The sequence below is a fragment of the Pelophylax lessonae genome (genome assembly GCF_965119305.1).
Source record: "Pelophylax lessonae genome assembly, chromosome: 5".
NCBI classification, from domain to species: Eukaryota; Metazoa; Chordata; class Amphibia; order Anura; family Ranidae; genus Pelophylax; species Pelophylax lessonae.
This window is the reverse complement of record NC_138772.1, coordinates 331011519-331083607: the sequence shown is the minus strand read 5'-3', so window position 1 is coordinate 331083607 and position 72089 is coordinate 331011519. Positions and strand designations below refer to the sequence as shown.

Sequence of the window (72089 nt, the reverse complement as noted above, 5' to 3'; positions counted from 1 at the left end):
TGAGATGAACCCCAACAACTTGGAAAGGTGGATCTCTCTCACACGTACCAACACAGACTATCCCCCAATTTAACTGATCCCCAAAGGTTTTTGATTAAATAGCGGAATAGAAAATATGATCCCAAAAAAGTGTATGTATATCACACGTACACAACCACACTAGGCCCCAATTACTATTGTTTGTACCCCTAAAAGGCTAGGAGTAGGGGGAGTATGGAACAGGCAGCACCCTCAAACCTTTAGAAGTATGAGATGAACCCCAACAACTTGGAAAGGTGGATCTCTCTCACACGTACCAACACAGACTATCCCCCAATTTAACTGATCCCCAAAGGTTTTTGATTAAATAGCGGAATAGAAAATATGATCCCAAAAAAGTGTATGTATATCACACGTACACAACCACACTAGGCCCCAATTACTATTGTTTGTACCCCTAAAAGGCTAGGAGTAGGGGGAGTATGGAACAGGCAGCACCCTCAAACCTTCAGAAGTATGAGATGAACCCCAACAACTTGGAAAGGTGGATCTCTCTCACACGTACCAACACAGACTATCCCCCAATTTAACTGATCCCCAAAGGTTTTTGATTAAATAGCGGAATAGAAAATATGATCCCAAAAAAGTGTATGTATATCACACGTACACAACCACACTAGGCCCCAATTACTATTGTTTGTACCCCTAAAAGGCTAGGAGTAGGGGGGAGTATGGAACAGGCAGCACCCTCAAACCTTCAGAAGTATGAGATGAACCCCAACAACTTGGAAAGGTGGATCTCTCTCACACGTACCAACACAGACTATCCCCCAATTTAACTGATCCCCAAAGGTTTTTGATTAAATAGCGGAATAGAAAATATGATCCCAAAAAAGTGTATGTATATCACACGTACACAACCACACTAGGCCCCAATTACTATTGTTTGTACCCCTAAAAGGCTAGGAGTAGGGGGAGTATGGAACAGGCAGCACCCTCAAACCTTCAGAAGTATGAGATGAACCCCAACAACTTGGAAAGGTGGATCTCTCTCACACGTACCAACACAGACTATCCCCCAATTTAACTGATCCCCAAAGGTTTTTGATTAAATAGCGGAATAGAAAATATGATCCCAAAAAAGTGTATGTATATCACACGTACACAACCACACTAGGCCCCAATTACTATTGTTTGTACCCCTAAAAGGCTAGATGAGGAGTAGGGGGAGTATGGAACAGGCAGCACCCTCAAACCTTCAGAAGTATGAGATTGTGTTCACTGTACCCCACAAAGATTGAGTTCACTGCACCCCACAATGATTGTGTTCACTGCACCCCACAAAGATTGTGTTCACTGCACCTCACAAAGATTGTGTTCACTGTACCCCCCAAAGATTGTGTTCACTGCACCCCACAAAGATTCTGTTCACTGTACCCCACAAAGATTGTGTTCACTGCACCCCAAAAAGATTGTGTTCACTGCACCCCAAAAAGGATGTTGTTCACTGCACCCCAAAAAGGATGTTGTTCACTCCACCCCAAAAAGATTGTGTTCACTGCACCCCACAAAGATTGTGTTCACTGCACCCCAAAAAGATTGTGTTCACTGCACCCCAAAAATGATTTTGTTCACTGCACCCCAAAAAGGATTTTGTTCACTGCACCCCAAAAAGGATGTTGTTCACTCCACCCCAAAAAGATTGTGTTCACTGCACCCCAAAAAGATTGTGTTCACTGCACCCCACAAAGGATTTTGTTCACTGCACCCCAAAAAGATTGTGTTCACTGCACCCCAAAAAGGATGTTGTTCACTGCACCCCAAAAAGGATTTTGTTCACTGCACCCCAAAAAGATTGTGTTCACTGCACCCCACAAAGGATTTTGTTCACTGCACCCCACAAAGATTGTGTTCACTGCACACCAAAAAGGATTGTGTTCACTGCACCCCAAAAAGATTTTGTTCACTGCACCCCAAAAAGATTGTGTTCACTGCAGCCCAAAAAGATTGTGTTCACTGCAGCCCAAAAAGATTGTGTTCACTGCAGCCCAAAAAGATTGTATTCACTGCAGCCCAAAAAGATTGTGTTCACTGCAGCCCAAAAAGATTGTGTTCACTGCAGCTCACACACAGAAAAATGGATGTGGATCACTGACACCTGCCTATCTCCAATCCCACACCACACAGCAATATCGATTGTAGTTTGTAGAACACAGTTTCCCTAAAATTCAGCAGACTCTGTCCCTAACAGGATTGAGAAGAGATCGTAGATCAGGATTGAGTGCAGACCCCACCCCCCACACAGCAATATCGATTGTAGTTTGTAGAAGACACTGACCCTATAATTCAGCAGACTCTATCCCTAAAATGCCTACAACTCGCCCTGCCTAAACACTCCGACCTGTCCCTCAATTCTATCCGGACACAAATGGTTTTTTCCTGCCTATCTTTCCCTAATCAGCAGCCAGCACGTTGATGTGTGCTCTGTCCCTGAATCTAAGCAGCATAATGACGCCGCTGCGGCTGCCTCGAACTTATAAAGACTTGGTCACATGCTTCAGACGGCCAATCACAGCTACTGAGACATTTGCAGGCATGGCTGGGATGGCTTAAGGCACACCAGTTAAACGATTGTTGATTGGCTGTTGAAAGCCCGCCATGAAAAGAGCGCCAAAGCATGCAAAACCCGGAAATAAAACGACCGAACACGGATTTTTACCCGAACATACAGTAAAGTGTCCGTGTCCGTGTTCGGGTACAAAAAATCCAATTATTCGGTACGAACACGAATAATACAGTCCGTGTTCGCTCAACACTATTCATGTTCCTTACTATTTCCTTGAGGTTTTTTAGTTCCTTTTTGTTATACCCCTTTTCTATAAATCTTTCAATAAGGAGATCAGCCTGTATATCATAGTCTCGAGCATTACTACAGTTCCTACGAACCCGTAATAATTGCCCCTTAGGGATGTTCCCCAACCATTGCGGGTGATGGCAACTTCTTTTAGGAATGTAACCGTTTTTATCAGTTTTTTTAAAAAAAGTTTTACTAAATATTTTTCCATCTTGTTTAAATAGTTCCAGGTCCAGGTATGCTATTTGTTGTCTGTCCCAGTTCCCTGTGAAAGTTATTCCATACCTGTTTCCGCTAATCTCATCAAAGAAGTTTTGTAAACTTTCTTCATCCCCTCGCCATACTAGGATGATATCATCTATATACCTTTTGTAATATTTCAGATTGGGTCTATCCACACTGAAGACCTGTTCCTCTTCCCATTTCTGCATGAAAATATTGGCGACGCTTGGTGCGTATTTGGCTCCCATTGCCACACCCTTTATCTGTTCGTAGTATTTACCCTTGTACCAGAAGTAATTTGAGTTCATAGTCATTTTGAGACCTTCAAGGATAAAGTGCATTTGTGCTTGTCTGAGGTCAGTATATTTATGTAGCGCCCAGTCAACACTATCTAACCCATCACTCTGTATGATGTTCGTATATAAAGAATTTACGTCTATGGTTACTAGAATGTCTTCTTCTGTGACAGTTATATTCTGAATTTCGTGGAGTAACTGTTTGCTATCTCTGAGGTATGATCTTCCTTTTGGAAGACCCCTTTAACAACAACCAAATTTAAACATACTCTTTTAAAGAACAAGTCCACTTTCAATCCCAAAAACCCACAAAACGAAAATCTGGAAGTTTTTAAAAGAATGGTAGAGGACGAAATTAGAAATTTAAAAATCGAAAGAAGGAAGGAACGGAATATATGGGACACCATAAGAAAACTAGAAAAGAGAAAAGGGATCATAATCAGACCAGCAGACAAAGGGGGCGGTCTAGTCATTTTAAACCAGAAAGATTATGAGGAGGAACTCGAAAGACTGATAAATGCAGAAGACACATACAAAAAACTACCAGGAAATCCCAAGATGAAGTTACAAAAGGTTTTAAAAGATTTTATTTCAAAAGGAAAGAGAATGGGAATTTTAAACAATAAAGAGGCAGAATATCTCCAATTGGAAGCAGCCAGAACACCGGTAATCTATTTCCTACCGAAGATCCACAAGGATGAAAAGAAGCCTCCAGGGCGCCCGATAGTAAGTGGTATAAATTCTGTACATTCACGTCTGGGGGAATATCTGGATAAATTCCTGCAACCCCTAGTACCAAAAGGAAGATCATACCTCAGAGATAGCAAACAGTTACTCCACGAAATTCAGAATATAACTGTCACAGAAGAAGACATTCTAGTAACCATAGACGTAAATTCTTTATATACGAACATCATACAGAGTGATGGGTTAGATAGTGTTGACTGGGCGCTACATAAATATACTAACCTCAGACAAGCACAAATGCACTTTATCCTTGAAGGTCTCAAAATGACTATGAACTCAAATTACTTCTGGTACAAGGGTAAATACTACGAACAGATAAAGGGTGTGGCAATGGGAGCCAAATACGCACCAAGCGTCGCCAATATTTTCATGCAGAAATGGGAAGAGGAACAGGTCTTCAGTGTGGATAGACCCAATCTGAAATATTACAAAAGGTATATAGATGATATCATCCTAGTATGGCGAGGGGATGAAGAAAGTTTACAAAACTTCTTTGATGAGATTAGCGGAAACAGGTATGGAATAACTTTCACAGGGAACTGGGACAGACAACAAATAGCATACCTGGACCTGGAACTATTTAAACAAGATGGAAAAATATTTAGTAAAACTTTTTTTAAAAAAACTGATAAAAACGGTTACATTCCTAAAAGAAGTTGCCATCACCCGCAATGGTTGGGGAACATCCCTAAGGGGCAATTATTACGGGTTCGTAGGAACTGTAGTAATGCTCGAGACTATGATATACAGGCTGATCTCCTTATTGAAAGATTTATAGAAAAGGGGTATAACAAAAAGGAACTAAAAAACCTCAAGGAAATAGTAAGGAACATGAATAGAGAAGAACTTATCAAAGATAAAGAGAAGAAAGAACGAAAAAACAATTATGAATTTGCCTTTATCACTGGCTTCAATAGGCAACATAAGGAAGTCGAGAAAATAATAAGAAAGCATTGGCCTATCCTTACAGCGGATCAAACACTCAAAAAGATCCTGCCAAAAAAAACATCCTTTATATATAGAAGAGCCCCCACACTAAGAGACAGACTGGTTAAAAATGTCATCAACCCCCCAAAACAGATCACCCTTCCCACCAGCATCAATGGTTTCTTTAGATGTAAGAAGTGTCTACCATGTAGGACAAATAGAAAACAACCCAGAAAAATTACCCATTTTAAATCAAACACTACAGGAGAAGAGTTCAGAATCAAGGACACCATCACTTGCACGAGCTCTTACGTCACATATGTCATAGAGTGTCCTTGCCACTTACAGTATATTGGAAGAACTACCCGCCAGTTGTACGTGAGAATACGTGAGCACATCAAGAATATCAAAAAGGGCTTTGAAAAACATACCCTCCCGAGACATTTTAAAGAGGTACATGCTAAGGACCCCTCCGGACTCACCTTTTATGCAATAGATAGGATAAAAGGAGATTGGAGGGGCAGTAACAAACGAAGATTGGTTTCACGTAATGAGACCAAGTGGATTTGCATGATGAGATCTCTCCGTCCGGAAGGGTTAAATGCGGATATAGACTTGAATTGTTTCATTACAGACACATAAGCTTTCTCGTCTAGCATTCCCTTTAAGGTTCTTAGAAGCTCTTTTTTAAAAAATCCCTTCCCCTTTTTTTACTCTTTTATTCTTTTAGACCTCCTTTGAGAGGTTTTAAAGAGTGGTTTACAGAAAGAATTTTTTATGACAAGTAAGTTTTTTAAGACTGGGATTTTTTAGGACTGGGATTTTTTCTCAAATATCCCCCTGGTCGGTTTTTATATAATTTTTTACACAATTTTTTTAATTTATTTTATCCTTTTATCTCATTTTATTTTTTATTTTTGTGTATCTTATATTTTTTAAACTATTTTAGAATTTGTCCCATCTTTCTCATCCAGCATCAGTCCAACTAAAGCCTTTCTTATAGAAGTCCCTCCACTTTTGATATATTTACCTCCTTATCCAATACCATCATGATATATGATGGGTATAAAAAAATTTACGTCTAACCCTGTTGCTATAATTTTTACATATGAAACTAAGAATTTATATAACATAATATTGATTTTATTTAGTTTTATCCTTGGTATGTTATTTGTGTCATTTTTTACAAAAAAAGTTTTTTTAACTTTATAGTGGGAATTAAATTAGTTCTTCTCATCCAGCATCATTTTTGGTTCAAGAGTAACACAAATATCATGATGACACAACTACTGGGAAAAAAATCTCCTTCATTTCTTTGATTGTTTCTTCTACGCAAAAAAATTTCTTTATGCACTTTAGCTTTCTCATCCAGCATCACCTTTCACAAATCACTAATTTCTGGTTTTAATCTTAGGATGTTTTCTTCACTCTGGTCCCGATAATAGTTTTTTTCCTCATCACCATCCAATACATCACTTTTCTTCTAATGTAATTAGGGATCACTTTTTGTTTTGTTTTTTTTGTTTCTTGTGTCCTCTTTCCCGATATACATCGGGTTCTTTAAATATAAGTATTCGCTGGAATATATTTATACTATTTTTCCCCTTTTTTTCATATGGGGTTCCACATATCGGTCTAAATAAGTTTATGCTACATCTGACCTTTATATTTTTTCTCTTTTATATTTTTTCTCTTTTTTATTTTTTCATTTCTTGCATTTTTATATATTTTTTCATGAGATTTCTCAAAATATCAATCTCCATTTATTGAGGTTGTTTTTTGAGATTTGGTTTTAAAATTGTTGTCATTAATAAAGGAATTTTTTGAAAAAATACGTTTGGCAAACAGAATCGCATTACACTCGGTTGTAGCTATCGATCGGAGATGATGAGAATATGGCCGTTCCCCTGCACATCCTTGCATTGAAGCCAGTGGTGGAGCAATATGGCCTCCGGAGAGGGTGTAACAAGATGACGGTGACGGCCCGTCCCCTCCGTTGCTTGGATACGGGCGGCTATAATAAGTCCGGGAGTACGCTTAGTTGACGCCGCTCCAGTTGACGTCCCTCTGACGAAACGCGTAGGGCGGAGTCTAGAACGTGCAACGTCACTTCCGGTTGTCGGCCGTGGAACGCGGAAGCATCCCGGCGCGGACTGTTTTTGTCTATTCTGATCCAGATCATCTTAACAGTGAGTGTACTGCGCTTTTTTGCCGCTATTGTATGGATTATCTATTCACTTTGGGGCCTTCTTTCGTTATGAGCATTTAGGGCACCAGACCACCGGCTCGGAAGTGCTCCCCCAAATACGAAGAAGAGACCCCCCATACAGCTGCACAGGTCGTATTGCAGACGCCACCTAGTGGACACTTTGGACTCTGCACAGCAGCTTTTGCTTATTTCTAGCACATGTGTGGCACATATATCAGTGAAAGTCCTGATATAACACTTGTGGTTGTGGTCATTTCGAACTCTGCACAGTAGCACTTGTTTATTTTCAATACTTGTGTGGCACATATATATCAGAAAAAGTATATACCTGATATAACACTTGTGGTTGTGGGAACACCCCCCTCCCCCCCCCCCATAATTTTCTTTTTTTCCACCATTTCGATATGTATATTGCACATGTATCACTATATTTGTTTTTTATTGGAAATTCAATAAACACACGGATTGTTTATTTAATTTAATTTACTCACAAAAAACATTTTCTGTTGACACCCTTATATATTTCTTCACTTACACTTTGGGGAAGTCACGTTTTATACTGTAAGGTAGCGCCGATACCAATCGCCACATAATATATTTCACTTTCACCCTTGCACTTAAGGGTTGATTGGTGGCAGCTCACACCTTCTATTTACTTATCTATTTGTCCCCTCATATATCTTTAATCCATAGCGCTGGTCATCCTCCCTTTACTATATCCGCTTGCTATAGGTCACCTGAAACAGAAATGGATAATTACGATTTTTTTTTTTTTTTTACTTACCTTTAATTGCAGAAAAATATACTCACCTTTCTTCCACTTCCTCCCTCGGCGGCCACTTCTGCTTTGCAATGATTCCTTGGAGCTGAACGTCATCGCTCCCAGGAATCAATGCGCCTGCACCGGCCCCGATGTCAGTTCCGGTTCAGGCGCGTCATACCTTTCTAAATAGCTTCTGGGCATGCCCAGAAGCTGTGCAGGGATGACGCTGTGGCCCCGGAAGTGATGGCGGGGCTGGCGCAGTGCATTGTGGGACCGAAAAGGACGGAAGAGGACGCAGAAGAGGATCGCGCTGTGACAGTGACATTACTGCAGTAATCAGCGCTATAAATATGCACTGTTACTGTAAAAATGACACTGGCAGGGAAGGGGTTAATTTTATTGGAGAGGGAGGGGTTAATGTATGCCTGGTGCTTACTGACGTGTGGAGGGGGAGGTGACTGAGTGAGCCAGGGACAGATCGGATGTCCAGCTATGCTGAACACTCCGATCTGTCACTCCCTGTCACTTGGGAGATCCGCCCGCTTGCGTTTACACAGGCGGGCGGATCTCCACACTAGATCCCCGACGATCGGGGATGAGCGGCGGTGATCGCCGCTGCTCTTCCCCTGGCCCGACTCCCGCTGTGACCGAAAACAGCGGGAGCGAGCCTCCGGCGGCGCGCAAGCGCCGCCCAGAAGGGGGAGTGTCTGATGACGTAGTACTACGTCGTCAGACGATAACGAGCCACTCTGCCGCAGTAATATTACTGTGGGCGGAGGTAAAGTGGTTAAGTAGGGCTGTAGTCTTCTGTCACATGATTCTGGACTGTGCAAGTTCTTTCCCGTGGCTCAAGGTTTCATTCCCATAAGATTTTTTTAACGGTGACCTCCGTGTAACTACACAAATGTATGCATATGTATATATATCATTGAAGAAAATGGCAGTTCTCAAACAAAAAGAACAAAATTGTTGTGCACAAAATATACATTGACAAGTATGTGACATATATGTGACAAGTTAAAGTCAACAATTCAGTTCCCTTTTACAGCTGTGAGTCAAAGTTAAAGTATGCTGGCCATTTGTAATAGTTGAAACCTAGGACTCATGATGTTGTGCACTTTTGTGCTAAAGCAGCTGTATCTGTATGTGATCAAGGCTTAAAGATGACCTCTACTGTGAAGGTTGTTAAAATCAAAAAGGTATGGGGTGGGGCCAAGGATTAGTCACCAGTATTGCCTATAGGCTCCCAGAAGCTGATCTTTTCCGCAGGACTGTCTACCTATACCCTTTTCCATCCTGTGTCTCTGTGTTGAGGCAGACATATTGGTAAAAGAGCAAGGATTTGTTGCTTCCTGATGTCTAACCTACCGCCTGAAAATTGGTGATCTGATGACTGAGGGGGGGGGGATAATCTAAAAGTCTCAGGAGAGATGGGAAAAGGGCAGATTCACTGATAAGCTAAAGTAGAAGCAGGGGAATGCTTGCACTGCAGGCCTTCAGTACAGCCCCCCCCCCCCAAACACACCTTTATGGCCCGTACACACAATATGAAAATCGGAATTAAAATTTAGTCCAATGAAAGATCTGCCGATTTTTCGGATCGTTAGTATGGTGCTTTCGACAGCCGATTACCATTGTGTGTATCCAGCTTAAAGCTGAGTACACACAAGCCGAATGTTGGAAAACATTTGCTGGTTCAAAAAAAAAAAAAAAGGAGCAGCCCATGTGTACGTTGGTCTGTCTGACAGAAGCAGGCCATTTGGCCCACTTCTGTTGGATGCGCATGCTGGAAAACCAGCAGCCGTCCGACTCCCAATCAACGCTTCCAGTCAATGGTAGAAATTGGTAATTGGAGTGTTATGGCGGGTGGGGGGGGGGGGGGGCTATCAGAACACAATAGCGCAGCAGAAGATTGCATAGTTAGTATAGCGGCTCTGACCAGAGCTGACAGTATTTTTTAACTCGCTGGGTTAAACAGAAAAAAAAATAATAGTGTGTATCAGGCTTAACAGTCATCAGAGGATGAAGTGGATGGGACAGAAGAGTGCCTGTGCACAATCACATTTCTGGAAGTGCACTCATATTTTTAGGGGAATTTCAAGGCAAAAGGTACATTTTTTAGGATACTGCTGCAGTGGAGTATCCATGTACTCAAAAACGGACTTCAATTTGACCCCATCGGCAATTTGAAAATCAAAACAAAATTCCTTAAACTAAAAATTTCAAATAAAATTTTTGCAGTGTATAACCATCTTTACTTTCTGTCAGGAAGGTGGGTGAATGACTCTGAAAAGCACACCGACAATAGTGAAATCCTGTTCAATCTGAATTTAACAAAGATTTTCATATAAACATGATAAAGAATAAAAAAACAACCTATTACAAAAAATAAAAGTAAATCATATCACTTAGTCTGTAAACAGAAATGACTGCATGTAAAAGTCATAAAACAGAGCTGACCTCACATAGGAGCAAATATGAACAAATTATAAGGCCAATTATTGGGGGACAGTTAAAACTGTAAGAAAAAGTCAGTGTTCCTTTTGGGGAGATTCTGCTAACTTCCTTTCCCAGGAATTATATGGAAATTGAGGAGAAAGCCTAAGGGCACAGGCAGAAATAAAAATTTGACAATAAGGGACCTTTTCCTTTTAATACACAATTCCACAGGCTCTGAAGCTGAGCACCACTTCCAAAAGGGTAAAAATCAACTTTATTGTTCAGGAAAAGCACATACACTCCATCCAGGATCCTTCTTCTAACATGTTTCACCCCCATCGGGGTTTATTCATAAAATAGGAGGATAATTGGGTAGGAAATATATATATATGTTCTCTCTATGTTGATTATCATTTAGTTCTTAAAGGTATACTAATGTCACACTGATACCATCAATGCCAATTCAATCATTACCAAACATTTCATTATACCTATGTATCTCCCCACAATAAAACTAACATATTTATTACATTCTCATTCTTCTCATTTTGTATTCACTAGACCTTTTCCATGACCAATGCGTTCATCTGGGGAAATATTAATTAAACATATTTACCTGAATCTTAGCCATGCCACTATTATTATTATTGAGAATCATTTTATTTCACTACTTGTCTCCCTACAGAATATCCAAAAATGCCTCTCTTTTTTATCTTAAATGTGATCTTTTTTATAGCAGTGGTCTCCAAAAAAGTCAGATGCCCCACTGCTGTAAACTAAGCTGTAGCTCTAGTAAGGATGCAAAGGCATTATAGTTATGAGTGCATTTAGGACATCTTTAGCATATTTCTGCATGTCCTAATCAAATCTGAATATTGTTTAACCACTTCATTACAGTTAAAACTGTAACTGCCCAACTGTTAAGCTTTTAGCGCTGTCACACTTTGAATGACAATTGCCTGGTCATGCAACACTGTACCCAAATGGAATTTTTATCATTTTTTTCACACAATAGAGCTTTCTTTTGGTATTTAATCACCACTGGGTTTTTTATTTTTACAAAAAAAAAAGTAAGTAATTGTTCTGCTTCACTAATGTGCGTTGATGAGGTGGCACTGATGGGCAATGATGGGCAATGCTGAGGTGGCACTTGTGGCACTTATGGACACTGAAAAGGTAGCACTGAAGGGCACTGATTAGGTGGCACTGATGAGGAGGCACTAATATACCGCACTGATGGGCACTGATAGGTGGCAATGATATGCAGCACTGAGGAGCAAAGATAAGTGGCATTGATGGGCACTGATAGGTGGCACTGATAGGCGGCATTGATGGGCACTAACGGATGGCACTGAAGGGCATTGACTGGCAGCACTGATGAGCAGGCACTGATGGGCACTGACTGGCATCACTAATGGGCACTGATTGAGGTCACTGATGGGTACTGATTGGGTCACTGATGGGCACCGATTGGTGTCACTGATGGGCACTGATTGGTGTCACTGATGGGCATTGATTGGTGTCACTAATGTTCACTGTTTGGTGTCACTGATGGGCACTGCTTTTGCTTTACTGTAATTAGATTATTATTGATTACTTGTCCTGGACTCCTCTTTGAGGAGGAGCCGCTGATCGGCTCTCCTCGCCACACATTCTGACAGTGAGAGGCGAGGAGCACTGATAAACGGCACTTCCGCATTTACACTTGAACACAGCCAATCACATGAGTAAAGAGCCAAATCCTAGGAACACGGCGTGGCCGCGATTGCCGCACTGCACATCCCTGCGGGTGCGCGAGAGCAGCCGTTCTAGGGGGGTTTGGCATATGACGTCCTCCCAGAATGAGAGAACTACTCCGCCGTCATTTGATGGTGGGCGGGTGGCAAGTGGTTAACTTGCCGCCTGCCTAACTGGGAATGTACGTCATGTATTTGACGTTAAATACCGGGGTTATGACTGCAGCTAGATGACATAACCCCAGTATCATACTTTCCCTTAGACAGCCAGCTTTCCGATAAAAGTAATCCCAGCATGAGATCATTTTTAGAAGCAGTGGGATAAGTGACCCCCCATCTCCTCCCTCCGCTTCACAGTGGTTCCCAGGCTAACGTTACTGATTGCTGAGCCTGGAAACCAACCACCATTGGAAGGGTTTCTGCAAAGAGATGAGTGATAGCAAGATGGCCACCGCTCATCTCTTTGCCCTTGGAGGGCCTGAGCAACATCAATTTCACTTCCGGTTCTTGAGCCATGTAAATATGTTTTTTTTTTTCTCTTAAAGCAAAAGATAGAACATTTTTTTTATCTTTTGCTTTAAGAGTAGAGGAGAGATTTGGGGTCTTTTGGACCCCAGATCTCTCTATAAAGAGGACCTGTCATGCAGTATTGTTATCACAAGGGATGTTTACATTCTTTGCAATAGCAATAAAAGTGATCAAACATTTTTTTTTTTAAAGGGACAGTGTGAAAATTTTAAAAATATAAAAAAATACATTTTAAAAATAATTTTTTAAAGCACCCCCATTCCTCGCGTGCTCACATACTCACGTGCAGTAGTGAACGCATACGTAGGTCACAACCACATATGTAAACAGTGTTTGCACCACACATGTGAGGAATTGCCATGAACATCTGAGTGAGAGCAATAATTCTAGCATTAGACCTCTTCTGTAGCTCTAACCTGGTAACCTTAAAAAAATTTTAACGCGTCGCCTATGTCGATTTTTAAGTACTGTAGTTTGATGCCATTCCACAAGTGAGTGCAAATTTAAAGCATGACATGTTAGGTATCTGTTTACTCGGCGTAACATCATCTTTCATATTATACAAACAAATTGGGGTATATTTGAGAACATTTCTAGCCTATGAACATCAAAGTACAAGGCCAAAAAGCCTATGGTTTAAAGTTTATCATATTTTCAGGAGTGTGGTAGGTCACATAATGCACACTTCCTACATTTTATTGGCTTTGTGCACTTGCTGTGAAGGCAAGAGATAATTGTGAGATCTCTACCTGCATCATTTTATCGGTTGTGGTAGCTCTGATTAAGCACCCAGAAGACTTTAAAGATGACATGTTTATAAAATACAATTTGTTGGATATCATGGGGAATCAAGCGTAAGTAGCGTAAGTAGACCCCCACTTTTTTTCCCCATTTTGTACTGCCTACGTGGTATTCTTGATCTTATATGCATACCATAGCATTATTACATGGTCTCATTGAAAAAACAAATGTCCATCAATTTATTGAAAGGAAATTTGATATCCCCAAAAACCCTAGTTAATCCAAAGAAACACAAAAACCTTTCTAAAACAGGAGCCAATATGCTTTAATGAGGAAAATTCCTTACTGACCAAAATTGGTACATTTTTGTATTAACAAACTACTATTCTGAGTGAAAATGCGCTCTGCATGGAGGAAATTCACATAGTTCAGTGAATAAGGTGAAGCTGTGCTGTCTTCAATTAATTAATCATATGCAGGCAAAAACACAGTTTTTCTAATTTTTCTTGCACATGATTGGGCATTTTCTTAAAAGCAGATTTAACTTTGTTTTACTGTACCTCATTGATAAGTTAAAGTTCATTATAAAAGTGAACATGCGCTACTTCTTTAGTAAATCAACCCCACTATATAGTATTTGCTATTCTCGTTGTAAAGATTTTCTATAACCGTATAGAATCCTATATAGTCATTTTTGAATCAAAGGTACTTACTTTACCTTTGGCAAAGTTTGGGTATCAAAATGTAAATTCAGATATATTTAAAACAGTTCACTGTGTCAGTAGTGCATAGAACTGATCTAGGCCAGGAAACATACCCTAAACATGACTGCAGTATATGGATGTCCTGCCAAATGCAATTTAATAACTTGTGATAATCCATCAGCAGCACAAAAATATTCTTATTTTTAAACAGTACATTCCATTTAAGATAATGAACTGACAGCAAGTTAAGGCTAAAGCAAATACTTTTGCTAAATTTGCACTTTCTTACAACTAGTCATGTTGTCATTTCAGTACAACACAACTGTATTCATCAAGGAGGAGACATAGGGGTTGATTTACTAAAGGCAAATAGGCTAGGCAGTTGCTCCGGAGCTTAGTAAATGAGCAAAAGCTCAATGGACTTCCCTCATCCAATCATGTGCAAGCAAAAATGCATTTTTTTTTTCTTTTCCTTGCATGCGATTGGGTGTTCTTTGCAATGTGAAGATTTACCTCATTTACTAAGCTCTGGAGCAACTGCATTTGCAGAGTGCAGCTGCTCTTTGCAAAGTGCACAGTCTATTTGCCTTTTGTAAATCGACCCATTATTGTCTGTGCAGACTGTTCTACTGAAGCGCAACCAAATGACCAACAGGAGTGGCAAAAGGACCAGATAAGTGTAAGAAGGAAGATGTTTGTTTCTTCCTAGGTTTCTTCTCTTCAAAGCACTGTCTAAAATCAGACACCACAACATGCAATTAACCACTTGCCGACCGCCCCACGCAGATTTACTGTGGCAGGGCAGCTTGGCTGCGCATAAACACATAGAGCTACGTGATTATGTGCACGCGATCTCTGCAGCGCTAGACTGCTGGAGGAGCAGGCTCAGTTGCCGCCGGCCTCCTGCGATCTTTGGGGAAACTGACAGAAGAGCCACCTGCCTATGTAAACAAAGCAGGTGGCTCTCCTGTCACACAGGCACAAAGAGATTGTGTGTTTCAGCTAAGCTGAAACTCCAATCTCTGTGTGCCTTTCACAGAGCCCCCCCCCCCCACACACACACACAGTTATCAAGCACATTTAGGAGCACACTTAACCCCTTGATCACCCCCAGTGTTAACCCCTTCCCTTCCAGTGTCATTTATACAGTAACAGTGCGTATTATTTAGCACTGATTACTTTATTATTGTCACTGGTCCCCAAAAAGTGTCAAAAATGTCAGTTAGGGGTCCAATCTGTCTGCCGCAATGTCATAGTCCTGATAAAAATTTGTTGATTGCCGCCATTACTAATAAAAAATAAAAAGGCCAAAAATCTATCCCGTAGTTTGTAAACGCTATAACTTTTGCGCAAACCAATTAAAATATGCTTTTTGGGGATTTTTTTTTCTACCAAATATAAGTAGCAGAATACAAATTGGCCTAAACTGATAAAAAAAAAAAATGTTGGTACTTTAGACTGTGGTATTGTAATTAAAATTCCAATAGAAACTAGTGGTACAGATAATATCAGTTAGGGTGCAACTAAATTAAAGGAGCAGTGTACGTTGAAATATTGCAAGAGACTACAACCATTATGATTGTATGAAACAGTCTTTAAAGTCTTTTAGGTTATATATTATGCATCTAGTTGCAGAACTTACTAATAAAGAAGACTGTTATCCATTCTTAGATTTCATATTTCTTGATATCCTTAGCAGTCAGAAACAAGTAATCAGCATTCTGCATCTGATAATGTGGTGGCTTCATGTAGAGCAATATACTTTCAACAAATGTTGAAGCTGAAAGAAATTAGCAGTTATTTTGCAAAATATATCTTCATTTTCACATGCAGCTAGGGCTTTTTTGGCAACTATCATTCATTTACATTAAGAAGTAAATTATTGTGATCCAGCTAAACAGACAGTACTGAGCTATTATTAGGCTTGGGAATCGCTATACTCAATCATGCCCTGAAATTTACAAAGCATGGGATTATTTTAAAGCTAGCTAGTAAAGGCAATGATTCTTTGACTTGTAGCTTCTGTAATATAATTTGCCTATATTGTATCAATTATATTTTTATAAACTAGTAAAATACAGTACCTAAAGCTCCTTTGAAGATATCTATGCAGGGATATATATATATATATATATTGTCTGGTGTCAGAGGAAATCAAAAATGATTGTACTCCTCCTAGATGTATTTGAACAAATCACATTAGGACATGACTGTGAATCTTATTAAGGTGGATTCAGATCATGTTGTGTTTCAGGTTGCCATGTTTCTTTATAACTAGTGCTGAGCATAATGGCCCCTGGCAATATGTTTCATAGCTACTATATGTCTTTTGCATGTACATAAAAGGATTTTTTACAGTGTACACCAAAACTACAGTATTTTTTTTTTTCCATGTAGACAGCATAAACCTTTGGGCAAACGTAGTGTCAAACAGATATTGTGTGAGAAGCAAGAATTTATGTATTCAGAATTTTCTTGTTCTTTTTCAAAGGCTGCATAGTGTGCTTATCATTAAATTTATAACAATACCTCAAGATATAAGACTAAAAACTAGCCAATTCATTACTCATAATAGAGTGCACATTACCTGTTGTTTTTTGATTAACCTATGCATATGTTATTACTATATACACTGAGAGAAAATAATTATAAGAAGAAGAAAAAGTAAGATATTTTTGCCATAAAAAAGTCATAGAAATTCATTAGTGTGCATCAAATTCTTTGACATAGGACCTAAAGGAGATGTATGGGATTCCGTTTTTTTGCCTAATTATACTTTCCTAGGTGGATGCTGCCTCTGTCCCCCGGTGCCTCTCCACTGAGAACCGAGCGACCGAACACCACAGATCGCTCGGTTCTGACAGCTCCACCAGCAGAGAGCTGCTGACTGTTAGTCAGAAGCTCTTTGCTCTGCCGCCTCCTCGCTCATTGGAGCTCTGGGCTGTGGAGGGGTGGGGAGCGGGCAACTCCGGCTCTCAATGGCTCGCTGAGAGGCTGCGCCAGGTGTCGGTCCAGGTACCTGGCGGATCCCGACTCCGTTGTCATGATGACACGGTGCTTGGACCGACTTCTGTGTCGTCAGCAAAGAGCGGTCTTCAGCCCACTCCCTGCTGAAATCGGGTCACAGGAGTGCAGTTCGTTCTTCGAGCTTTGGCTGTACATATCCTTTAAACTGATTCACATTTTCTTCCTGATCTGCCCCAATGAAGCCTAGAGCTAACTGGCTTAATGATTAGCTACTTGTTGGGAATTATAGGTGAACACAGACTAAATCGTTGGGCGTCTATTTTTTAACCATTGCTTCCTCCTCTATTGTTTCCACTAGACTTAAAAAAACTTGCCGAGACTGTTGGTTAGTCTGACAGCTGAATCCCACTATATGTGATTGAGTTACTAAATGCAAATAGACTGCTCGCTTTGCATGGAATTTTCAGTTTGCAGTGGAATTAGCCTTAGTTTAGTTTACATGGGGATAATTTACTTTGCAAAAAAAAAAAAACACAAAAACAACCTGTATTTTTGCTTACACGTGACTGGAGGATAGATGTCAGCATAGCTTCACCTCATTTACTAAGCTAAGAAAAATATCTCTTGCAAAGTGAAAATTCCCTTTGAAAATGAGCTTGAGATGGAAGAGAGGGATAGATGTAGAGCTAGTGAAACTGTGCACCTGCTCCATCTAATTAAAGCTTTGGGGTTAAACCTAGCTATAATAGAACTCCAAAGTTGAATATCAGCTTATAAAGTTGTAGAAAGAAGGAGTACTGTAAATGGGTTGGGCTGGTTTGGAAAACATATAGATTTAAAACCACATTCATTGTAATTGCATTTTACCACAGATTGCTTCAGGTTGAAAAACATACTTCAATTTAGAAATGTTCAGAATTTCAGACTTGGTTAGGTTGACTTTAAAATTGCTTAAGTCACCAAAGAAACACATTTATTTTAAAATCGATTTGAGTTCTAGGTGTGGTTATATAGAGAAGCAGGTTATCTGTATAAAGGGCCTATTTATATTTTAATTGTCCAAAGTGATGTTTTGATGGAATTATTACACAGGGTAAACAGGTGTTTCATGATGATAATGTAAAGAAGGGGCAAAGAGAGCAGCCTTGTTGAGTTCTATTAGAGACAGAGAAACGTTTTTAACCACTTACCGCATACTAACGTAGGTCTACGTCGGTAAACTTTGCGGTAATGTACCGGGATGATGCCTCTAGCTAGAGGCATCATCCCGGTACCGTGGTTTAGAGCCGACGGTTGGCTTTCCGTCGGTACCGACCGATGCGGCTCGGGAGCCGCTCGATCGGTACCCGGGGGGGCGGGAGGGGACGTCCCCCCCCCCTCCCGCCGCCTTCCGTGGCTTTGCCCGGGGCTCCCGTTCCACCGGGAGCCCCGAGCACCCAGCCGGCACGTCCGCCGGCTGGATGGAGTCCCGATGAATGCCGGAAACGGCATCGATCGGGTCTCCGATGACGTAACCCGGAGGCGGCGTCCATGACGTCACTTCCGGGTTACTGTGCTGCAAAAGGCGGCAAATTTGAAAAACGGCTGTATGCAAAAATGCCGTTTTCAGCGTTTTGCATACAGGGAAGTGTAGTGGAGGGGTCTAGGGTCTTTTAGACCCTCGATCCCTCCATAAAGTGTACCTGTCACTACATATTGGTGTCACAAGGGATGTTTACATTGCTTGTGACAGCAATAAAAGTGATTAGATTTTTATTTTTTTTTAAAACTTTAATAAAGTTAAAAAAATAAATAAAATAAATGGGAAAAAAAAAAAAAAAAATTTAGCCGCCCCCGTCACCGTTAGCTCGCGCACAAAAAAAACGTATACGGAAGTCGAGCCGCAAATGAAATCGCTGTTCAAACCACACATGTGAGGTATCGCCGCGATTGCCAGAGTGTGAGCAATAATTTAAAAAAAAGGGCTACACTCTAACTCAAAATTGGTAACCGTTAAATAAATTTAAAGCGTCGCAGATTGAGATCTCTATTGACCGTAGTTTGTCGCGATCCCACGGGGGGGCGCAATTTTAAACCGTAACATGTTGGGTATCTATTTACTCGGCGTGACATGTTCTTTCACAATATACAAAAAAAATGGGCTAACTTTACTGTTTAGTATTTTTTAAAATTAGTGAAATGTGATTTTTCTAAAATTTTCCAAAAAAATGGCGCTTTAAAGACCGCTGCGCAAATACCGCGTGATAAAAAATATTACAATGACCGACATTTTATTCTCCAGAGTCTTTGCTAAAAAATATATATAATGTTTGGGGGTTCTAAGTAGTTTTCTAGGAAAAAATACTGATTTAAACTTGTAAACAAAAAGTGTCCGAAATAGGGCTGGGGCTTAAGTGGTTAAAGAGAGCAATGTGTTGTAATTTTTGCAGAGGTGGTCAAATATAAGGCCATCATTCTGGAGATAATACTTTCCCCTAGGTTTAATTGTTATAGGGTTAGTTGAATGCCTTCTCTGCATCTACTGTGAGAAGGCAAGATGGCATTTTCTTTTAGGGAAATTAGGTGTAAAAGTTTGAGATATTGGGGTTGATTAGGTGGTTCACTTTGCAAAGGGGAGTTTCACTTTGCAAAGGAATAATGGGGTCATCTTTACCAGGTTCCAAGATGACTAAAAAATGGGTAGCTAAGGTTTGGGAAGTTGAGACAGAGTTGAACATGGGGGGCAACTGAGGAGAAGGCTCTGTGGTGACAACCTTGTAAAAAATGTTACAGAAACCATCAGGGCCCAGGGATTTACCGTTTTTAGGAAGGGTGATCACACAAAAAGTTAATTCTTTGTTATCTATAAATCTAGAAAGGAGCAGTAAGCATGTGACATGGTGGGGAGGGCAGAATCTGTCATGTATATAGAGATAATCTCCTTCAGAAGAAGGAGTAGGGCTTTTGTTATTGTTCAAATTATAGAGGCTAAAGTAATAATTTGGAAAGGTCTGGAGAATGTCAAAATGAATGTGGGCCAAACTTTTTTTGGAAGACTTTGTAAGTTCAAAATGGGGGTGTAAATGCATTCTAAATGCAATCTACTGATATTGCTATATTTTTTAAAAAAAATTTCAAATATATCTATCTGTATTATTATTATTAATGTTATTAGGGATTTATATAGGGCCAACAGTGTGTGCAGTGCTTTACAATATTAAGGGAGACAGCACATTTCTAATACAGTTCAATACAGAAGGAATAGGAGGGCTTATGGAGCTTACAATCGAAAGGGAGGAATATAAAAGGAAGATTGGTCTAAGAGTTTAAAAAAATTAAGTCAATTTTAAAGCCCTAATCTAACTCAAGCCTTCTTGTCGTTCTGGTGTAAAAGATCAAGCTCTGTTTGTTTTAAAAAAAGAGAGAACATCTGTTAAGATCTAGACTTCTTGAGTCTCGCTTCATGAGACCTAAAAATTCTCCAACAGACACATTTAAGTGCTACAGATTTTACAGTGGGAAAGGTATCATCTGTGACATGAACTGATGAAATTAGAGTCCACTGTTTTGATATCAGAAACGCATGGCAAATCTGAGGGGAAGTTATCATTAGGTAGTCAGATTTTAGATTTGTTTGGGAGATTAACTAAGAGAAGACAACAGAATACGAGAAAATTATCTGACCATGCTTCTAGTAGGATAAGTCTAATCTAATCGATTCTACTATGACTGTTATGCACTAAGGAAATTAAGTCTCTATCATGTGACAGTAAGGTTTGCCAAGTGTTTTTAGTTTTCATTTATAAATATAATGTTATAATATTAATGTTACAATATATTTGAATTGGTTCTTAAACATGTAGATCAAAGGCATGTCATTTACCAGTACTAGTGCCAGCAAATCCACAGTTTTTCTGTAAAAAAGGTTCCTGTTTAACCCCTTATTAGTCCATAGTTTACCTTGAACATTCATAAATAAATTCTCCTGCCTTTTTCCCCTTAGCAATTATTTTTGTAGCATCACATTAGAAAAAAAATAATAAACAACATGCATTAACAAATATAACAGAAAATACATTATTTCAATTGTAAATAACTTCTCAGTATTTTCTACCAGAAACATAATTTAGGTGTCATTATAAAGGTGTCAAATCACAGAATAAAATTTGCATTTTTTATCTAATGTAACACAAGACTGAAACTAACACTGGTCAAACCAGAAAAAAACTGTATCTGTTTCTTTCTTTATTTGGTCTTTTATAAAAAATACATACATACATACATATATATTTATATATATATATATATATATATATATATATATATATATATATATATATATATATATATATATATATATATATATATATATTTCTGGTCAAATATTTTATATACATTTTGCAAGACAACATTCCAATATATATATATATATATATATAACCTATATATGGTAATAATAAAGTTTCCATTTCATGTGAACACATACTGATTTCACACATATGTAGAATTTATAATTGTAAACTGAACATTCTAATGAAAAAATTATACGACAAAAAACGTTATTTTAATAAAATTTATAATTACTCACATGTCACATATAGTGATTTGACTCTGTAGTGTTTAAAGTAAAAGTAGATTAAATGTGGCAAGAATAAAACATAAGAAATCATAACCACAATGTCAACTGTTAAAGGCCATCTCTCGCAATCCCCCTTCCACTCATTCAGCAGTTAGCACCAAACAAAAACCTTTGAAGCCTTTTAATATTAATTTAGCTTTGCTGTCCTTCTCCCCTACCAGTAATGCTTCTAGGAATGATGACTGGGGGGTGTAGTCAACTGGTCATCTTTTTTGGACACTAGGAAGAAGAGTGAAGACTTGGAACCTGGCACATCATGTAGTTAGTTTTGATTTAAATTAGTGATTAATTAGGCCATGTTCACACCTGAGTGTTTTTCAGCTCGTAAAATGCTCATCTCTGAAGTTCCAAAACACCCAACAAGCAAAATCCCATTCAGTTCAAAGGCCCCTGTTCATATATGAGTGTTTTGTTGTCTGAAGCAAAACGCCTAAAGCGCAAAAAAGTACATGAGCTTCTTTTTTTGGCAGATTACAAGCATTTTTGGTCAGATGTCAAAGCCTGCCTCCGAACAACTGCAAAAAACGCCCAACAAAAATGTCTTAAAATGATATGCTCCTAAGTGGATGGGGTTTTAGGAGTAGGAATAGTTCACTAGTTCAACTTTAACATCTACTATTTATATCTACACAAATGTCTTGTGCAAAATTAAAAACTATAATTTCTGTAATCACTTAAGCATCTTCTATGTAATAAACATACCGTAATATCATAATGTTTAGAAACATAGGGGGAGATGTACTAAAACTGATGCAGAAAGAATCTTGTGCAACCGTGTATAGTAACCAATCTGGTTTTAACTTCAGCTTGTTCAATTAAGCTTTAACAATAAAACCTAGAAGCTGATTGGTTACTATGTACAGCTGCATCAGATTTTGTCTGCACCAGTTTTAGTAAAACTCCCCCAGATAAACATAGAAAAGTGATGGCAGAATAAAGACCGAGTGGTCCATTGAGTCTGCCTCATTTTTGTATGTATACATTTTTTTTGTTAACTCTGTTTTCTCAGTATGAATCTGTGTTTGTCCCAAACATATTTGAATCCACTTACTGTTGGTTGACTCGCTACCTCTGCTGGACGTCTATTCCAAACATCAGCTACTATTTTGGTAAAATATTATTTTATAAGATTAGTTTCACCTGCCAGTTCCCTGTGTCCCTGTGTTCTTGATATTTGTTTCATATTGCAAATACTGCCCTCCTGGACCCTTCTCACCCCTTTGATGTATTTAAAGGTTTTAATCATGTCCCTCCTTTCCCTTATCTCTTCCAGACTGTACATATTACGTTCCTTAAGTCTCTTCTGATATGTTTTATTTCTCAGATCTTTCACCATTTTCATTGCCTGTCTGTGGACTCGTTTTATCTTATCAATATCTTTTTGAAATTAAGGTCTCCACAGTATTCTAAATGAGAGCTAACTAACAATTTCTATAGGGAAATCAGGACTTCTTTCTCCTGCTGGTGACTACTCTAGTGATGCATCCTAAAATTCCATACACCTTTTCCCACTGCCTGGTCACACTGTTTGCTTATTTTGCGATCATTTCAAATGAGTACTCCCAAATATTTTTCCTCTGTAGCACTGTACCCCTAATATTGTACCCTGTCAAGTGATTCATTCTCCCTAAGTGCAATTATTTTACATTTAGAAACACTGAACTTCAGTTTTCACTGCTTTGACCAATCTTCCAGCAATGCCAAATCATGTTCCATAATGCAGGCACCCCAGGGACCTAGTAGAGAGCCTTGTGGTACACCACTAGTGACTGGTCTATGGTCGAAATTAACCAAAATATTAGTGATTCATTAATGACTTGTCAAATGTTAGAGTGTCTTTATTTCTAGGTGACATATTTTTTATAAATTAGTAGAGGTACTATGTGCCTCATTATTCACATGGGGGGGGGCAGTATCTGGGAGCCTATTATTGAAGCAGGTTTCCAGATTTCGATAAGCCCCCAACCTGCAGACCCTCACAACACTGGAAAGGGTTATGATGATGTCTTCATCAACATGCGGACATGTTGAAGACATGTGTTCTAGTATGGCTCAGGAGGGGGGCCACGTGCTTAACCTCCCATTTCCTGGACAGCCAGACTGCATTTTTAGATTAAGGGTCTGATGTGGATATTTAGGGGGACCTTTTAATTGTATAGATTTTATTATTTGTATAGATTGTATTATTTGTCCCCTTAAAATCTTTTTTTATTTGGGGTGTGATACCCCCTTAAATTCAATACCAGAATCAGGGGGTCTGGTATGCATTTTGTGGGGGACTGCATTTTTTTTTCATTCTTGCTGTAGGATGTGCAACAGCAAAAATGACATTAAAAAAAGACATAGTTTAAATTAGGTCTGGTATGTGTTTTGGGGGACCCTTCAGACTTGTGTGCCTTTTTTTATTTGAAAAAAAAAAAAGGCAAGGAGAGGGATGTATTTCAGCAATTGAGATCTATTTTCCCTATGTAAATGTCTGTGCTAAAAAAATTACTGTTCCCGGTTGTATGGAATTTTTTATTTTCATTTTCTGTTTGCATTAGTATATGTTCTGCAGGACAGTGCCCTACCCTTTGCTATTTTTTGACACCTTTTGCCTACGAACGCAGAAAAAATGTAGAATTTACTATCAAATGCTTACCGTAATTTTCCTTTCCTGATGGACTCTATGGCAGCATACGTTTGGGTAGCTCCTCCCTCGCTTCTACCCCATAGGACCCCACTCCCATAAATTGTCAGGCTTAGCCAGAGGCTGCTTTCCATAACTAGCCTATTTAAGGCTCTGGGAGGGAACTGCTGCCATTGAGTCCATCAGGAAAGGAAAATTACTGTAAGCATTTGATAGTAAATTTTCCGTGTTCCTGACAGACTTCCATGGCAGCATACATTTGGGAACTATCTAGTCCAAAAAAACAAGGGTGGGATATCGGAAAAGTAGGGTTTCAATTATAGCCAACAAACCCTATGGATAGATATTGACAGCATAGGGAAGTTAGCTTCACCCCACAAAGAGCCAGTACAGCTTTAATGAAAGGTATGTCATCCTCCAAGGATCCTTTTTGACACAAGACCCAGATCCCGGCAAATCTCCTGACTGAGGAAAAGAACCCATGGGAAGGCTGCCTTCATGACTGAGACTTTACTCAAAACTGAACTGAAAGAGATTCCACCTGGGGCAGCAAGCTGTCAAGGGGCCTTAAGAGCCCTGATTCTGGCCAAGCTTCCTGCTAAGGATGTAGACCTAGAGAGATTGACATCATGGCTCAATCCTTACTCCAACTGGACTGGAGGGGATCCCATCTGGAGCTGTGAGACACCAAAAGATCCTTCCTAGCCTAAAGCTGTAATCTTGACAACCATCCTGGCTGAAGAGACAGCCCTTAGAGTGCATGTCTTTACCCAGTTCAGCCTTTACGCAGACTGGATTGCAAAAAGATCTCACCTGGAGCCAGAAAGGAAGCCCAGAGCAAGAAACAAACCCTGCCTAGAGAGACTTGGTTCTCCTTCGAGTCTCATATGCAACCCCCATCAAAGTATTGGATGAGTAAAGGATAGTCTACCCAGGAGACATTGGATTTTACAGGGACCGCAAAGATCTGCCCTCTAAGAGAGCTTTAGGATCAGTTGAAGTCTGGAATGCACCTGCCAAGAGGAATGAAGCAAAGAAATCAAAGCAGTCCAAACTGAACAAGCTTTGCTCAAATCCTTTTGGGGGATTTATAGATATTAGCTTAGAGAAACAGCCAAGCTTGATTAGTCTCTTCCTGCCTGGATGAGAAAGTGGAAGAGATGCACAAAGGTGGAATATTGCTCTTTACGACAGACGATCTCACCCGAGAGAAAGGACTTAAACCCGATACCCCTGTGTCAAAGGAAAGAACAAAGGCCTCTTTTGCCAATAGGGAAATACTGCAAACATTGCCATGGTCTTAGTAACAGACCCCCAAAAAAAATTGTGTATGGATAGAACTGGAAAGCATATAGCTTGTGAGACCGTTCCTGATCTGACACAGCATCCGCACCCAGGGCTTGGCCCAAGCCCCTAGGGAGAAGCTTTCCAACTTGTAACAGTAAGGATATGGTACCAGATCTAACTATGAAATCTTGTCCAGAGATAAAATCCATTTGGAGGGACCTGTATGTAAGAAGCACTTATTGCCCAATTGGGCTACAGAATATGAATTCTTCCCAGAAATTATATTTAGATTTAAAAGAGATAAGGAAGATCCTACTCCGCCCACATCACAGTCATCTTTACCTCTTCTCGGTGAACTGACCCTGCAGGTTCTGACATGCCCCCTGATGTAGGACACCACTGTGAAGTTGTTCAGCCTCACTGAGACTAAAAGCCTGCTGTCAGGTGAAAAAAGGTGAAGGGAGCATTAAAGAGCTGACCACAAAACCAGAGTATATAAAGCTAACTTTCCAACCAGGGAATTCTACTGGCAAAACAACTTCCTGACAGGGGAGTTCCACTGACAATAACTAAGAAGCACAGAAGATGTATTACTGTGCAAGCACCCACAAATTCATCTGCCTGTTTGAAAGACATGAATCGCTGGGTGTATGATCAACATTGGAGAAAAAAAAACCCCTTCAGGACAGGAGGCCTTTTCTTTTGATCACACCTCAATATAGGGATGGGAGAGACCATGGTCCTGATCATCAGGTATTGAGACACTGACAGTTGAAGAGAGGAAAGTCAGGAATACCCTCCATCCTACCACCAGTATGCTCTAGTGCAGTGTTTCTCAACTCCGGTCCTCAGGGCACACTAACAGGCCAGATTTTAAGTATTACCTTGGGGAGATGCAGACCAGAATACTGAAATCACTGATCAGCAAATGATATCACCTGTGATGTATTTCAGTTTTCTTGCAAACCTGGCCTGTTAGTGTGCCCTGAGGACCGGAGTTGAGAAACACTGCTCTAGTGGCAAAAACTATGTATCTTAAACCGTGATGGATTAAGCTCTCAGATACACAGGGATTTGAGTAGGAGTCACAAGACCCTTTTTGAAAGGCTAGCCAGCCAATCTCTTGTAGGGTTCTGAGAACTCCCTCCGTATGCTTGTCAGGAATTCCTGTCTAGAGGAGGAGTGGATCGAGAACCCAAGCAGCAGAAATATATGCTGCATGATGTCTTAATCCATGTAGAAACAGAGGTATGTCAGAAGATAGCTCTGGAAATTGGAAATAGGCATCCCTCTGAGCAACAATAGTACTCCTCTTAAAATCACATCTGCTGGAACTGGAATTGCCTTCCCTAGAGACGGTAAGAACTATGTTGCCTAGCAAAACTTGCTTATTGTTGCTGGAGCAAAGGATTCCTCCTGGCACAGTCAGAGGCTTTAAAGTGGCTGATTGACCAACATGGCCTGAAGTGCTTGACCTGAGACCAAAGCTGTATCTTCATAGTAGAAGAGGAGCAACCAGGTACCCAAAGGATATGTATGGGTGGTACAAATATGAAAAAGGTCAGTAAGCAACCTCTCCCCCAGAAGTGGAACTCTTTGCTGACTACTTGGTAGAGGACTCTTTCTGGACTTCAGGCTGGAACTGCAGGAGCAAACCTTTTTAGAGTTTGATACTGACTCTTGAGCTGCAGTTCTCTTTCATTCAGCAGACATGTACTCTGAGGGGAGGGGGCCAGACTAAACACAGCTCTTAACTGTCAAATGAGGCTAGACCTTGAACGAGACTGTTTCGACTCTCACAATGAAGACAAGATTGTCTTACTTGTAGAATTATTCCCAGCTATTTGCTATCAAATGAAGCTAGCCCTTTAAAGGGGACTGCTAGACTCTCGCAATGCAGACAAGAATGTCCCACTTAAAGAATTGTTTACACTTTTTTGCTGTCAAATGAAGCTAGCCATTTAAGGGATTATTCAGACTCTCGCAATGCAGACAAGAATGTTCCACTTGTAGAATCAACTCCAGCTATTTGCCTACAAGATAAAGCTAGCCCTTGAAGGAGGCAGACTAAACTCTTGCAATGCAGACCAGATTGTCCTACTTGTCAGAATTACTATTTAGGATAGAACATTCTTCATCCCTACTTCCATTGCATTGGAAAAGAGGCGAGAGTTAAGGCAGGCTCCCATGCTGCAACTGCTGACAGATATACCCCTTAGGGACAAATCCAACACAAGGCTATAACCAGAAGATGCTACAGCCCCCAATGACACACCCAATCATCCTGATTGAAAATACCCCTGAAGGGCACAGCATCCTCCAATGACAACACCATGTATACGGCTAAGCTGATGAAGGCCACATCAACCAAACAGGTGACTCATTATGCTGGAAAACCTCTTCCCCCCTAAGTGCCCTAATCTGACATCCTGCAGTGCAGGTAGAAGTGTCCTTGTTGGGGTTTGAACTTGAGCAACCCAGCACTGCAAGATGCTGACCACTAAAACCTTCTGCTGCTCTGTCCTTCTGTTCAATATCCACCCCTCTTGAAGAATAATCTTCTAGCTTAAACATCATAGGAAAAAAGGCAATGTACTCCTTTGGAAATGCTAAATACTTGCATTGCAGGTATCTCTGCCATTTTAGGCATCCTAGCAGCCTACGAAAAGGTACCAAAAACACCTGCTCAAACATCTTCCTCAGCTGCATATTCCTTTTAGAAATTGTTTAAAGAGAGTTAAATTGGCCGATTGACTGGTCCTAAAATGAAAATCTTGACACTGTCAGAGTAGAAAATCTTTACACAGGGAGAGCTGTAACAGAATCCTTTAGAGTGTCTTGACTACCCGTGGCAACCTGATGGCTGCTGTCATCTTGCAACCTGGATGCCTGAACAAGGCAGGACATTCATACAGGATTCTACCAGCCAAGGCATGAGCAGCAAAGGCCCAGTTTAGGGTATGCATAATACATGTAGATCTGGAGATGCTTAATAGCAAGTGTCCATTAGTCAGCTTTCCATACACTAGCTTTGAGAGACCCATAGAAGGGCTGACAGTCCAGGTATAGTATCAGTAAGGAATACACGGCCCCCTCCAGCAATAACCTGCATAAAGCAGACAAGGCATAGAGGTATCAGGCTGCAGAGGACTTGTTGCAGAAATAAACAAATCTCACTAAGTTTAAGGGAGAACTCAACATTGTTAAGAAAATAAATATTATAACATGTACAATTGCTACTCAAGCCATGCAGTAATTTATCAAATAACCTTTCTAATAAAAACTGCAGCTGCTGAAGCTTCTTAAGCTGTTCAGAGAGACAAAGTAACAGTTGTTTGTTTGCTAGGTAATAGAAAACTTCTAAGGGGTTAACCACTGCTAAAGGAATTCTACTACAGCAGACTTCTCTACACAGGTGATTTCATTAGACAGACCCTCTAACACAGAAAGAAAAACTTTGTTAAAACAAACAGATATCTGTTAAGGACATAAAGCAACTACATCAAACTTTAATAAAAATGCTATAATGCACATCACAGCATAGACATCTAAATAAGTTTTCATTTTGGTTATTATTTATTATTTTTGTTTTTTAACACAAGTGGAGTTACTCCCTAGCAGCCTGCATGGCATCTGGTCCCTTCTGCTGACCTCAAGCCAAACATACTCACGTATCCTGGACCTCATCCACAGAGCAATTGATGCATCCATGGGGTGACCCGGATCCCAGGAACAGCAGAGCACACCGTCATGCTGTGCACACTTTAGAGGTCACCCGCTTTTAGCAGGGCATCCGACCTAGCGCAACTGCTCGCCATTGGCAGAGCTTCTGTTATTACAGGTGTCAATCTTCTGCGCATGTGTGCCATTCACCCCCCTGCTGTTAGCCGGGCATTTGGTGACTACTGGAGCCATCCTGGAACTTCCAGACACCACAGGAAGCTCCCAATATCCGCACGGCTGTCCCTCGTGAGACCCCAGTCCCTTAATCTTCCAAAAGGTAGGAATCTGCATACAAAATGGTCCTTATGAGTGAGGAGGACAAGAGGGGTCCTATGGGGTAAGAGCGAGGGTGTAGCTACCCAAACCTATGCTGCCATTGAAGTCTGTCAGGAAATTAGCATTTTTAATTTAACAGATCTTGATTCCATTGATTTCAGTGGGGTTTGGGTTTAGCATCCAAACTTTCATGTTTGCTGAACCCTGCTTGAGCCGAACCCAGAGCAGTTCAGCCCATCATTATCACGTACAGCTGTCGTTAGCTACAGATAAGATTCCATATTTGTGGGACCAGGTTAGTAAAGTAAAAACGTAAAAAAATAATTATTCGTATAATATATATATATATATATATATATATACTATATTACCAAAAGTATTGGGACACCTGCCTTTACACTCACATGAACTTTAATGGCATCCTAGATCCTAGTCCATGCTTAGTCTAATGTGGTAATAACTTATGACTGTTCAGGGTATGTATATACATATGTTTAAAAATCAATTATTTCTATTATCACGAAAAATATAAAGTATATATGCCATAAATGTAATATATCAATCTCATGAAATCAACATATAAAAGGTAATTTAGTCAGCTTTCTTCAATGTTTAATTACTAATCTGTAGATTGAACACTGCGGAAATAATGTGAGATCTGGCACAAGTTAACAGCTTGTCAACAGTACTGACTGTTATTAAAAAGGCTTTCCTACAATAAAAGCAGACAGGGCAACCAGTGCTACTGAACACACTTCACTACCACAAAATGATTATGTTAATAACTATCTAGATAATTCATGCTACATGTAACGTTCATGAATAGGAACAAAATCACATATTGTAAAATTTTAACACTGCTAAGTCTGAGCTTATTCAGGCACACTTGGATAATGTCAAATAAAATTAGTGCCAAACTCAATTTCAGGAAGATTTGCAATCTGCGTTTTATTTTTATTAACCTTAAAACACATGACAGAAAAGCACATATCAGAGTTATAAGAGCCTTCCTATTCGATGATAACCCAATTGTACAATCCTCTACCTATGAAAAAAAGGCTCTATGTTACAGTCGTAGTTAGTTAGAAAACATTACTTGCCCTACTCATGAGTTTCTGCATGGTAAAACTGGTAAAATAATGCAAATCTCAGAACAAAAACTGCATAAAAAAAAGTTTTGATGGATTTTTCAAGTCTGGTTTTCTTAAGGCTAGATTTGCACTGTTCTATGTGAATGCAGAATGGATGGTAATCCACATATGTGGGTGTGAATAGGACTATATAGTTTCCCTTGCCATTTAAGATTAAACTGCAGTGCTTGAGTTTATGATTGAGTTTTTGCTGCATGAAAAAGGACATGTATGAATAGGTCCTAAATGATTCTAGCTTCAAATTTAGGTAAAGCCAAAACTTTTTTAATGTTGTATGCAGTGGGTAATTGTTAAAACCCTTGTCAAGGGGAGATTTCTCTTCACTTTTTGTCTCGGAGACATGACAGGAAGTGAGAGCCAAAAAAGAAACACCTCTTATTAGTTTTCACTGACACATGTGGGCTCATTGGAATATTTATTCCTGTTCTGGTGACTGACAACTCGATATTTTGGATCTTCTCTCACTTTTAGTCCTAGTGGCAATGGTCACCAAGACAAATATGGAGGCTGAATCACCATAGCAAGGACACAGCAATAAAAACTTGAAAAGCATTGTAACCCTCCCCTACTTTATCCAAACCAAAAAAAGAAAAAAAAAAACATTTTTGCCTTTGGATACACTACAGACTTTGGATACTCTACAAACTGAGGAGAATTTTCATTGGAACAGACATCCCTAGTGGATGGTTTAATCAGTGTCCCTGTTTTAGGGACAACTCAAAATGGGACATTTGTTATCAGGACTAATAGATATACTAAATCTACCTGGTAGGAGTAGCAAAAGAAAGTTTACAGAGGTTCTAACCCTCCCCTCCTATATGCAATTTTGAGAAAAATGTTTTGACAGCATTTATACTTTAATGTGTATTCTTGTATTACCAAATAATTTCTGCGCCTAAAATACAATTTTTTGTTACTATGAAATGGCACCTCCTATGTGTTTCTGTTTTAGTATAGCATTTTGGGTATTGAAATTTTGAATTCAAGCTAGCGCCTCAACACAAGGATTAACCATTTAAAAAAAAAACAATTGCTTCATTAGGTATAGCTTGATTAGAAGCACAATGAAATGAAATAGAAACTATTAGCTTGAATAAAATGATCAAAGTGTTAACTCTTCAGACTTCTGACACAGTGCAAGTAGCAATATGCTGCCAAAAGGAGGGTGTCCCTGCAGTGCCTATCACACTGACAGGCACATGACCAAGGAGTTTTGTAGTAGGAGTGGGCATAGCCTGATGGGAAATTTATGGATTAGACCCCATCAGGTCCACCTGACTGTTGATTGACAGCACATAGCAGTAGGCAGATTCATAGCCATGATTTAGTTCAATAGGGATTTTAAATCAATCCCCTCCTGCTGCCAGTACTTTAATCTGCGAACTGCCAGTAATTCTTAAAAGTGATATTAAAAGCAACATTTAAAAAAATAACAAACTTGTTATACTCACCTGCTCTGTGCACTGGTTTGTCAAAGCAGCCCCGATCCTTCTCTTCTTGGGTCCTTTGCAAGTGCTCCTGACCCCTCCCTCCTGTCGAGTGCCCCTCGAGCAAGCAGCTTGCAATTAGGGAACCCAAGCAGGCACGCTCCTGGTCTGCTGCTCTAAATGTCCATTCAGACACAAAGCCGCAGCTTGGCCCCCACCCCCTCTCTCTACTCTTTGGCTGTCTGGCTGTGAAGGACAGCCAATGGCTCCCACTGCTGTCTCAACCAATGAGGAGGGAAAGTCTCTTGGGAGCTGATGCTCTCGTGCACATCGCTGGATCAGGAGGGAGCTCAGTTAAGCATTAGGGGGGCTGGGAGGACTGCATTAAAGTAAAAAACCTTCAGCCTTTAGAACTACTTAAAGAATCTGTCAGTGCCATATCAACAGGTTCTTAACCGCTTCCATACAGAGCAGTTAGACCCCCTTCCTGCCCAGACCAATTTTCAGCTTTCAGCACTCTCACACTTTGAATGACAATTGCTCAGTCATGCTACACTGTAACCAAACAAAATTTTTATCATTTTTTTCACACAAATAGAGCTTTCTTTTGGTGGTATTTGATCACAACTGGGGTTTTTTTTTTTCGTGATATAAGCAAAAAAAGAGCAAAAATTTTGCAAAAAAAAAACCACTTTTTTTTAGTTTCTATTATAAAATTTTGCAAAAAATTAATTTTTCTTCATACATTTGGGCCAAAATTTATACTGCTACATATCTCTGGTAAAATTAACCCAAATTAGTGTATATTATTTAGTCTGTGTGAAAGTTATTGAGTCTAGAAGCTATGGTACCAATTACTGAAAATTTATCACACCAGATGTACTGATGGCCTATCTCCTTTCTTGAGGCCCTGAAATGTCAGGACAGTACAAATACCCCCCAAATGACCCCTTTTTGTAAAGTAGACAGTCCAAGGTATTTAGTAAGAGGCATGGTGAGTTTTTTGAAGTTATAATTTTTTCCCACAATTCTTGGGAAAATGAAGAAAACATTTTTTTTTCTTTTTTTTTCCCAAAACGTTGTCAATTTATAAGCTATTTCTAACACATAGCATGTACACAGCAAAAATGACACCCCAAAATTCATTCTGCTACTCCTTCTGAGTATGGTGATACCACATGTGTGAGACTTTTACACAGCCTGGCCACAAAAAGAGACTCCACGTCCAAGTAGCACCATAAGGCGTTTTAGGAGCATAAATACACATAAAACTTTCTTACTACCTATCACACTTTTCAAGGCCCTAGAGCACCAATACAATGGAAAAGTCCACAAAATGACCCCATTTTGGAAAGCAAACACTCCAACGTATATTCTATGAGGCATTATGGGTCCTTTGAACATGTCATTTTTTTCCACAAGTTTTTGGAAAATGTGGGAAAAAAATGAAAAAAAATTTTTTTTACACAAAGTTGTAAATTTATAGAATATTCCTAACACATAGCATGTACATAGCAAAAATGACACCCCAAAATACATTCTGCCACTCCTCCTGAGTATGGCAATACCACATGTGTGAGACTTTTTCACAGCCTAGCCATATAGAGGGGCCTAAACATCCAAGGAGCATCATCATGCATCCTAGCCACTTGCCTAGGCCTATTTTTGACATTTGATGTTTACAAGCTAAAATCAGTTGTTTTTGCTAGAAAACTACTTAGAACCCCAAAACATTATATATTTTTTTTTAGCAGAGACCCTAGAGAATAAAATGGAGATTATTGCAATATTTTTTATCACACCGTATTTGCGCAGCGGTCTTCCAAACGCATTTTTTTGGGAAAAAAATCACTTTTTTTAATTAAAAAATAAGAAAACAGTAAAGTTAGCCCAATTGTTTTCCATAATGTGAAAGATAATGTTACGCCGAGTAAATAGATACCCAACATGTCATGCTTCAAAATTGCGCACGCTCACAGAATGGTGACAAACTGGTACTTAAAAATCCCCATAGGCGACATTTTAAAAATTTCTACAGGTTGCTATCTTAGAGTTACAGAGGAGGTCTAGGGCTCAAATTATTGCTCTTGCTCTAACGATCGTGACGATACCTCACATGTGTAGTTTGAACACTGTTTACATATGTGGGCGGGGTTTCCGTATGCGTTCGCTTCTGCGCGCGAGCTCGCGGGGACAGGGCGCTTTAATTTTTTTTTTTTTTTTTTACTATTTATTTTAATTATTATTTTTTATTTTTACACTGTTTTTTTAAAAAAAAAAATTGATCATTTTTATTTCTATTACAAGAAATGTAAACATTACTTGTAATAGAAATAGGCACGACAGGACCTCTTTTTTGTGAGATCTGGGGTCAAAAAGTCCTCAGATCTCACAAGTACACTAAAAGATAGAAAAAATAAAAAAAAATAAATAAAAAAAAAATTAAATAAAATGAAAAAAAAAAGGGACCTTTAAACTGGTTGCTAGGCAATGACGTTTGCCGTAGCTCCGGTCCTCCAAGACCATAGAGTCAAGTGAGGGCAAGCTTGCCCTCACTCGACATCCTGTCTGTGAGGATCTGGGACCGGATCGTTTTCCCCGCTGCCGGCAGGTCCGGTAAAGGAAAAGGACCAGAATGCAGCGGGAGGGGGGGGGCACCTCTTTCGCCTCCCCGGAAGGGTGATCCCGCGGCAAATCCGCCGCTGGGACCACCCTTATCGGAAAGCCAACCGTCCACCGTTTAAAATAATACCAGGATTATGGCAGCTATCTGCTGCCATAACACCGGTATTTAGGTTTAAACGGACGACGTATATAAACCTTTTTGGACTTGGACATGGTGGCTGTATGAAGGGTGACAGGTACTCGGGTACTTTGCTGGGCAGGTGACAGGTACTCTGGTACTGATGAGCAAGTGGCAGGTACTCGAGTACTCCGATAGGCAGGTGACAGGTACTCGGGTACTCTTATGGGCAGGTGACAGGCAGGTGATAGGTACTGATGAGTAGTACTGATACTGATAGGTGATACTGATACTGTACTGATGATGGGTACTGATGATCAGTACTGATACTAATAGGTGATAGGTACTGATGGGTACTGATGAGTAGTGATGGGTAATGATGAGCAGGTGGCAAGTACTCGGGTACTTCAGGTGTCAGGTACTCTGATGAGCAGGTGGAAGGTACTCGGGTACTCTGTTGGGTAGGTGACAGGTACTTGGGTACTCTGATGGGTAGGTGACAGGTACTCGGGTACTCCGATGACGGGTACTCAAAGTACCAGAGTACCTGTCGTCAGAGTACCCGAGTACCTGTCATCAGAGTACCCGAGTACCCATCATCAGAGTATCCGAGTACCCGTCATCAGCGTACCCGAGTACCTGTCATCAGAGTACCCGAGTACCCGTCATCAGCGTACCCGAGTACCTGTCATCAGAGTACCCGAGTACCTGTCATCAGAGTACCTGAGTACCCATCATCAGAGTACCCGAGTACCTGTCATCAGAGTACCCGAGTACCCGTCATCAGAGTACCCGAGTACCTGTCACCAGCCCATCAGAGTACCTGTCATCAGAGTACCCGAGTACCCGTCATCAGAGTACCCGAGTACCCGTCGTCAGAGTACCCGAGTACCTGTCACCAGCCCATCAGAGTACCCGAGTACCTGTCATCAGAGTACCTGATGGGCTGGTGACAGGTACTCGGGTACTTTGATGGGCTAGTGACAGGCAATGTTCCCCCTAAAGTGTGCGCATGCGCGGACGCGCAGTGAAATTTCTGGTCCCGCGCAAGCAGCTATGTAGATCGCGCACCTAGTGAGACAGCGCAGACGAGGTGGCCAGGGAGCAGAGCGTGCGCCCTGAGAGCACGCCCATTGTATGACAATAGCGAATGAAAATTCGCTATTGTCACATGGATCCTCCTCCTGGCCAATCAGGGAGCGGGTCCTCCTGCTTCCTGATTGGCCGAAAGGCCAACTTCATGCCATTGGCCGAGGAGGAGGCGCCGGGACTCAGGAGCACGGAAGCCGGGGACTGAAGTGAGCGGGTCCGTGACCGTCCGTAAAGTAAGTGCACGGGGGGGGGGGGGTTCTCGCAGGGGCCAAGTCACTTCATAGGACGGAATCAGTTTATACTACATGGCCAGAATTTTTAGGTTTAATGATACGGAGTGAAACAAGGTTTTGTGACACCACCCCGAAAAAAGCTACCATGCGATCCAAGACACTCACACATACACAAATTGAGGGCTATATCTGAGAACCATGGGACAGAAGTTTGTACCAAGGCAGAAACATTCTGGACAAATGTTGTGTCAAATGCGATGACTTCTGTAGGTCGAGGGTCTAACTGAAGCTCTGTAGAACCTGTACCACATGTTGAATGTTGGCTGACAGGGAGGACTGACTGATCCTTTAGCAGGAAAATGTCCAGGTACCCCACAATGTGGTTCTATGGAGAAGAAAGCAGAGGCAAAACCGGTGCAAGCACCTTTGTTAAAAAAGAGGGACAAACGTGACAGGCCCAAGGGAAAGGTGAAAAACTGGTAATACGGATTTCCCACCACATAATGATAACTGCATCAATGAGGCAAAAATGTGCAGTTAAGTATCCTGGATGTCTATGGAAGAAAAGAAGAAAGCTAAAGGAGGGAGGAAATGTACAACTTTGCATTTTCCTTGCAAAACTTCTGAACCCATAGGAATAAGTTTATAGTTTTCAGATTCGGAATGGGCTGAACTACACCATTCAGTTTTTAACCTTTTATTTCACAAAAGTTTTTCATTGGATTTGTTCAATAAACGATGTACAGTAACATAGGACATGGGTATAAAAGTAAACCAAACAATGGTTAGTGTAAAAAATTACCAGACATCAGTACCAGAACACAAATGCAGAGGGAATTTAAAACACATCTAATGAAATGCATACCTATGATTCCCACAGCACAAATACATACCTCAGCCTTGCAGTAGGTGGAAGTGGGGTGGAAGGTAATGTTTATGCTGCCTGATCCACCTAGGGCTCACAAAATGTCTCTCTACTTTAGGTATCCCAACAGCCTATTCATGCCCCAGGCTGGAATTTATTCACTTTACTGTGTAAACTTTTCAAACTTGGTGCCAAAATGTAACCACAGCTTAATTTCAGGTGAATGACAACGACCACCAGGTGTTACATGATCATTCCTCCACAGCCAAGTCACTTACTTTACCGCCGCTTCCGTGAAGGGTGACCGTCCGTGAGGTAAGTGCACGGGGGGCTCGCGGGGGGAACGCTGGCAATTGGCATCTCTGCATTGATTTGGTGGGAATGCTGGGGTGAATGCTGTCAGCCTGTCAGGAGGCCAATTTTGTTGGGATCATCATCAAAGTGCTGTTCACACCCATGCTGTATCCTGTAGTGCATAAATGTGCGTAAGGACCTGCCCACCCAGTTACTGGAAGGAACCTGATAAACCTGTTGCATGCTTCAGTTTTAGACAGGTCTGACATTGGGTTGATCTTTATTTTTGTGTTCACCTTATACTTTTGGTAATAATGGGCAGATTATTCTGACTCCTCTAATTACATCGGAATTCTGTGTTGTTCCTAAGAGCCTAGTCACACTTGTCCACTTTGTTGCAGTGAAAGTCATGCATTTTGCTGCATAAAGATGCATTTCAAGTAGAAACTGTGTTCTCTCCGATGGGGTTAGCTCACATCTATACACTGCAGTTTTGTGTGGAAGGTAAATGAACCTATGGTTAATCCATTCACCCGTGTGTTTTTGTGTGCGCCTTACCATGCATATGGAACAGTTGAATCCAGTCTGAACTTTAAAATGGTATTAAACACATTGTTTAATTTATTGTCTTATTGTCCTGTCTGTTTCTGTATGTGGATGATGACCCCAAAAATAACCACCCATTGAAAATCTGATCAAAATTGCACTTCAGTACTGTGAACCTAGCCTGAATGAATGTGGAAGCGACAAGTATTTCTCAATTCTAGGATCAAATCTATAATTTTCAGGCTATTCTAGCTAGGGAAGCAGATAATCAAGCACAATCTTTGATTGAATAACAGTGGAAGCAAGCGATACTTGGGGTCTAATACACCCAGATTCCCTGTAGTGAGGTCAGGTGTTGGCACAATTGTGTGCTGCCGGCCGGGTCACTTATTTAGTGAAGTTTCACAAGATTGCACAATTGATTTTGGCACAATTTATATTCACTAACTATATGATTTGTAGCACCATCCATTTGTATTTTATATTGAATTTTGGAGTAATTAAGGCTAGCCTTTGATTCACAGACGTGAACCACAAGTTCAGACCGCGTGAATCCATTCAGCAATGGCGAAACGAAAAGATGAAACACCTCTGCAACAGCCTAAAAAAAAGGTTTGTTTGACTTTCAAACAAGAATGGCTAAATGAACTCCTTCAAACGGATACTAGCGATGGCCCTGACAAATCTGTTAAATTGTCGGAAATATTTAGTTACGGAGCTAATGGGGTTGTGTGCAAACTTTGCTCCGAAGCTAAAGTTAAAGGAGAGTTTTCCACCGGGAAAACGTGGACAGAGTGGAAACTTGACTACCTAAAACGTCACTTAACACAAAAATGTCACATTGATGTTGTGAAAGCATTGTACAATAGAAAGCATGGAACTGCGATTAACCAGCTTCTTGGAGAGTCGAGAGAATCTAGACAAAAACGTATCGACCTCGCCAATAAGAGCAAGGCAAACCCTGAACAAATCAAAATATTGATCGATAACGTGCTACTTGCCATTAAAATGAACGCGTCTATGCTATCTGTTCAAGAACTTCACAATCATCTGGCGAAATATGTAAGCCTCCCCGACAGCTGGAGAAGTAAAAACTACGCTTTTGAATTTGTGGAGTCAATTAATGCAGTTGTACAAGCTGAGACTATGGAAGCTGTAAGAAATGCCAATGTTCACACGTTGATAGTCGACGAAAGCACAGACATTACAGTACACAAAATGCTAGTTCTTTACATTAAGTTTAGAGAACAAAATCATTTCACATACAAAAGTGTATTTGCCGGGAATAATTCAGCTGGCACGATGCAGCGCCCAGGATATTGCAGATGCAATAATAAAGTTCTACACTGATCACGGACTTGATTTGCAGAAAATGGCCATGTTAACGTCTGACGGCGCTTCTGTCATGTTAGGCAAACATAATGGAGTCACTGCAATACTTAGACGGCAAATACCGCACCTTACAGAACAACACTGCGTTGCTCATCGAGAGGATTTGGGTATTGATGATGCATGGAAAGGCGTGCAGTTGATGAAAGAAGTGGAAACACTTTTAAGAACAGTATATTCACTATTCAGTAGGTCTTCTGTAAAGAAAAGCAAATTTGAGGAATTGACAAAAGTTTTAGAAGTGGATTCACTGTCTTTCCGACCATTGAATGAGGTTCGCTGGCTGTCACGTTACCAAGCTGTTAATGCTTTTTTGCGGAATTACAGTCTGTTAACGGAGTATTGTTCAAAAGAAGCAGAAAACGACGACGACCCAATTGCGAAATACTGTCTCAAAAAACTATCTGATCCCAAGTACAGAGTTGCAATTACTGTTCTCGGAGATGTGTTGGAAGAACTAGCTCAGCTCAGTGTCTCCCTGCAGCGCAGCAATCTTAGCATCGTTGATGCTCATTGCTTTGCCAGAGCTAAGATGGAAAAACTTAAATCTCAGTATCTCGGGCAGCATATTCATTGGAGCACCCGTGTAAATGAGCTGTTGGGGAAACATGACAGTGCAATAAATACAGCAGAGATTATTCTGTTTGTCCGCAAAGTTTGTGACCATCTTGACGCAAGATTTCCTGAAGGTGAGCTTAAAGAATGGTCTGCATTTAGCCTAGAAACACTGGATTCAGCAATTGATTTTGATTACGGCATCACTGATGTAACCAGACTGACAGAGAAGTTCCACGCTTTTCTAAAACAAAGAGATGATGAGGATGACGCCACCGAGAGCATCTGTCAACAGTACAACGACTTCAAGTTCACTGTCAAAGAAAAAAGAAAGACAGGAGCGCTGCAGACATTCGATGAAATGGTAACCTGGGCACTAAAAACTCAGGACTTTGTGGAGCTTGCACAGTTAATTGACATTTGTGGGACATTTCAAGCGTCTAGTGCAGACTGTGAACGCGGTTTCAGTCTCATGAATCGTATCAAGACAAATTCACGCAACCGACTTCAGACCATCCACTTGGATCAGCTAATGAGAATCCGGTCTACGCAAGCAGATGGGTCTATCAATCTGGACAAGATCTATAACCACTGGAAAGGTATTAAGGACAGACGGGAGAAGTTTTAAAGGTACATGTTTTATTTGTTTAACTAATATTTATACTTTTTGCTGAAAATAGGCAGATAATTTGTGGTGCATCTTTGTTTTCAGGTTCTGTTTTGAAAGAGGTTCCATATCTCCACAGACCTACTGCAAGGCCAGTCAAGACTACAGCACTGAAGCACTGCTGCACTAAAAGTTGTTAAAACTGTTAAAACTGTTAAAATTGTTAAAACTGTTAAAACGGAAACACTAAAAAATGTTGTGTTTGTATCTTTTTTATTCAATCTGCCTTAATAAAATGTGTTTGGATAAAAATAGCCTATTGAACATTTATTATTACTATTACCTTTAATCAAAAATCGTATATTGTCACAAAAAGTGCATGTTGCCATTAACTATGGGCTATATAGTTTGATAGAATATTAGTAAATCGTATTAATTGTTCACAACCAACTTTACAGTATACTATACTGTAAAATTGGTTGAACAGTTAATACGATTTACTAATATTCTATCAAACTATATAGCCCATAGTTAATGGCAACATGCACTTTTTGTGACAATATACGATTTTTGATGAAATTGCTCAGTCTAAAGGTTTGCGCTCAGAAATTTTTTTATTTGCTCAGCACAGTAAAAAATTAGAGGGAACATTGGTGACAGGTGCTCTTTATTGGGGGGGGGGGGGCAATCAGTGTGTTTGGGGTGCACTGTACTTGGTAACTAGCTGTTACCACAATCTCCTCCTCACACAGGATCAGTGTGTGAGGAGGAGAACACGGTGACAGCTAGTTACCGTGTTCTCTGATGACATTTGTGACCGGCTGTGATTGGACACAGCCGGTCACGTGGTAAAGAGCTTTACCTAGATCGGGGATCGACTCTGTCCGAGGGACGAGCCTCGTCCCAGATCGCCGCGCTGCGCGCCCCCGGGGGCGCGCATTAAGGAAGGAACGAGCGGCTCGCGCTGGAGCCGCTCATGTGATCGGCTGTGATTGACACAGCCGATCACGTGGTAAACAGCCAATTTCATTGGCTGTTTACCTTGATCGGGGTTGGGCTCAGTCCGAGGGATGAGCCTCACCCCCGATCGCCGCGCTGCGCGCCCCCGGGGGCGCGCAGTAGCGGGGAGATCCGGGCGCCGTCATATGACGTCCGCCCGGATCGAGAAAGGATTTGTGCCGACGTCATTTGACATGACGCGGTACAGAAGGGGTTAAAGTAACAGTTGTTAGATATACCTCATTTTGGTGCCTGTGTTGGTAATATTACAGAAACTGGGGTAATTGTTTGCCAGCCAGAAGCAGGTAGTTTTAAAGAGAATTACTGCCATTAATGTGTTGTGAAGGCTTTATTGAATTCCCCAGATTGTCTTTTAATTATTGAACTGATTCTCCTTTAATTTGAAATAACATTTTAAAATAACTTCTTCCCCTCCAATGTGGTTTCATATTATGCATTTCAATAAAGTTTCATTTTGCTAGAATCACAATTATGCACATTGCCAGCATGGTCTAATAAATAATGATCTTTGTCCTTTATGTTCCGAACATATTCTTCTAATCACTTTGCCAATGTGCATTTTGTTCTGCCAATATATGGTAAATGGCATTAACACTCTAACAAATAAATCACATTATTGGCATCGTAAATGTTATGTCACCCTTTTGACTGTACATTGTTGTCTAGTCACTGGAATAAACTAGTTGGAATCCACAAGATACATCCAAAAGTCTAGAGTTTAGTTAAATGATAACTGTAATTTAGTGCTACTGCTCTTTATGAAGGGGTATGAATACTTTTTTGGGGTAGCACAAATTTCTTTTTTTAAAACACTGCTAATGATTTTGTAAAGTTTGATATGCAGTATAACAAAGAACGTAATGTTCATTGTGGCGCATTATACCCTTCTTTTTTGTATTTTTTATATATCCAAGCTATTGTTTTTTCTTGAAGGATGAAGATCATCAGCTTGTATGTGGTTTATCTATAAAAGGAAAATGCTATTCGCCTTCCAAGATAATTTTTACTTTGCAAGGGAATTTTCACTTAGTTTTGTGAATGTGCAAAAATTCACTCTGCAAAGAATATTCAACCGCATGTAAGGAAAAAAAATATTTTTGCTTGCACATGATTGGATAATGGAAGTCAGTAGAGCTTTACCTCAATCACTAAACTAAGTGAAAATGAATTAACAAAGTGAAAATTCCCTTGCAAAGTGAACAGCCTACGGTGAGTGTTCACTCCAAAAAAGGAAATAGTGTACTTCAGGGCCTTACCCCAGGACAGTCATGTGCTGCATGAAGCATATGGCCAGGCCTAAGTGCTGGGTACTTTGACTGGACTAGTTGTCTTATGAAAAAGGAGTGGATCACTGTGGTGCACAGTAAGATGGTGTTTCAATATTCAGGGAGCCTGTATAACACAAGCTAAGCAACACTATATACAGAAGGCTGGAAATCCTGTGTTGTGTTCTACTGTATGTGATGACCCATGCATGGGATACCTGCTGTACAAGAACTTTTCTTTAAAGGAGAGGTACAGCCAAAGCTCCCTTGGCTGTACTTCTCCTGTGGATTGTTATGCACTCCTGTGACTCATTTTCAGCAGACAGTGGGCTGAAGCCTGCGTCACAGAGCCAGGCAAGATTGTGAATATAAACTTGGGATCCACCCACATGCCTGGACCGGCACCTGACTCAGCCTCTCAGTGAGCAGCTTAGAGCCTGAGCCGGCTGCTCCCGCCCCCTCCAGCCCAGTGCTCCAGTGAGCAAGAAGGGGGCAGAGCAGGGGGCTGATGACTGACAGTCACCAGCTCTCTGCTTGGGGAGCCCTGAGAACTGAGCAATCGGTGGTGTTTAATAACTTGGTTCTCATTGTTAGAGCCGGCAGAGTCTGATGCTGCATCCACCTAGGAAAGTATGAATCTGCAAATAGAAAAAAAAACAAGAATGGGCAAAAAAAAAATACAATTCTCAGTCTGAGTGTTGTTATTATTTAGGGAATTACAGAAAGCTGGAATCAATAATCATTTGTGTATTTATGATATTTCTGTTTAAAAATACATGCATTTTTATTGAATACATTACTTGAATAAATTGTGCCATTTTATATGTCTGTTCATTTTTTTGTTAAAAAAATAAATAAATAATAATAATAATTATAGCATTTTATACACTGTATATAGTTTTAAATCAACCCTGAAATTGAGCAATTGCTAAATATCATATAAGGGATTACAGGACAGAAAACACCAAAATAAATATACATGAGTTTGAGTTGAGAGTTAATTGTAGGAAACACAATACCAAGTATAACTTTATATTTTTTATTTTATTTTTAATGTTAGGGGAGTAAAGAAACATCTATCACTAGTTTTAGAGTGCTACATGCAAATTAGAAGAGTAAGTAGAAAAAGAGAAAAAAAGGAGGATCTACCCTTCCAGGTTTGCTTTCAGAGAGTGCTGATTGAAGGAGAAAGCAAAGTGAACTGAACAGTGGGGTTGGTGGAGTGGGGTGGATGAGGAGGAGACCTGTAAGTGGAAGTAAAACTGCAGAAGAAACCTTCCCCTACCAGAAAGGATGGTGTTGTGTGGCACAGCTGTGTAAATCAAAAGACTGTATGGTCAGAAATATAAATCTTTTTGGCAGATCTCATATATGTATTTTATTTGTGTATTGAGTTTGCCTGGTTTTAGGCTCAGGACAGCACTTGAGAAGATATCCTTTTGACTGAGACAAACAAAGCAAAATAAACTTTTTTTAATAGAGTTTTCAGTAGTTTCTCTGTAGAGTAGAACAGGGATAATTTCCCTCACTGTCTGAGTGACAGATGCCACTGTACCACAGCAGGAGCAGAAATATATACAACTGAAGCAAGAAAACTATAAAACCCAGCAGAGGTTCTAATTCCCACTATATCCAAAGCTACAAAAAGGGTTTTGAATGAAGATGAAATCCCTCTTGCATAAATTAACTTTTCTTTGCTGGTCATTTAAATACATTAAAGAAAAATATAAAAAAATATATTTTTTAAGAAAAAGAGCTTGTTACCAATAAGTTAAACAACACAAAATGCATTTTTATTTTGTAAAGCTTAGATTAAACACTTAATTTAATCTTTTAATTGCCACAATTTAAAATATTAAACACGCTGAGTAGAACATTATTGAGATATTTAAAAGTTCTTCTAGCAAATTAATGACAAATTATTTTAGAATGTAAACAAAACACAAGAGCATTGAAGAGATACAGAGAAGTAAATTGGGAGATGACAAGAGCAGAAGCTGTTAATTTTATCGTTTGCCACTTCTAACAAGCAGGCTAATCAGTTGTAATTAAAAGCCAAGTACCAGACTAATGAAGCTGACTTGTCACCAGTTGTCATGTTAGTGATCAATTCACAACTCCATCACAGTGGCAACAACTCCTCAAAGTGATAAAATGACCCCTAATCTTAAACAGCGCCAAGATATGAAAAAAAGATAATGTTATGTGAATGTGTTAATGAAGTTGTGAACATGAAGGATTCCATATTATATGTGATATGCATTAGATAACTGCATATACATTTTTGCTTTCTCAGATGAACTGGAAAACCAACAACTCGACATTTGCTTTGTTACACACATAATAAATGCATTTTAGGAACTACCAATAGAAATATGAAGGCCAATCAATATATATCAACTTACAAAAATTGAACCCAAAATGCAAACTCAACTCAAAACTATCAAGTACCTCAACTGCAAATTGGTAAAAAAGCTAAATTACATTATTTGGGAATGCTAGCTAAGGCTGGGTGGGCAGGTCAGTACCAGTGTCACTAAGAAATCTAGTTTAGTCACCAGTTTAGTCTTCAGACCCAATCATCTGACTGGTTCTCTCCAGAAAAATTCAAAATGTGGATCATATGAAGACAGAAAGGTAAACCAAGTTAGGTATTCTTTCCATTAGCATTCACAAAATAGGTCATTTCACAATCAAATAGCAAACCTAACTTATGATTCCAGTTTACGAAGAACATAACTGATGCCTTTCTAGTGGAATTCATAAAGTGGGTCATATATAGAAACAGCAGCGTGCCAAAGTTCTTGCGCGCAAAGAAAGACTTTTTTCCCCAAAAAATGGGTCATACCAATAAAGAATAGCGAGACTTGACTCAAAGCAAAGTATTAAAAGCCTTCTTTCATAAAGCCACGTGAACTTTTTCAAATCACAAGTACCTTCAGTGAACTCAATCTGTAGTACTCAGAAACCAACTGGAGGCTTTTGCTGTCCCTCAAATATTAGCCCCTCTTATGCTGGTTGTCAGATTCAGTCTTATGGCTGTTGATAAAAACCTCCTTGAGGCCGATGGCCAGCTTACTCTTGCCTCCTTAATAAAGTCCCTTTAACCACGTTGGGGGGGAATTTATTAACCACTTTGCCCCCGCTCACTTTGCTGCTACTGCAGCAAAGTGGCTCGTTCCTGTCCAGCGACGTAGACCTACGTCGCTGGACTCCGCCCCTTGTGGGCGGCACGCGCGCGCCGCTGGAGGCTCGCTCCCGCTGTTTTCAGTCACAGCGGGAGTCGGGCCAGGGGAGGAGTGGCGGCGATCGCCGCTGCTCTTACCCGATCGTCGGGGATCGAGTGTAGAGATCTGCCCGCTGTGTGTAAACACAGCGGGCGGATCTCTGAAGTGACAGGCAGGGTCAGATTGCAGGGTTCAGCATAGCTGAACCCTGGATCTGTCCTTGTGTCACTCTGTCACCTCCCCCCACACACGTCAGTAAGCACCAGGCATACATTAACCCCTCCCTCTCCAATAAAGTTAACCCCTTCCCTGCCAGTGTCATTTTTACAGTAACAGTGCATATATATAGCACTGATTACTGCAGTAATGTCACTGGTACCCCCAAAAGTGTCAAAAATGTCAGTCAAGGGTCCGATCTGTCCGCCGCAATGTCGCAGTCCCGCAAACCAATAAAAACACGCTTATTGTGATTTTTTTTTTACCAAAAATATGTAGCAAAAAACAAATTGGCCAAAAATTAAAAAAATTTTGATTTTTACATTTTTTTGGGGGGGGGGGGGAATTTCATATAAAAAAATTTGAAAAATGTTATTTTTTCAAAATAAACGCTCTTTTTTTGTTTATAGCGCAAAAAGTAAAAATCGCACAGGTGATCAAATACCACCAAAAGAAAGCTCTGTTTGTGGGAAAAAAAGGACGTAAATTTCGTTTGGGTATGGCGTCGCACGACCGCGCAATTGTCAGTTAAAGTCGCACAGCGCCGAATCGCAAAAAGTGGCCTGGACGGAAGACAGCAAAATCCTCCGGTGGTAAAGTGGTTAAAACTGGAGTAGCTGTGCATAGTAACCAATCAGCTTCTATCTTTAGCATTATTCAGGTACATTTAAAACGGAAAGATAGAAGTTAATTGGTTGCCATGTACAGTTACTCCAGATTCTGGCTATTCCAGTCTTCATAAAATCCCATGATTGTTGGAGACAGATGCCCAAATCCCGAAGCTACTTGTATATTTTACATACAAACACTGGATTCCAGAATATGTTTTTCTATATACTGTAAATAAGGATACATTTCCGAAGTACATGTATGTATGTTTTCTTTATCTCTTCTAGATAAGGTTCTAGTATAAATGTAATTGGGGATCCCACAAAAAAATAAATGAATAATAAACCAGTTTGGGGTTCCCCCTAAAAATACATACTTATATATACCTTATCCTTGATTATAGTCTGGTATGGATGTCAAGGGGGGCACATCCAAAAAAAGGGGTCCTTCCCAAATTCCAATATGCAATATTCCTGTTGCACATGTTCCTAATAAAACTTGTAGCGTAAGCAGGTGTTGTAGCAGATACAAGCTGGAGACTGGTGACACCATAAAACAAAGTAGATACTACCAGCACTCTGTGAATCACCAAAATTAATGCTCACATGTTTATTTGAGAAGATCACATCACAGCGGTAAGCTGCAAAGTTTCATGGCAAAAAAACCTGCTGACATATCCAATTCTGGAAATCACTTGCCACGAATGACAGTTCCTCAAGATGTAATCTTGAATGTAAACGAAGGAATGAGGAATACCTGTTAAAGCGGAGTTCCGTGCACAAAAATATTTTTTCAATGAACATACCCCCGGGACAGTCAGGGCTAGTACATTCCACAATGGCTAGCCTCTGATCTGTCCCGGTTCGCACTTACCTGCAAGAAGAAATACTCACTTATAAAATTTCTTCTACAGCATTGCCATCTCTGTTGTGGGCAGCTGAAGCCAGCGCGATCCTCTTCTGCGTCCTCTTCCGCATCTTCTTCTCCCAGAATGCGCCTTCACCGGCCCCTCTCGTCACTTCCGGTGCGGCGCCGCATTCCTACACAGCTTCTGGGCATGCCCAGAAGCTGTTTAGCAGGAAATGCGGCGTCGCACCGGAAGTGACGAGCGGGGCCGGTGCCGTCGCATTGATTCCTGGGAGCGATGACGTTCAGCTCCCAGGAATCATTGCAAACCGGAAGTGACGGCGCGGGCCGCGGCCAAAGGGGGAGGAAGTGGAAAATAGGTGAGTATTTCTTTCTACAATTACAAGGTAAGTAAAAAAAAAAATAATCCTAACTATCCAATTCCTTTTCAGGTGAAGAAGAGCAAGCGGATGGCCACAAAATCGATTAGGTCGATTTTGTGCCCGGAACTCCGCTTTAATGTCTCTATTATTATTGTCAATTATAATGTCAATTATAAATGTATAATTTTATCCACTATCTCTGCCCCTTTATTTACCCCTTGTTTATATGAAAAGACAGACAAACACTCCCAGCACTTAGTGGTCCTCATCAGAGGGATGGCTAAATCAGTGACACATCACATATACAGTCCAATGCACAGCTCTGAAGATGGGGGTAAGCCCTCGAAACACCTCAGTGTGCTTAATGTGAGGTTGTAGAAGCACTTGCACTTTCTACCCAGTGGTATCCTTCCATTTATATGCTGTACACCTCTGTACTTTTGGGAGTATGCATTTTATTGGTTTACTTTTATTTTAATATATACCTTGTTACTCGGGTAATGCACCAGGGGCTTATCCTTTGTTTAAATGGCTAAGGATTTACAGTCAGCAAATGCGTGGTGGGGCTCGTGCCCATTGCTTCCTTAACAAACAAGGACAGCAGTAGAAGGAAGCAGCTATAAATATTAGTGATAAAAAAATCACTACTTGTAAATAATATTCAGCTCCTATCGAATGAGCTAAATATCTGGTGTTGGGACAAATGCCTGAGAGCTCAATGCTGATGCAGATTGCAGAAATATAATGCAAATGTGTAAAATACAAATAGCATTCACCAATAAAGTAGTCATTTTAAAAATCAGCTATTGAGTAGGTAAATGGAGTGGTTTAAACAAAATGTATTGTATTGCAAAACTAACAATTAACCAATGTAATTGAGCTGCTTGTGTGAGAAATGTTTAAAAAACTGTTTTTAAATTAGAATGCATGTCTTTTTGGGGGTGTATTTAGAACAGTTTATTTATTTAGTGTTCTTTTGTATTTTTTTTTTTTCTGTATATGATCATCTGTCGGTGTTTTACTTTGTGGAAAAATGTAAAATGACAAGGCTGATAAGGGACTAGTTTTTGACACAAGGTTCAGAAGAGTTTCAAGCGGTTTTCAAAACTCTTAGGAGCCCTTTAAAGCATACTGAAACCTTCAAAAATAACACAAACCTCCCCTATTTAATTTCAATGCATATAACCCAACAGCAACTTTAAAAAAAGAAAAAAAAGTTTTTTTCCAAAAGGTTTAGTAAAAGAGAAGTCTTATTCTCCCATTCCTACTACTGAAGGAAAACCACTTAAAATGTCATAGACCACAAATATTGTAGCATTGTTTTTGTTTTTTTTTTTTGGAGGGGGGATTAGAGTTTCCCCGACCACCAATGATATGATGGCTGTGGGGGGGGGGGGGGGGGGTTAAAAAGCCATTGCCACTTCAACATTAAATTTTTTCTTCCTTTTAACTTTCTTCCACTGATAACAGGGGACTTGTACTTCAGTTGTTAGTAGGCACCTAGAAGGCTAGGTGCCCTTATTTTTTTAATCAGTGAAACAGTGTTTCTTCATTTAAAAAAAATGTGGCAAAAAATAAATAATCTTGGGGTGTCTTTTTTGGAGAGGTTTTATTTTTTTAAACTACAAGGAAAAAATAATTTTTTCCAAAATGTATAGGCTTTTTTCCTTTATGTAGAAAACAATAAGGAACACGGTTGTTATAAATACCCACAAAAAAAACTGATATAAAACTCATTCAGGTACAGTGTTGTATGACCAAGCAATGGTCAACCAAGCTATCACAGCACTGAAAAATGAAAAGTAGCCTAGACAGGAAGGGGGTGTAACATGCTGGTCCTGAAGTGGTTAAAGTGAATGTCCATCCAAAATCTTTTTATTTTATTTTTTTATAGAGAAAACTGCAATATATTATTTTTTCCTGGGTTTTGATATACTTTCTATTATCCAAAACAAGAAGCAATTATCATATTATATTATTATTATTATATATCTGATTTGGCTCTGTTTTCTTGTGATTGTGAGTAAACATATACACTTAGCCTTCGGCAAAAAACTGTATATGTTTTGCCATTGTTCACCTAAAGATGAATACATATTTAAAAAAATAATAAAATCTGTAGTTTTGGACTTCTTCCTCATGCCTAGAGATTTTTTTTGTGTGTTTACTTTCTCTAGACTTCCTTTCTGTGTGCCATTAAACATGTGCTGCTCTTCCAAATTTTGAATAATGCCCTTGACACTTTAAAGAAAAAAACATATTCTCTCATAACACAACATTTTTATGTATTTCTATCAGACATACTTACACCATTATCTACAAAACAACTACTGCTGCCAAAACTCCCTTTACTTCCTAAACAGGTGCATCTCATAAAATTAGAATATGATCAAAAAGTTAATTTATTTCAGTAATTCAATTTAAAAAATGAAACTCATATATTTTATATAGATGCGTTACACACAGAGGTGATGATTGTGACTTACAGCTATTTAAAAACCCAAAATTCAGTATCTCAGAAAATAAGAGTATTACAAAAGACCAATAAAAAAAAGGAATGAGGTTTGTCCACTGTGTTTTATTAAGTCCAAAGTAAGTGCAGCCCTCTACAAGGCAATTCTAGAGCACTTCATGCTTCCCTCTGCTGACCAGGATTATGGAGATGTTGATTTAATTTTCCAGCAGGACTTGGCACCTGCCCTACACTGCCAAAAGTACCAATATCTGCTTTAATGATCATGGTATCACTGTGCTTGATTGGCCAGCAAACTCTTCTGACCCAAACCCCATAGAGAATCTGTGGGGTATTGTCAAGAGGAAGATGAGAGACACCAGACCCAACAATGCAGATGAGCTGAAGGCCGCTATCAAAGCAACCTGGGCTTCCATAACACCTCAGCAGTGCCACAGGCTGATCGCCTCTATGCCACACTGCATTGATGCAGTAATTCATGCAAAAGACACCCTGATCAAGAATTGAGTGCATACTATACTGTACATGGGCATACTTGGGCATACTTTTCAGTACGCCAACATTTCTGTATTAAAAATCCTTTTTTTTTATTGGTCTTAAATCATTTTCAAATTTTCTGAACTACTAAATGTTGGGTTTTCACTAGCTGTAAAACATAATCATCAAATTTAAAAGAAAGAAATGCTTGGAATATATCACTCTGTGTGTAACGCATTCATATTAAATATATGAGTTTCACTTTTTGAAATGAATTACTGAAAAAAATTAACTTTTTGATGAAAATATAATTTTATGAGATGCACCTGTATTTATATATATATATATATATATATATATATATATATATATATATATATGCCCTTTGATTTAGGACTATTTTGGAAAGAGTTCTTAATCTGACTGTTTTTGTATGTTTCAATGTTGTTGTTATAGTCTTTGTGAATATATTTTGTGCAGTGCTAGGAAAGGAGTTGGTGCTATTTATAATAATAATAATAATTTTAAGAAAGTGATTATTTTTCTAAATGCTGCATGTTTAAAATTAATGTCTGTACACATTTCAATAATATTAAGTACATTAATAAAAAATAAAAAAAAAATTGAAACGCAATAAAATATTATGTATATGTTTCCCCAGTATTAGGATGTGCAGACATTTGAGGTATAGTTTACTTTTATATAAAATAACTTTTGCATGTTTTGTACATGAGATTAATGTCTCATTCACTATCTAAAACATATGCAGGAGAAAAATACTGATTTTTTCAAGACTTGTTATTCATTTATTTTATGAATGTTAACATTCACCCATGTACCAGACAGATTTTCTGATATATTGTTTCTAAAAACATTATATTTTAGTACATCTAATTATTACATAAGTAACCTGTTTGGAGAGTCGGTCAGCTATTTTTATATGTGTACTACTAAAAGCCAATAATAGCAAAGGTCTGATATATGCATGCATGTGGATAGATTTCCAGCCCACATTTCACGCCATGCAAATCGATTTATTGACTTTTCTAATAGCAATAAAGATCTAGCCCTTTGTCCAGCTGCAGCAGACTGTTCTTTGGAAGGAGCAAGAACATATGCCTGTTTAAAATAAAACTCCCTGGAGTCTAAAAACAAAGAGAGGCCATAATCTCGGGAAGAGTGTGGAATGACTTAAATACTCTATTGTATTAAATATGAATGAGTCATCATTGTTAAGCTCAGTCAGGGGGAATTGTCAATGTTGTCGATTAACCACATGATTAACCAGATGACACGGGCAGGCTGCTAAGGTAAATAAGGCAGGCCTTCTGTCACATCCTCCCTAAAGCCTTCAAAAAGGTGCTTAAGTGCATGCACCAAAAATAATGAACTCAGTGTAAAGGCAATGAATGCAAAGCTAACAAAATACATGGATGAAGTCTCTGGGGATGGTCTATCAGAAACAGTGTGAAAACATCTATCTGGTCATCTTATGCCAGCAGTCAGTGTTGTTCTCTTTGAAAGCAGAGAATTCAATCTGCTTTCCTAAAAGGACATTGAATTCTCTTTGTTACAAGGTGAAAAAATGTACATGAATAAAAGAAGCCTGCATAGTCACACCCTTTAAGAGGGTGACACTAATACTGACAGCCTGTTATCCCTACCAGCTATTTAAAAGCAAGTGTTTCTCTTTGCTTCTCCACCATAAAAAAATATGCAAGTATGTATTTTATTAGAATAGTATTTTAAAAAGTTAAAAACATCTTAAAGTTTAGAATGTTAAAACTCATTCTTGTTGTCTTGCTATCAATTAAGTGACAGCATATATTTAATGCTATTATATTACTTGCACACATATAATATTGACGATAATAATACACTTTAAAAAAAACAAGTAATATCACTGTACTTCCTTTTATTAAAAAAAAAGTGTGGAAAAAAAGGGTAAAATTATTTCATTCAAAATCACTGTGAATGAAACACCCTAAACTTTCTTTAACCAATTTATTATTTATAATTGTAGTGTGTTTACTGGAGGAGGACAACATCAAAATGCATAAGGACATTCGATTCAACAATGCTTTTAGGAGTATCTTTCGATAGATAGATAGATAGATAGATAGATAGATAGATAGATAGATAGATAGATAGATAGATAGATAGATAGATAGATAGATAGATAGATAGATAGATAGATAGATAGATAGATAGATAGATAGATAGATAGATAGATAGATAGATAGATAGATAGATAGATAGATAGATAGATAGATAGATAGATAGATAGATAGATAGATAGATAGATAGATAGATAGATAGATAGATAGATAGATAGATAGATAGATAGATAGATAGATAGATAGATAGATAGATAGATAGATAGATAGATAGATAGATAGATAGATAGATAGATAGATAGATAGATAGATAGATAGATAGATAGATAGATAGATAGATAGATAGATAGATAGATAGATAGATAGATAGATAGATAGATAGATAGATAGATAGATAGATAGATAGATAGATAGATAGATAGATAGATAGATAGATAGATAGATAGATAGATAGATAGATAGATAGATAGATAGATAGATAGATAGATAGATAGATAGATAGATAGATAGATAGATAGATAGATAGATAGATAGATAGATAGATAGATAGATAGATAGATAGATAGATAGATAGATAGATAGATAGATAGATAGATAGATAGATAGATAGATAGATAGATAGATAGATAGATAGATAGATAGATAGATAGATAGATAGATAGATAGATAGATAGATAGATAGATAGATAGATAGATAGATAGATAGATAGATAGATAGATAGATAGATAGATAGATAGATAGATAGATAGATAGATAGATAGATAGATAGATAGATAGATAGATAGATAGATAGATAGATAGATAGATAGAATATATATGACTATTGTTTCCAAGCCTGTATTTGTACAGTATGTCTATAAGGGTGCCCAAGCAAATTAAGCCTCAACTTAACTCTGAAAAACACCTATGCCACGTGCAGCTCCTAAAAGCCTGTGTGTGCTTCAGGCCATAGAATATCATGGAGGGGCGTTTTTAAGCTGCAAAAAAAAAAAACGTCTGACGCCCCTAAAAGCAGCTGCAAAAAACTCCCTGTGTGCATGAGGCCTTAGGAACACAACAGTAATATGTTGAATATATCAACCATGGGTGATTAGCATTTTGCCAAAGATCTGCTAGGGGCTTTAAGGCCTCATGCACACTTGATGTTTTTAAGCCTCATGCACACTGGAAGTTTTTACAGCTTCTGTCTGTGGCTTCAGGCATTTTTTTTCTGTAGCCAGTAAACTCCACAGCATGTTATCCTGTGTGTCCATGCACACATAGGCTGTTATCAGTGGTATTTGGCAGGGGCGTTTTCTGGCTGCAAAAAAAAAAAAAAAAACCCCAACACTAGTGGGTTTAAAGAGGAGTTTTTCAATATTAAAAATGTTCTAACTCGCTACAAAACCCTAAAAAATGCAGCTATTCAGCGTTTATTAGTAATTTTGAGCCATAATCTTTTGTGGGAGTAGTTGCTGTAGTAACATTTTATTTTACAACTAGTTTGATGAAAAGTAACCTTTTATAAAATAACTAATCCTCTTTAAAATGATTAACTGTGCAGCATTTAGGGTTACAATTATTTTTATAGTTACATTTTAAATAATTACCTACTTTCTTGATAGCTCAAACATGTCAATTCCTCTAGAGATATCCAGCAAAAACAAGTGATAGAAGTAGCATAATCAATGAGAAATCTCTTGGTAATTCTGCTAATTGATTACTTTCTGTTTGAGTACGGAAATCCCAAAATAAAGATTTGATGTGGGAGAAATCCTTCTATCATGGACTGAAAAAATGGTATGTAATGGCTTCAGGAAACATTTAAATACAAATGACTTTAAAAAATATCTAAATCCAATAACAAAAATGCAATATATTGATGCTAATTAGTCCTAGATGTAGTGGATTCTTAGTGTTGTTTTTCTGGCTTTTCTCTTTTTAGTTTTTTTTTTTTTTTTTTTTTGGTGATTCAGTAACATATTTTCTGTCCTAGAGTAACAACACTCATTTACCATGCTGTATGCATAGGGGAACAGGTTTGTCACTCTAGAACAGGGCATGTTTTAGGACTACAGATTAACCCCCCCTTTCCTTTTTTCCACAGCATAGGGGGAAGAATTGTAAAGTCTACATAGGAGGAAACAATGCTAACTGATAAGCATGCAGCAGAGACAGAATGATTGATTTACTAAAAGCATACACAGTAGACTACATGATTTGCAAGGAAATGTTCCTTTAACTTACATAATTAGGTGAAACTCTGCTGACTTCCATCATCCAATCATGTGCAATCAAAAATACTGTATTATTATTATTTTTTTGCAATGTACATTTTCACCACATTTTCCAAGCTACGGGAACATTCCCTTGCAAAGTGAACAGCATGCTTAGATTTATGGAGGGATCCCAAATACTTGTATGCAATTATCAGACATAAATAGCTAAACACATTTAATGGTATATTTTAAAGACAGTGAGGGAGCATTGTCAGGGTTTTCATGCCCTTTAAACACTGTTATTTTACACACTATAATTTGCTGTGGCCATCACCATGGCTAGCTCCTTGACAGCTCCTTGACATCTATGTTTGAAAGGTAACAATACTTAACTTGCAGTTAAAAAAATAAATAAATAATATACATATATATATATATATATATATATATATATATATATATATATATATATATACACATTATATAGATCTGTACATATGACCTAAAAATCTAACATTTGTGAAGACAAAATGACAAAAGTAATTGGGTTAAAAAGAGGAGCTTTGTTTCCAGATGAAGGACAGTAAATGTATGTGTGAAATCAATTGCAATAATAATTGAAAATGCCTGAACCAAAAATATATATGGTATTATATATAATGTAAAGGGTATTGTTCCTTACAAAAAGCATGTGATTGTCTTAAGTCAGCCATACATGGATCAAAATTCTGAGGGTTCAGCAGGTACCGGATTCATTTTGATCCATGTATTGGCAGACTGGTTATACATAAGTCAATCTATCAATCCACTTGTGTACAACCAGCCTGCCAGGTTTTTCTCAAATATCAGTGCCACTGGCTGTAGCTGGCAATACTGGTCATTGTATTCTGATGGCGGGGAAGGATCTTTGTTATCAGAATACAATACCAAAGCTGGAAGCATTCCCCCATCCACATCTAGTGTGTAGATGAGGGAATCGGCCCATTTTTTTTAAAATCAGCCTGCTGGTTGAATGAAAAAAATATTAATCATGTATGGACAGTATAGTATAGATAGCTAGTACTACTTTAGTCAGTATTACATGTAATACGTTTTTTTTTTTTTTTTAAGGGTGGAATTCAGAAGTCCTATTAGTGTTTTTTTGCAGCGAAGGGTCAGTTTAAGAAAACAAATGTCACTTTAAATTATGGAAAATATTTTTTCTTGATTTGAGGAGCAAAAGGTAGTTAAAGGTAGTTAAACATTTAATACATATTCAATAGATTTCTGAAAGTAGATAACAAGCTAGTTATTTCTATTTTTAACTGTAATTTGTTTTTTTCTAAATAAATTGGATTGCAAACCAAACTTCTCTTCCCAATAAATATTTCTCAGAGGAAATAGTAGTAATTAGTAATGGAATTTACTGTCTTACATTTTATTGACTTGTCTTACTGCTTTTAATAGTTAACTAATGAGCAGAATAATGAGCTATGTCTGTCATTCTGTTCAATTAAGTGAGAAATCAATAGCTAAAAATTCTTTCTAACCGTTCATCTGCTTTTACATTGTCAGTGGATAGGTGTGTCCATTTCTTGGAAAGACAAAAGGTGTTCAATAGCGTGTTACAGCTGTAATCTATCAGTAGACTCTGCACCATAGCTTTTAGCAAGCTCTGTAATTTGTTATTAGAGTAGGTCAGTTCACTCTTTTCTTACTCTGATACAGCAGTATAAATCTACTTTTTTAGTATCCAACTGTGTTTGACTGAAAGTTGGCTAAAAGCATCTCTTTTACTCACTCTCTTAAGAAAAAAAAATATATTTTTTGCTCTCACACACTCATAATGGTTTTTTGTTATATTACAATTTACACACTTCTCCCAGCTTCTGTTATAATATTTTCTGAAATTTTATTTTACTTCTCATGTTTTTACATATAGTTACATGCAAATCCAGCAGGGGCATAACTGCGTGCTGCAAGGTTCCGTGGAGACCATAAAAGAAAAAATAAATAAATTCCAATAATATATCAAAATTAGCTTTTCTAATTGTCAAGCATGTAAACATATTGGAGTTGAAATACTAAAAACAAATACTTTGTTCACTTTAAAAGGAAATTTTCACTTTACAGGGGACTTTTCCCTTAGCCTATTGAATGTGATGAAGCTCTGATGACTTCCATCGTCCAATTATGTGACAACAAAACACAGTTTATTTTTTATTTTATTTTTTTCCCATGTATGTAATTTGATATTTTTTGCAAAGTTACATGAAAGTTTTTTTTTAGCAAAGTAAACAACCTATTTACCTTTAAATTAAAACCAATGTTACCTAATTAGTCCATTCCATCAGTTAATTTAAATATACTCATATTGGCTACAAAATTAATATGCAAATAGATTTTTTTTAATATCGTTATTTTTCTCTAATGACTCTGCAGTGATGCCAGACTGTCATAGGAAGGGCAGAAGTGACTTTGACATGGGGACAGTGATTGTCAGCCTGGTTTAAATTTCCCTATGGTTTAGGAGAAGAAAGATGGCAGTGTCCAGAAAAGGAATACCTAGATCTCCTAAGACAGGCTGGAGCACTTTTTTTGTTCACTGATTATGCATTGTTGTGTGGTTTATAAGATAAATAGTTCATAGTTCTCAGCAACTTTGGTATACACTAGAATTGGAATAGGTTGCTATTGGGATTCTTTAAATGTGAATAATAAAGAGTTTAATTTTAAATATATTTTATGTATTTTTTTTTCCATTATAGCTTGAAATATGTTTGAAACCTGCAATGTTAGATACTATGTACTTTTGTTGCCTTAGAAACAAAAGTATATGTTCCAGTGCCCAAGCAATTGAATGCAATTGCATGATTAACCAAGAATCCACACTTAAAACTACTATGTAGGGGGTATGATTCTCGCGCTGTCCTGTGGGCGAATAAATATATGTAACCCTGATGCTGCTGGTACTATTGCTGTTAACTACACAGTGTCTAATATGGGTTGAAGGGCGGGAAGTACCACGCTTCAAGGTAGTATGTAATACAAAAGTGACTCAATATATTAATAAATAAATAGTTGATAATATTAATTTATAATGTGTTGGTTATGTATAATAATAAAAAATTGCCTATATAAATTTAAATGTGCTAATAGTGTGTCTGTGTAAAATCATATAAAATCATATGTCTAAATTTTCATATAAATTATCTTCTATAGATTATAAAGCATCCATCAAATAATCAAAAAAGTGCTTGTAGTGATTCAATATATAAATATGTGCAAAAATAGCATAGGTGCTTCAGGTAAATCAATATATAAATAAAAACAAATAAAGTGATATCACGTGCTAATAAAGTGCTCAGGGTGTAATAGGTGGTCTCTATTAAACCGAATTGCTCGCTATATTGCAATGGTGACAAAAATTGTCCAAATGCATATCAATTGCGATTTGAATATAAAAGTGCTTAAGTGTCCCAAAATAAATTAATAATAGCGTGAGACTTCCTCCTCTGTATATTACAATAACTTCTTCCACTTATATACTGTGCATACGGGTGCTCTTCGGTGTTCGTCACCTCTAGGTGTGCTAAATGCTCACCTCCATGCCCCAGATCATACGTCTAAAAGGTCTACCAGGGGGTCCACTCCTTTCTCCTCTCCTCCTCTGGATCACTCTACTGGATACAGGGGGTAGTGGTATATTCCTCCTTAATATTCCTCCTTACAGGGATCCACATATATACTCTCTGGCAGTGTCACGGATCTCGGAATATAGTATAGTATTGCCAAATAATTTATTGAAACAAAGAAAACACAATGTATCCACTCACATTTAAATCAAGCTATAATTGCATATGTGTGCCGCGGGACTAGTCCTTCCTGTCCTTCACTATGTCACTTCCGGTGTGCTGCCCTACGCATTACGTCACTAACCCACATGACTTCTTCAGGGGATCGTTACTTTACGAACCCACGTGACTTCTTCAGGATACCCTGAAGAAGTCACGTGAGTTAGTGACGTAACGCGTAGGGCAGAACACCGGAAGTGACGTAGTGGAGGACAGGAAGGACTAGTCCCGCGGCACACATATGCAATTATAGCTTGATTTAAATGTGAGTGGATACATTTTGTTTTCTTTGTTTCAATAAATTGTTTGGCAATACTATACTATATCGGCCCCCTTATTCCGAGATCTGTGACACTGCCAGAGATTAAATATGTGGATCCCTGTAAGGAGGAATATTAAGGAGGAATATACCACTACCCCCTGTATCCAGTAGAGTGATCCAGAGGAGGAGAGGAGAAAGGAGTGGACCCCCTGGTAGACCTTTTAGACGTATGATCTGGGGCATGGAGGTGAGCATTTAGCACACCTAGAGGTGATGAACACCGAAGAGCACCCGTATGCACAGTATATAAGTGGAAGAAGTTATTGTAATATACAGAGGAGGAAGTCTCACGCTATTATTAATTTATTTTGGGACACTTAAGCACTTTTATATTCAAATCGCAATTGTTATGCATTTGCACAATTTTTGTCACCATTGCAATATAGCGAGCAATTTGGTTTAATAGAGACCACCTATTACACCCTGAGCACTTTATTAGCACGTGATATCACTTTATTTTTATTTATTTATATATTGATTCACCTGAAGCACCGATGCTATTTTTGCACATATTTATATTTTGAATCACTACAAGCACTTTTTTGATTATTTGATGGATGCTTTATAATCTATAGAAGATCATTTATATGAAGATTTAGACATATGATTTTATATGATTTTACACAGACACACTATTAGCACATTTAAGTTTATATAGGCAATTTTTTATTATTATACATAACCAACACATTGTGAATTAATATTATCAATTATTGGCAACACTGGTGGGCAGTGCCCTGATTATCAGTGTACATGTTCCTTTTAGAGAAGCCGGTTATCGGCTCTCTTCTACTCTCCTCATGCTGTGTGCCTATAACCAGCTTCTGTTTACATCTGTGATCAGCTGTAATTGGACACAGATGATCACATGGTAAAGATCCATTGATTGGCTCTTAAGCTCAATCTTGGATCAGCAGTGTCCTCCAGATCACAAAGTGTTCTACCCGCACCCTGCAGCAGGCATGTGGTGGTCGTAATCAGAACTAGCCGTCCATACTTTAGCCATCATTCAGTTATAGCACGGTCGGCAAGTGGTTAAGCCCCCCTCACACTGTTAGGTAACATCTATCATCTGTGTCACTTAGTACTGACCTCTGAACTCTCCCTAACCTACTACTGATCTGTAAACTCTGCCTCACCTACCACTGACCTCTGCACTGTGTCTTACTTATTACTGACCCCTGTCCTCTGCCCTACTGATCCCTATACACTGACCTGCTGACCTCCCATCCTTTGATCCCTATACATTTTTTACCGCATCCCCACATCAGACAGACTAGATCCATCCCTGTGCCCAATAAATCATTTTCATATCTAGTTCTACTTTTCTTTTTGTTCTCTCATAATTTGCTATGATGTTATAGACCACTGGAAATTATAGGATAACATTTATTCATGTTCTCGGTAACTGAGATATTTAACATTTGTTGCAGAAAAATGACTGTAATATAGCAGTCACAGCCCCCAATATAATGCTCACATACTGTAGAAAGAAAATGATATTGTTAAAAGAGAAAAAAAGTGTCATTAAAATATGTAAGAGAAAGAGTCTACTTTTACATTTACAGCTTGGAATGATCCCTAAATTCCAAAGCACTGGTTTATGATCACCCTAGCTAATGAGCTTAACTCTTGTGACCATAAAACTGAAATATAATTATGGCATTAAAGATGCCTATATTTGAACTTAATTATTAATTAATTTAATGAGAGTAGGTATGGTAGTAAAATTGCTAATTAAATAGATCAGTAAAATTGCAGACGGCAGAAGATTTACCAAATGATGAATCCTATTACCTCCTGTATCAGCTATATCAATATTCTATTACTATGAAGTATGTCAAAGGTTTCAAGATAGAGTCGTCTCACCGCTGGAATGATGTGATAAGAACAGAGTTAATCTAAGTGAAGAACATAAAACTACATTGGACAGGCAAAATGGCTATTATACTATTCAACTGTCATTTGTTTCATGAATGTACTTAAAACAGGAAATGAGGAATACATCTATATGGAAATGATGCTCAAGATATGTTGCACACTTTTTTAACTAACTTAATGACTAATTAATTAGTTTGCATCAGTATTTAAAGGTTTTAAATGAAATCATGATTTTAAATGGACATCCCCAATAGAGTCCTGACCTCTTCTGTTGTGACTTTATTTTTACTGATTTTACCTGGAAGAGAAGGGTAGTAATTGAATTCCTTTCATAGCACAGCCCCGTTAAATGCCCAAGCCACATACAAGTTTTAGGACAGTCATGGCATAGTAAATATTGAATGTCTAGGGACCATCCATGGAAATACTACATCATATAAAGTATGGGGCGTGGCCGGGATGTGAAGCTGAGCAGACGTGCGGCACTCAAGCTCCGATCCTGACTTCATCTTATTGATCATCTGGGCTTCCTCGCTATCCTTTGGCATCCCCTTTTCCACCAAACTGGGTCCTAAGAAGTCGTGCAGCACGCAGCGGGCCCCTCCTCTGTCACCCTGAAAGCTCCGTTCCTCTACTTCCTCCGCTCAATCTCTCTGTCCCCCGGGTCCGCCGGTGGCCATCTTGGACACGAGGCCCTTTTCTCCTACCATGTCCGCCAGCACACAGACTGATGCAGGACCAAGTGGGCTGTCGGATCTGTCTCCATCCGATATTCTGGAGGCAATAAAAGCCCCGTAAAGGTGCGCTGACAATCAAAATTGATTACTTGGCTACGGATATAAGCCTTAATAGGCATGATTTAGACAAGTTCTGATCGAGGGTGTCTGAGGCAGAGGATCGTATCTCCCACCTGGAGGATTCTACCAGAGCGGACTCCAGAGACCTTCATGCCCTCCAGCTACAGGTTAAGGCACTCCAGGGCAAGGCGATTGATACAGAAAACCACTTCCGGCGAAACAATATTTGCATTCTCGGATTGCCGAAACGTGCGGAGGGAGCCAGACCCGCAGAATTTGCCAAAACCTTCCTGACTGAACTCCTGGATCTCCCTGCCATGCCGCCTACGTTTGTGGTCGAGAGGGCCCATAGAGTTCCCCCGGCCCCTCCGATCCTGAGAGTGCCCCCCAGACCTTTCCTGCTGCGTCTGCTTAACTACCGGCATCGGGATTGTATCCTGGCAGCTGCCCGGTCCAAGCAAGATCTCAGCTACGAGAATACCAAGATCATGCTTTTTCCTGACTATTCGCTGGAGGTGCAGCACAAGCGCCGCCAGTTCACCGAGATCCGCAAGCGGCTCCGCGAGCAAGGTATCAAGTACAGTCTCCTCTATCCCAGCAAACTTTGGGTGATTGACGGGGACCGCACCAGATTTTTTGACACTCCGGAATTGACGACCTCTTGGATGGATGTCCGTTAACCCCCCTCCTCCATTCCTCAGGCCTACCTGGCATGCTGCAAATATGCTTTCTTTTACACTGTGTCCTCCGATGCCTTCTCGTGCCTTTCGCCTTGGCTCCAGTTCTCCCCTTGCCTCTACCTGTAAACTTACCTGCTGAGTCTTCCCCCCTTTAATCACATGCCACCACTGACTACCACATTGGAAGCCCACCATTATGGAGCTGGATCGGACGCCATGCAGTGACAGTTCACCTTTTTCTTTTTATTATTTCTCTTATAGCCCTTTTTTATCTAGTGTCTTTCTCCTCACCGGAGCTTCTGTTTTTTTAGGCTGCACTGGCCCCCCTTCCTGGCTTCCCTGTCTCCCCCCCCCCGTTCCATGATTCCCCGGACTGCTGCCTTTACTTGGCACTGCCCTACCTATCTGGTGCCTCCTCAATGATACAGTATCGGCAGTGGTGGACATCGGTCGCTGCGGCCTGTGCCACAGGCCTAGCAGACAGTTTTTTGTGTTTTTTGGGGTATAAGCCGCCCCCTGACCCCCCCGTGTTCTTTTTTGGGGGGAGCCAGGGATCGGCAGGATAGGCACACTGGGATGTGTTGTTCAGTCACTGTTTGGCTGTTTGTTATATTGTATGTGGTTAACTGTATGGTGCATGGGTTCTTGTTTTTTTTGCTACTCCCCAGATGCTTTCGGCACCCCACGTAGGTTCCCCTCTCATTTTCTACCCCTGCTGTCAATATGGTGTCCCCTATAGGGATGATCGAACTTTTGAAAAGTTCGATTCGGCCAGAACATCCGAACTACCTGAAAGTTCGGCCCGGATTTCAGAACCCCATTGAAATCAATGGGACCCGAACTTCGGTAATCAAAAAACACCATTTTAAAGCCATAAAACCCAATAAATGCCCTTAAAAAGTGTCTAGGGTTCTGGGTCATGCCCCAGGGACTCTTAATCACACAAAAAAAGTTCTTAAAAATTGTCATTTTTGAAAAAAAAGCCAATTATTGAAAAAATAAAAAGAAAATAAAAAAAGAGATTTTTGGATTTAGTATCTGGGGGGATCTAAAAAGTGTACATGTGAAGTTTCAGCTCTGTAGCATGTCCAGAACCATAAAAAAAAAGATTGTTTGTATTTTGTCACTTAGAAGTTAGAACACAGGTAGTTGGCTTCTCGCTTTTCACACCTTGCTGGTTTAATAGCAGGCGTTTTTTGGGCATTTTTTTGGGTTCTTTTGAGGCAGGAAAAACATCTAAACTTGTGTATATGGGTATATATACCACTATACACAAGTTCAGATGTTTTTCCTGACTCCAAAAACCCCCAAAAAATGTCCAAAAAACGCCTGCTACTTAACCGGCAATGTGTGAAAGGAGCGAAGCCATATTCCAGATCTATAATTGCACTAATACAAATGATCTTTTTTTTATGGTTCTGGACATGCTACAGAGCTGAAACTTCACAGGTACACCTTTTAGACCCCCCAGACACAAAATCACACAAAAAAGTTCTTAAAAATTGTCATTTTTGATATTTTTTTGATAGAGAGCCAATTATTGAAAAAGAAAAAACAAACAAAAAGAAAAAAAAAGAAAAAATTTCTTTGGATTTAGTGTCTGGGGTGTCTAAAAAGTGTACCTGTGAAGTTTCAGCTCTGTAGCATGTCCAGAACCATAAGAAAAAAGATTGTTTGTATTTTGTCACTTAGAACACAGGTAGTTGGCTTCGCCCCTATTACATCTTGCCGGTTTAGTAGCAAGCGTTTATTTGGGCATTTTTTGGGTTCTTTGGAGTCAGGAAAAACATCTGAACTTGTGTATAGTGGTATATACCACTATACACAAGTTCAGATGTTTAGCCTGCCTCCAAAAACCCCCAAAAAATGCCTGCAACAACACACCTGGGCGTTTTTTTTTTTTGACGCTAGAGTTTTTTGGGCATTGTGTTTCAATGACACAGCCGATCACAATGGAGGCGCCCGGGAGATGACCGCGCATGCGCGATCGGGAGCGCGCAGCGCGGTCATGTCGGTGGCACTGTGTTCCGTAGGAACACAGCTGTCACCGGCGGTAGTAAGCAGTCACTGACAGTGACTGTTTACTATGTGATCGGCTGTGAATCCATTCACAGCCGATCACAAAATGTAAACAAAGAGCAGTAACTGACTGTTACTAGCTCTTCTCTCCTCATACAGTTTCCAGTATGAGGGGAGAAGAGCTAGAAATAGTGAGTTACTGCTCTGTACACATGTAACAAAGTAAAATCACAAAAACAAAGGTCCCCACACAGTCCTTAGCCCCCCCCCCAATGTCACCTGTCACCCAACAGTCACCTCATCAGTGCCCAGAAATTGACACCCATAACGTTCACATGTGAGCGCAGCGATCGCGGGCAGAATCACAGCGATTCTGCCCGCGATCCGTAAATCATTGCAAATCACGGGATGCCTGTGCGTTGCCCCTGATTTGCAATAGCACCCCAAACGCTGTGCGATGTTGCCGCCATTTCCGCCTGCCGAATCGCGGTAACATCGCGCACAAACATCGCATGACGCCCAAAAAAGGTACAAGAGCTTCTTTGGGGCGTCATGCGTTGTTTGCGCGATGTTACCGCGATTCGGCAGGCGGAAATCGCAGCAACATCGCACAGCGTTTGGGGTGCTATTGCAAATCACAGGCAACGCACAGGCGTCCCGTGATTTGCAATGATTTCTGGATTGCGGGCAGAATCGCAGTGATTCTGCCCATGATCGCTGCGCTCACATGTGAACGTAGCCTAAAGTGCACCTGTCACCAGAGACTGCCATCAGTACCGCCGTGCACCATCGCCCGTCACCAGTCACCCATCAGTGACCATCGCCTGTCACCTGTCACCCCATCAATCACCGTCACCTGTCACCCCATCAGTCATCGTCATCTGTCACCCCATCAGTCATCATCATCTGTCACCCTATCAATCATTGTCACTTGACACCCCATCCGTGATCGTCACTTGTCACCCCATCAATCATCGTCACATGTCACCCCGTCAGTGATTATCATCTGTCACCCCATCAATCATCGTCACTTGTCACCTCATCAATCATTGTCAACTGTCACCTCATCAATCATCATCACCTGTCACCTCATCAGTCATCCTCACCTGTCACCCCATCAGTCATCCTCACCTGTCACCCCATCAGTCATCGTCACCTGTCACCCCATCAGTCATCGTCACCTGTCACCCCATCAGTCATTGTCACCTGTCACCCCATCAGTCATCGTCACCTGTCACCCCATCAGTCATCGTCACCTGTTTGCCATATACATGCAATTACTTACTGACCGCCTAACGACTATATGCGTCGGCCATTAAAAGCTAAATACTGGGGTTATGGCAGCAGATAGCCCCCATAACCCCGATATTTTTTGAAATGGCGGGCGGTCAGCTTTCAGATAAGGGTGGTCCCAGTGGTGGATTCGCCACGGAATTACCCTTATGGTGCAGGGGAAGAGGTGCCCCCCTCCTGCCGCGTCCCAGACGTTTTCCCAGCTTACCGGACCCGCCGGCAGCGGGGAAAACTATCCGGTCCCGGATCCTCAGAGACAGGAAGTCGAGTGAGGGCAAGATGGCCCTCACTCGACTCTATGGTCTTGGAGGACCGGAGCTACGTCAAAAGACGTTGCCTAGCAACCGGTTTAAAGGGCCGCTTTTTTTTTTTCTTTTTTTTTTTTCCTCTTTCAACAGGCACCTGTCATGCCTATTCCTATTACAAGGGATGTTTACATTCCTTGTAATAGGAATAAAAATGATCAAAACATTTTTTTTTAAACTGTGTAAAAATAAAAAAATAATAAATAAAATAAATAGGAAAAAAAAAAATTAAAGCGCCCTGTCCCCGTTAGCTCGCGCGCAGAAGCAAACGCATACACAAGTACCGCCCACATATGTAAACAGTGTTCAAACCATACATGTGAGGTATCGCCGCGATCGTTAGAGCGAGAGCAATAATTTGAGCCCTAGACCTCCTCTGTAACTCTAAGCTAGTAACCTGCAGAAATTTTTAAAATTTTGCCTATGGGGATTTTTAAGTACCAATGTTTGGCGCCATTCTGTGAGCAAGCGCAATTTTGAAGCATGACATGTTGGGTATCTAATTACTCGGCGTAACATTATCTTTCACATTATGGAAAAATATTGGGCTAAATTTACTGTTTTCTTATTTTTTAGTTCAAAAAAGTGAATTTTTTTCAAAAAAATCGCATTTGGAAGACTGCTGCGCAAATATGGTGTGATAAAAAATATTGCAACGATCTCCATTTTATTCTCTAGGGTCTCTGCTAAAAAAATATATATAATGTTTGGGGGTTCCAAGTAGTTTTCTAGCAAAAAAAATGATTTTAGCTTGTAAACACCAAGTGTCAAAAATAGGCCCAGTCTTAAAGTGGATAAATGGACAACTTTGTGTAAAGTGGATAAATGGACAAATATTGCATAAATGGACAGCTTTGTGTAAAAAAAATGTGTTTTCATTTTCTTTCCACATTTTCCAAAAACTTGTGGGAAAAAATGACATATTCAAAAGACTCATTATGCCTCAAAAATTATACGTTGGGCTGTTTGCTTTCCAAAATGGGGTCATTTTATGGGGGTTTCCATTGTCCTGGTGCTCCAGGGCCTTCAAAAGTGCGATAGGTTGTCAGGAAATTATATGTGTAATTTGTGCTCCTAGAATGCCGGACGCTGCTACTTGGATGTTAGGCCTCTGTATGTGGCCAGGCTGTGAAAAAGTCTTACACATGTGGTATCGCCATACTCAGGAGGAGTAGTAGAATGTGTTTTGGGGTGTAGTTGCAAGTATACATGTGCTGTGTGAGAGAAATAACCTGTTAATACGGCAATTTGTAAAAAAAAAAAAAAATCTTCATTTTGCAAAGCATTGTGGGAAAAAAATTACAACTTCAAAAAACTCACCATGCCCCTTATTAAATACCTTGGAATGTCTACTTTCCAAAAAGGGGTCATTTGGGGGGTATTTGTACTTTCCTGACTTTTTAGTGTCTCAAGAAATGAGATAGGCCTTCAGTACATCAGGTGTGATCAAGTGTGATCAATTTTCAATGATTCGCACCATAGCTTGTGGACTCTATAACTTTCACAAAGACCAAATAATATACACTTACTTGGGTTATTTTTACCAAAGATAAGTAGCAGTATACATTTTGGCCAAAATTTGTGAAGAAAAATGACTAATTTGCAAAATTTTATGACAGAAACAAAGATAAATGCGTTTTTTCACGATATTTTCAGTATTTTTTTATTTATAGCACAAAAAATAAAAAACCCAGTATTGATCAAATACCATCAAAAGAAAGCTCTATTTGTGTGAAAAAAAAGGACACAATTTTTGTATGGGTACAGTGTTGCATGACTGAGTAATTCTCAGTCAAAGTGTGAGAGCGCTGAAAGCTGAAAATCGGTCTGGGCAGGAAGGGGGTGAAAGTGCACTGTATTTATGGCATGCTTCCGCTTTTTGTAGCCTAACCAGTAACGACTGGAGGGTGCTCTCTCTCTCCCTTTTAATGCGTGCCCCATGTTTGATCAGTATACCGCGTATGACGGGTTTGTGAGCTTCCCATAATAGGCCAGTATTACAATCATCCGCATCATTGATCCTGAAGAAGGGCCTCTGTTACTTCCGCTAACACCCCTGGACTTTCTAGTATACTTTCATTCAATTTTCATACCTTTGAGGGGTTTGATGTCATCCTCCCTAGCGAATATCTAAGGAGCACGGGGGCATGGTCTGACCACGTGATATTGCCTATAGAGGTATCGATTACTGAGTGTAGTTGTGCATGTGGAATCAGGAAATAATCCAGTCTAGTATAGACCTGGTGTGGTGGAGAAAAAAAAGTGTAATCCCGTTCTGACGGGTGAAAGAGCCGCCACACATCCATCAATTGCGCCCGGTTAAGGGCGCGGGACACTTCCTTATGCACTCTAGGAGCCGTCGTGGATGATCCCGAAGAGACATCTATCGAGGGTACTAACGAGATGTTTAGATCTCCACCCATTATCAACTGTCCCTCTACAAAATCTGCCAGTTTATCCAACATCTGAGATAAATATAAATCTTGCTGATAATTTGGTGCATATAGGGATACCACTGTGATCAAGGCTTCCCCTACCAGGCCCTTTACAAAGATAAAGCGACCTCTAGGGTCCACAATAGAGTCTCGGTATATCCAGGGTAATCTGTTTGTGATAAGAATAGATGCTCCCCTAGACTTGGATTCCTCATTAGTAGAGTGGTAACCATGAGGAAAATGTCTGGATTGTAGAATTGGAAATTTATTAGATCTAAAATGAGTCTCTTGAATCAGAGCTATATCCACTTTCATACGTCTCAGATCCTCCCCGAGCATACGTCTTTTTTCTGGTTGGTTGAGTCCTTTAGTGTTCAGTGATAGTACCCTAATCTCCTCCATGGTAGACACACAAGTGTAAAGAAAAGAAAAGAAAAAAAAAAAAATTGAGCCAGGATTATCTTCCAGTAGCTTTATGCGGCTGCGTAGAGCCGGCTTTTTTCAGGTAACACACTTCCTGATAGAGGATAGATGGCCTACACTATTAGAACTGACAGAAACACAGGGCCCTTACACTCTATCGGTATGGCAGGCTTTACAGTTGCGCCATTTTTTAGGTTCGCTCTCACCACCAAGTACTTATATCAGACCTCTTACGGAGTTTGAGGATTACTGCTTTAGTCAAGGCCAGAAGAAGGGTACTTTGTCATATATGTATGGCCTACTGGTTACCCCTCAGACTCAACCGGTCTTACCCTGGATTCGTATGTGGGAGATTGAGATGAGTAGAACATTCTCACCAGCTCAAATTAAGAAGATGCTAGTACTAACATTAAGGTCCTCCCGATGCACTAAATTGCAGGAAACAAGTTATAAGATTATGTCAAGGTGGTACTACACACCAGCTAAACTGCATAAATGCTACCCGGAAGCGTCAGAGGCATGCTGGCGTTGTAACAGTGCAGAGGGAACTATGTTCCATATTTTCTGGGCCTGCCCCCGATTAAATCATTTCTGGTCGGAAGTCCATAGGATTATTCAGAAATTTACTGTACACACGATTCCAAATGATCCTGCTTTCTTTTTATTGAATATGTCGGATCTTCCGATGTCAGTTTTTCAAAAAGGCATTATTGGCCATCTCCTTAGCGCAGCGAAGGCTTGCATACCCTCAAAATGGAAGCAAAACTCACCCCCCACGGTTTCGAGTTGGATACTTAAAGTGGAAGCAATCAGGAGGATGGAGGAGTTAGTATGGGCATCTAAACACAAACATGAGAAATTCACTTTACTATGGGGAGGCTGGGATGGATTTGTGACATCTGAGGAAGGAGCCTTACTAATGTGCAGTCGGTAGAGTATGTTGTTCGGTTGGTAGACTGGTCTCCTCCATGGTGATAATAGTGTTGGATTGTGGAGGTATGAGGGGGTTTTCCCTCACCCGTGGGGCTGTTTCCTTTTTTTTTTTTTTCACAGGTTAGGGGGGTAGGGGGGTTTAAAGCAGATATGGGTTAACATGTTTTTCTATTTGAATACATTTAAGAATATGAAAATGTTGATAACTATATTTGTGTTGACGGAACGTGCTTTTGTTTTTCTTTTTCTGGTGATATTTTGTAACACATCGATTGTAACGTTCAGCAACGAAAAAAAATAAAAAAGATTTAAATACAAAAAAAGAAAGTGCACTGTAGGCAAGTGGTTAATTTGAACAGTAAGCGTTTTTGGGGAATGGTGTCAAAGGCCTTTGCAAAGTCCAGATACACCACATCCACAGGCTTACCTTTATCTAGGTGGCAGCTCACTTCATCATAGAAGGCTAATAGATTGGTTTGGCAAGAACGATTTTTCATGAATCCATGCTGATTACTACTAATAATACCGTTTTCATTACTAAAGTCTTGTATGTGGTCCCTTAACACTCCCTCCAAAATCTTGCAGACTACTGGTGTTAGGCTGACTGGCCTATAGTTACCCGGGATATATCTCGGCCCTTTTTTAAATATTGGTACCACGTTGGCTTTTTTCCAGCTGGCACCATACCCATCTGTAAACTATCCTTAAAGATCAAGAATAATGGTCTGGCAATCACCTGGCTGAGCTCTTTAAGAACCCTCGGGTGCAAGCCATCCGGTCCCGGTGATTTATTTATGTTAAGTTTCTCTAGTTTAGTTCTAAGTCTATCTTCTGTTAGCCATGGCGGTACTTCCTGAGGTGTATTATTTAGTTTGGCCTTACAAGCTGGGTTAGTGTACCCCCCCAATTCTTTTGTAAAGACTGAAGAAAATAAATTATTTAACACTTTCGCCTTTTCTCTGTCCTCTGTGGCTAAATCTCCTTTGTCATCTTTTATGGGGCCAATGTGTTCTGGCCTTGCTTTCTTACTGTTTATATACTTAAAGAATTTCTTGGGGTTCTTTTTACTCTCTTCCGCTATATGTCTCTTGTGTTCTATTTTAGCCGCCTTGATTTCATCTTTACATTTCTTATTACACTCTTTGTAATGCTTGAATGCTGCCAATGACCCCTCAGTCTTGTATTTTTCTAAGGCCTTTTCTTAAGCATTAATATGCATTTTTATGTTGGAGTTTAGCCACCCAGGGTTTAGTTTTGTTCTTTTAAATGTATTTCCCTTTGGAATGCACTGGCCAATCCTTTTGTTAAGTATGCTCTTGAAGCACTCCCATTTTTCCTCCGTGTTCTTTGTTCCCAGGGTTCTATCCCATTTGATATTTTCTAGCAGAGAGCGCAGTTTTGGGAAATTGGCACTTTTGAAATTCAGTGTTCTTATATTACCCTTATGTTTCCTAGTACTATGATTAATACTGAAACTAATTGACCTATGGTCACTGTTTCCTAAGTTGCCCCATATTTCTATATCGGTGAGCAGGTCTGTATTGTTGGTAATCAGTAGGTCAAGTACCACATTGTTTCTTTTTGGTGCATTCACCATCTGACCCATGAAATTGTCCTGCAAAACATTTAGGAACTGCCGAGCCTTGGCTGAATGCGCGGTTCCTTCTGCCCAGTCTATATCTGGATAATTAAAGTCCCCCATTATAATGACATTTCCCATCCTTGCTGCCAATCCTATCTGTAAAAGAAGGTCCGCCTCCCCCTCCTCCCTCTGGTTGGGGGGCCTATA

The 72089-nt window shown here is 39.6% G+C and overlaps 1 protein-coding gene across 1 annotated transcript; it reads left to right on the top strand.

Annotated features, from left to right (window-relative positions):
- Nucleotides 1–38560: 38560 nt before the first annotated feature.
- On the top strand, nucleotides 38561–39346 carry LOC309556512 (uncharacterized protein; the record flags this gene model as incomplete). Its single annotated transcript, XM_082258961.1, has 1 exon — nucleotides 38561–39346. The coding sequence occupies one exon, from the start codon at nucleotides 38561–38563 to the stop codon at nucleotides 39344–39346; it is 786 nt and encodes a 261-aa protein (XP_082115087.1).
- Nucleotides 39347–72089: the final 32743 nt, after the last annotated feature.